Below are 72089 nucleotides of genomic sequence, written 5' to 3'. Positions count from 1 at the left end.
GATTTTATTCGCAACAAAAATCTGTTTCGTGACATATACAAAACAAACTTGGTGGCGTCTACCTTAGAGCATTAAAAAAATTAATCGCTTAAAAAAAGCAAGAAAAAGCCACGATTCTATCTTCCCCACATCTCGATCACATCTTGCAGTCGAGTGGGCATGGAATCGACTAGAATCTTTTCAAATAGCGACTGTTCTCAGCCACGACATTCCACAAGCAACCTGGACATACATAAGTGTTCTGCCCATGGGCAGGTCTTTCAATGCAAACCCAACATTCTGCAATCTTTGCTATTTCTGTCTTCCTCTTAGTCTCCGCACATAATCCACATATCTTAATGTCGTCTACTATTTGATATCTTCTTCTGCCCCGAACCCTTCTCCCGTTCATCATTCCTTCCAGTGCATCCCTCAGTAGGCCGTTTCTTCTCAACCAGTCACCCAACCAATTCCTTTTTTCTCTTTCTAATCAGTTTCACCATCATTCTTTCTTCATCCACTTTTTCCAACACAACTGCATTTCTTAATCTGTCTGTTCACTTCACACTTTCCATTTTTCTCCACATCCACATTTCAAATGCCTCTATTCGTTTCTCTTCATTTCATCGTAATGTCCAAGTTTTTCCCCATACAGTGTCACACTCCACACAAAACACTTCACTAGTCTCTTCCCTAGTTCTTTTTCCAGAGGTCCCCAGAAGTTGCTATTTTTCTGTTAAAAGCTTCCTTTGCTCATCTTTGCTATTTTTCTTGGGAAGGATAAATGCGCTAACTTCCCATTGCTTTCCTCACACCACTGTCTCTTTCGAATCTTAATAGATCACAGGGGCTCAAGCGTGGCGTGAGAGAGTTGATTTGAATAATTGGGCCCTCCGGAATTCACCGAAATTCACCGCAAGGGTTAAATATTAGTTCTATCAGGATTTTTGACCTGATCAGAACCGGAAAATCCCAATTAGCCTTTGCCCACCGCATCCTGGACGAACTTGCACAAATCGTTAGAAAATCTTGGAGGGGAATTGGGCCACTTTTTCCGCAAATGTTTCTTTACTTGTGCCCTCGTAGTTCAGTCGGAAAAACGTCGGAATTTAGATGTAAACGTCTCAGTTTCAATTCCTCGCCACTGCTTTTCATGATATTGTGTTTGAAGATAGTACTTATAATATGATAATATAAAAAGAAAAAAACTAACACCAGTGTTATGCAACTGTATTGTTCCAAACTTAATTTTAAATTCATATTATTTATGTCGCTTAAGAACGATAACAGAATATAAATGATGACTTGAATATTATTTATGTCGCTAACGACGATAACAATATAAATGACTTAAATATTATTTATACAGGAACACTAAAAAACGATAACAATATAAATGGTAAATATCGGTTTGTTTAATTAATGTAAGATATTATATAAAATATAATTAATTATTTAAATAAAATAACCTATTTTACAGAGAAAAATGGTTATTTATATTAAAATAATTATTTATGTAAAATATGAGTATTTATATCACTAAAGAACGATAACAGAATGTAAATTATAATTTGAATATTATTTATATCGCTAAAGAACGTTAACAGAATATAAATAATAACTTGAGTATCGTTTATATCACTAAACAACGATAACAGATTACAAATGATGACTTCAATATTGTTTATATTACTAAAGAACGATAGCAGAATATAAAAAATTATAACTTGAATATTATTTATATCGCTAAAAGAACGATAACAAAATATAAATAACTTGAATATTATGTATATCCATAAAGAACGATAACAGAATGTAAATAATTATTAACTTGAATGTTATTTGTAACGCTAAAGAACGATAACAGAATACAAAATATAATTTGAATATTATTTATATCACTAAAGAACAATAAAAAAAATAAGATGAAAACTTTAACAAGGCCCGAACTCACACTCTTTGAATCATTAAGCGAGCACTCTACTGCTGGTCTATGAGACGCAGACATGGAATAATTATATAGTTCCGGAACTGCTTCTACAAGGACATGCATCGTGTAACATCGCCGTGACCCGAAGTGGACTTAGAAAATTTTCGCTGTTCACGAGTGCGGCCACTTTCTTTTTGACAACTGTACAGGGACATCATTTTATTTTTACAAACATTTTTAATATTAACCTGGCTATACCTTTGGATCCACGCCATTTGCTACCCCCTTCCACAACTGGAGTTCGATGATACTGGCGTAATATACAAACAAATCACTTTAATAAGTATAGGAGAGATGGAGAGTAGTTCATCCATTTACGTAAACTAGGAAATATAGCGCTATATAGAGTTTGATCATTTTCATTAGGTTTTTGTTTAATGAAAATACAGTATAGTATTAACAGCGAGTGTTTTTACTCACGAACTGAGCTGTCCATATGGAGGTATTCATTATGTAGTGTATATTATACTGTCTAGAGTACATTAGCGTACAATATAGAGAACGAAGTTAAATTGAAAAATAAATAGGCTAAATATGGATATTTAAACACATTTTTGAAAATGGTGGTCGTTCATTTCGATACAGGCTTCAGTTCTAATGTGGATATTGTACCTAAACCGAATTACCAGTTTCGTCCTTCGTAACTAGTAACTCATGTTGAAATAACTCTGTACCTACTCTATAAAGAGTACCTTACGTACTGTAAATTCAATCTTCACTTCTGCCCGATCCGAAAAGATAAAATTATTCAGACATACTATCTACTGTCCATCCAACTGGTTATGTCGTAGAGTCGTAAAAAGGGAGGAAATCACGTGACAGTTAGTTATATAACGAGGCCCTTTTATTTAAGTTATTTTAAGCAGTTGTATAATATTACGTAGACGTCCAATTCCTAACAGACATTAATGTTCTCACAAAAGAGCTAAGACAGCCCAGCCACTAGCTGGCGAATAAAAGCTGGTGAGGAAACCGGAATACGACGTAGGCAGAAAATGGCAAACTACAGTGTTTCCATGGAAACGATCCGTCTTGTCGTGTCTGTCGGCAATTGTTGATGACGTCGAACGAGAATACCGAAACGCGCGGGTACGTTGAAATACCGATACAATAAAAGATGTGAACGTTTTCACGTCTTCTATCTTTAAGATATTATTATTATTATTATTATTATTATTATTATTATTATTATTATTATTATTATTCACTTCGTTCATACTTAAAAAATTGGTTGCTATATTATAGCTAGACGAGAACTAAATGCTGACACACAAACATGTAGAAATTATAATATTTTATTAGAATGCAATCTGCCTACTTATACATAGGTAGTATTCAGGGTGGGTTACTACTCTTTTGACTTCATACAGTGATAAATATTATAGAATTTCTCTGTTGTTTAAGTCTGCTGTTCCGTAAGACTTATACTGTATATGTGTATGTATATATATATATATATATATATATATATATACATATATTTTTTTTTCGCCGGAATTTTGTCAAGCAGGAGTTCTTTTAAATGTCAGTAAATCTACTGACATGAGCATGCCGCACTTAAATGCAATCGACCTGGGCCGGAATCGAACACGCAACCTCGAACACAGAAGACTAGCGGTAGACCGACTGCTCTACCCAGGCTGAGAGAAATGAAAAATGTTCATTAAAACAATTATGGGTTTAATATTATGTGGCGCATACGAGATACATTATTAGCAGGGAAAGGATTTATATGTAAATACATATTTACTTATAAAGCTAATATAATTTATATTTTGCATTATCTTTATGTTTCACAATGTGTAGGGTTGAAAAATCCTACTTTTATTTTCCATATTTTTCCATATTTTAGAGTTTAGTACATATTTTCGTTAATTTCCATATATTTTCCATATTTCATATAAAACAGTCCATATTATATTAGGTTTAACAATAAAACAAAACAAAATTCCATTAACTTTTAAAAATACATTTCAACAACAGAGATTTAAACACATGTTCAGTAATCCCTTTAACATCAGAGTTATTTGAAAATTAGCAGTCCTATCAACAATGGGAAAGTAAGTTACAAAACTGTATTAATTTAATTTAAAATTTTTAACAGACTTCAGTTGTGCAGCTCAACAGTTAAATGCCAGTCAGAGTACACATAGGTTCAGTTTTGTAAATCATACTATAAAGACGGTAAATATGCCAAAAGTACGTCATTCAGTCAATTTAAAATCAAAACTAACAAGTTACATTTCAGAATTTAAAGAAGATGGTTTATCAACTGACAATAAAATATTATTTTGTAATTTGTGTCAGTGTGCAGTATCATCTACACAAAAGTTCCTGGTGCAACAACATATTACAACTAGTAAACATCAGGCCAACAAACAACTAAATTCCAAGCAGAGACAATTGTTTTTAACACAACCAACAACATCGAATGTAAGATCTGAGTTTAACATCGACCTGTGCCGTTCTCTCATCTCTGCTGATATTCCTCTCTACAAACTAAAGAATAAGGTCTTCAGGGAATTCCTTGAAAAATATACTCAACATACAATCCCGGATGAGTCAACACTTAGGAAGACGTATGCTCCATCCATCTACGATGAGACAATACAGAAGATAAGAGATGAAATTAAAGATAGTTCAATTTGGGTTTCCATTGATGAGACTCCCGACAAAGAAGGTAGACTTGTTGGTAATGTAGTTATCGGTTTGTTAAGTGAACAATATTCTGAACGAATTCTTTTACATTGTGATGTTCTAGAAAAGTGCAATAACAAAACTATAGTTAAACTGTTCAACGAAGCTATGGGTATCCTGTGGCCAAAGGGTATTATGTACGATAATGTGTTATTCTTTATTAGCGATGCTGCCCCTTATATGGTCAAAGCTGGACAAGCATTATCTGTTGTATATCCTAAATTGACTCATTTTACTTGTGTGGCGCATGCATTTCATCGTGTGGCAGAAGTGGTCAGAGACAATTTCCCTAAAGTAGATTTGTTGATTTCATCAGTGAAAAAAGTATTTCTCAAAGCTCCCAGTAGAGTTAACGTGTTGAAAGAAATGTACCCTGAAATTCCATTGCCACCAAAGCCAATTTTAACTAGATGGGGTACATGGCTAGAAGCAGTTGAATATTATGCCGAACATATAGACTCTATTAACAATGTTCTCCTTGCATTGGACTCTGAAGATGCAGTCTCAATTGATACTGCGAAAACAGTTACCTGTGACATAAGTGTGAAGAATGACTTAGCTCACATTCAGCATACATTTTCATGCATCATAAAAACGCTCAAAAGTCTCCAAAATAGGCACCTTTCACTATCTGAAAGTTTTGAAATTATAAATAGTACTGTGGAACAACTGAATCGTGGTAGAGGTAAAGTTGCAGATGCAGTAAGAGCTAAGGTGGACACTGTACTTTCAAAAAACCCTGGATATGAAGAACTACAAAAGGTTGTTGCTGTGATGAGTGGTGAATCAACAGTGAAGATTAACTTGGACTTATCCCCAGCAGACATTGTGAAATTGAATTATGTACCAGTTACTTCTTGTGACGTCGAACGCTCTTTTAGTCAGTATAAATCTATCCTCAGAGACAATAGAAGAAGATTCACTTTTCAGCACTTGAAAGAAATGTTTGTAACCTATTGTTATGGTAACAGACAATAAAAATTGTATTTTGTTGAAACTACATTGGAAGATAAGGTACGTCCATTATATTTTTTGTTTAGTTTGATTAAAATGTACCAATATTTAACGTACATAGTCATTTTTTTATAATTTTAAGTCCATATTTAATTCCATATTTTGGTAAAAATCCATATTTAATTCCATATTTTGGTAAAAATAACTACATATATATTTACATATTTCATATATTTTTAGTCCATATAAATCCGTTCCCTGATTATTAGATTCAGAAAGTATTTGTTCACCTGATGATAGTAAGAAATAATATATATCGGGAAAAGTGGCAGAAGTCAAAATGTTAATTTTACAAAAGAAGAAAAAAAACTGTCTTCACACTGGTTTATGTCGATTTGATTTTTTTCTGTATGAAATACTTATGTCTCTTATCCCAAGCAAGCAGATGTTCCGTAAGTTGTCAATACATTAATGAAAAATGTTTGTGGAAAATGACTTATGCCACTTTCCCCAAGCACTGCAGAATTCTTATATTAAGGTGTTCGTAAAAATTCCTGCCCGACTTAATTTTTGCAGGGAAAACTTCCCTGAAATCTCTTTATCCCAGGAACCAAGTTTTACCCGCTGGGCGTGCGTGGATTAAAGCTGTTCTCTTTTATTCTGGGAATTTTAGTGCGATTAACAAAGCTGTTTACGACTAAACCCAAGTGTTACTTTCTTGATTCAACGTACACAGAATATTTCGAAAAGTAAGCACTGCAGAGAAACTTCAGTTTAATACAAGCACAATTATAAAATCCGCTCCAAGAAATACAGAAACTAGAAAAGTGTGGATTGTCGCTTAATGATTCTACATCAATCTTTGAGAAAGTGAAGTGTGAACTTAAGTGTGCTGCTCTAAATATAAATATTGAGTGAAAAACTGTGGAGAGTTTTACCAGAGAATCCTTATTTTAAAATTGTATGTACTCTCTGTGAATGTTTTTAATTTTTATCGTCTTTAACAGAGATCTATAGACAAGCTACGACAAAAGATGAAGCTACTAAAAATAGGCTATAATTGAGCTTCTTGCAGTAAATTTAAACTCCAAGTGTTCTACGCACACAATATCCTTAATAAAACGAATATAAATTTGTATGTAAAATAATATTCCTTACCTTTCGTTGTCAGGTCCTCCGTCTTTCCTCCACTGAACCCCTTCTACGTGCTTTCCATGAACCATGTGGGGCACTGAAATGAAGTACGAAAATATTAGTGGTCGCATAAAACTTACAAAACTGGAACATCAACGGCAGAAGTAGAAATATCATTCAATGTGAATAATGATTGGCTACTAATGATGAGAAATGTCAAGACTCGTGAGTGATTTTCGAACTACAATCATAAAGAGACACGTCAGCTTATCATATCAGTGGCAGAAGTGTTCGATGCACGCACGTCTGTAATAATTTTAAGTTTTAACTGTGAATTTAAGTGAAACTTACTGGCGTCAATGTAAATGTTGTACAAAGAATAATTTTCTAATATTATTTAAATATTTGAACAATTCCGCCTTCGGAATCTAGCTAATCATAAATAGACAATACAGCCATGTTAAAGACCACATAAGCTGAATATGAAAGCTTATATGCTTAACACTTCTAGGTTTTAAATCAGTACTTTCAATTTTTCTATTTATGAATCCGTTTCCTAACATTCGATATTTGAAGACATGAAGTAAATATAGGTTTGAAGTGGCATTTTCGTGAAAATTGCAGTTTTACTGGAATAACAACTTACCGTATTATCTAACCCTTTAACAAAAATAAAAATCTAAATCCAGATTCGTTGCTTTATCGTTTTATTTGGCGTTCGTATACAGCGGGACGTGTATTTTCCAATAGCTTCAACGTATGTTAAGACTCAAGTTCCTCCAAATTGTGATAGTAACTCTTAAATCCTTACTTGCTTCAAGTCATCAATTTCATATTGAAATTATATGTTAATAAACTATAGAAATATATTGAATATAAATGAAATTTAGAACCAGTAATGTGGTACATTTACAGTTACATAAGATTTGATAATGGAAACAAAATACAGAGATTCGACCATAATAGGCTAATTCATACCTAGGAGTTGGCCGAGGTTCACTCAGCCTCCTATAAAATTGAGTACCGGGTCTTTCCCGGGGGTGAAAGTCGGTCAGAGCGTGGTGCCGACCACACCACCTCATTCTAGTGCCGAGGTCATGGAAAGCATGGGGCTCTACCTCCATGCCCCCCAAGTAGGCTACCTTCATGGCGTGTGACGAAGATACATTTACCTTTTTACTTTTCCTAGAAGTTGATGTCCCTAGGCTGGATATTCAGTTAGACGGGCACTTTCTTTACAAGAAACAATTGAGGGAAGGGGACATACCACAAATCCTGATATGTATTGTTGTTGTTTAGTCAACTGTTCGAAGACAGGTCTAAATCCACAAGTGACACCAAGAAGACACACCTATGAGGCAACTAGGCCAGGAGATAATGGGGTAGGGTGGCCAGTTCCTTCCCTCCTCCATTGCATACAGCGCCGACTAGGTACATATTACACTAGTCAGTCTGCAGATGCATACAAACAATTGTTCTTTCTCTGACACATATCATCAAATGATTTTAATTTAGTAGGTTATTTTACGAGGCTTTATCAACATCTTAGGTTATTTAGCGTCTAAGTTGAATGAGATGAAGGTGATAATGCCGGTGAAATGAGTCCGGAGTCCAGCACCGGAAGTTACTCAGAATTTTCTCATATTGGGTTGAGGAAAAATCCCGGAAAAAACCTTAACCAGGTAACTTGCCACGACCGAGAATCGAACCCGAGCCACCTGGTTTCGCTACCAGACGCTAACCGTTACTTCACAGGAGTTGACCGTCAAGTAAGATGTACTGCCTAATAATATATGAACATATCAGCCAGAACCTCAATCAGAGGATGCTATCCAACAGCATAATTCACACCTCTAACATTTGGGATTTATGAGTACATAACAGCAGAGCTCTACAATTTACTGTGCCTTACTATCAGTCCCTCAATTGATGTAATATTGTAAAGCTGTATAAACTGCACTTAACTGTGACATACGCATTCATTTAGTTATACTCGTAAATGAAGATCATTAAGAAGGTGACACGGAAATCACGATTCAAAATGATGTAAACATGATGTGCCTCGATTCTTAGCTAAATTGTAAAAGATTCTATTTTACATATTCGGGAAATTTGTTTCATACTAGCGCCACTAGGGGATAAAAAGTGCAAAAATGCTGTTTTCACAATACAAGTCCTTTGCGTTTTTCAACTAGCAAAGACAAACTCTATAACAGGCGTCGTCAACCGACCGCACAGTCGTGCTAGCAGGAGCTGCACAGAGCACAAGTCTACACGTGAATCAGTCGCTGTGCAGGATCAGGGAAGGGATGATAGTTGAATCCGGGTCAGTGGCGGTCTACCAGTACAGTCATTCAAGAGTTGTCCACATCCCTTATACTCTTATAGCCTATTGGTTATGCACAATTCCATGTGTTTCTATTTGAAACATACGTAATAAAATTTATCCTAGAACTTAAAGAATTTAAAACATGCCATCATTAATTGTTTCTGGCAAATTAGTAAACAAACCGTGCACATTAAATATGTTGAAATAAGCCAAATAATACACTGAGTTTAACGACCCATTTTGTTCAAAAAGCTAGACACAGTTTCTTCAGTTTTATGTTTAACATAAATTATTCCTTCTTTCAACAACCGTAAATTAAATTATTACATGAAAATAAAGGCCACAAATATAAAGTAATAAAAATTAATAAACTATATTCAATATTTATTCTCCATCAAACTACAATCTATATAAGGGATTTGTTTTAATGTACAGTATATCTAACAAACATTTTTTCTTTCTAGAAAAATAGTAAATGTCAAACGAGCTTATTAATCTTACTTTAAGATAACGAAATGCAAAAATTAGTTACTTTTGTACCGATAGAGTTAGGGAAAAAATGTTTAATATTTAGTTTATTATTATTATTATTATTATTATTATTATTATTATTATTATTATTATTATTAATACAATACATTAGTTATTAGTAATTTTTGGATGAAAGTGATTCGTTCTTCTCCCTTATATTGTTCATAATCATTTGAGTGATAGGACGAATAATAATGTTGTGAGTTGAAATTCCTTCTGTTATTCAGAATTTTACCACAAACCAAACACGTGGGCACTACCGACTTTTCAACAAATAGAAATGAATCTTTCCATAATAACAAATTCAATGGCGCGGATGAACTATCGGACATCGCTTCTTCTGATGTTTCGGATCCGCCACTGTGTACTACAGAGAACGAACTGTGTCCGTGCGCCTGCACAGACATCGCTACACAGCAGGCGAGACGCTGCACGTAACTAGCGCCACGGTCAGTTGAGGACGCCTGCTCAATAACAACAATGCAAAGGTTCGTCCGTACTTTCTCCGCTTTCCAACAATACAGCTCTAGACCTCATTTCTAAAATGAAGTCCGCATTTCTCTCATTGGACATCTGCTATATCGTTGGAATGGAAATGCTATCTACTGTCACTGTCTGGCCTACAGCGCACGGTTGACCTCTCAGGTCACCAGACCTGACTCCATCTTTGGGCATGAAGGATGGCGTCTGTGATTGTACACTATAAAACAAACATTAAAGTAAGGCAAAGGAATATCGCTGTGATTGTATCTATAAAGAGTAAATATTACGGAGAGTGCGACAAGAATTTGACGATCGGACTGATAACTACGTGATGTGCCAAGTGGCACAGAGTACTTACATCCAGTGTCTGTAAGGAGCCAGTTAATACATTGAAGGTTTAGCCAACAGATGCACACCATATTATTGCATTGTTCTTTATAGTAAGTGTACACAACAAATTTCCATCAGTTTGAATCACTCTGTACTTTCACATTTCAAGAGTTTGGAAGCAGGTCTGATTCATTTGAAAATCGCATCACTATTTATAGTTTTTCTTGACCTATTGGTCAAAATCATATAATTTACTAGGCCTACGCAGCAAAATGACGGAAAAATTAGTAGGCCTATATCAGGGCCGGGCATGAGAGCGGCTCAGTCTAGCCGGCCAGAGCTGCTCTCGCTCCGCAAGGCACTTCAATTCCAAGCCAGCGCAGAACGCTCACGCAGTGGCGGACTCGCATTACAGCTACCTTCCCTGCATTAATATAACAAGAGCCACGGTTGTTCTAATCATTCTGTCAGTACATAATAGTTTATAAGGATATTACATCAATCCATTGTACAGTACAGAATTTATAATACTCTTATTAATTTAGTGAAATAAACTTCCCTCTATGCACACACACAAATCATTAGGCTTATTTACATAACCCATTCGCACATACCGCAATCTCCTCACCACGATTCTACGAGACAGGCGCATGGCTTCTACTTCCCCTACTTGCTGTGGGCAGAGTTCATCTGCCAGTATAATTAAACATCGCTTGATGAATTCACCTTCGTTGAATGTTTTCAATTCCTTAGCAATTTCGTGGCAAATTTTGTAGCTAATTCTCACAGCCGATTCACTAAATGCATTATTGTCATCCTGTTAATGCATAATATATAATATAATATAATATAATATAATATAATATAATATGATACAGCTTCTTGTCTATGCGGATGACGTGAATGTTAGGAGAAAATCCACAAACGATTAGGGAAAACGCGGAAATTCTACTTGAAGCAAGTAAAGAGATAGGGTTGGAAGTAAATCCCGAAAAGACTAAGTATATGATTATGTCTCGTGATCAGAATATTGTCCGAAATGGAACTATAAAAGTTGGAGATTTATCCTTCGAAGAGGTGGAAAAATTCAAATATCTTGGAGCAACAGTAACAAAATATAATTGACACTCGGGAGGAAATTAAACGCAGAATAAATATGGGAAATGCCTCTTATTATTCGGTTGAGAAGCTTTTGTCATCTAGTCTGCTGTCAAAAAATCTGAAAGTTAGAATTTATAAAACAGTTATATTACCGGTTGTTCTTTATGGCTGTGAAACTAGGACTCTCACTTTGAGAGGGGAACAGAGATTGAGGGTTTTTGAGGATAAGGTTCTTAGGAAAATATTTGGGGCTAAGAGGGATGAAGTTACAGGAGAATGGAGGAAGTTACACAACGCAGAGCTGCACGCATTTTATCCTTCACCTGACATAATTAGGAACATTAAATCCAGACGTTTGAGATGGGCAGGGCATGTAGCACGTATGGGCGAATCGAAAAATGCATATAGAATGCTAGTTGGGAGGCCAGAGGGGAAAAGACCTTTGCGGAGGCCGAGACGTAGATGGGAAGATAATATTAAAATGGATTTGAGGGAGGTGGGATACGACGGTAGAGACTGGATTCATCTTGCTCAGGATAGGGACCAATGGCGGGCTTATGTGAGGGCGGCAATGAACCTCCGGGTTCCGTAAAAGCCAGTAAATAAGTAAGTAATATAATATGATATACTCGTATGATATGATATGATATGATATGATATGATATGATACATGATATGATATGATACATGATATGATATGATACATGATATGATACGATATGATATATGACCATGAATTAATACAACTTAAAAAACATGTTTCTCAGGTACATTATATTAGAGTATCTATTCGATATTTATATTGCATTATAAGTTATTATAGTACATTTAGTAATATATAATTTTAAATTATACAAGTATTATGATTAGTATAGTGTATTACAGTTCATGATATATAGTATGATATATGTTATATCATGAACTGTAATGTACTATACTATAATATATCATAATACTTGTATAATTTAAATTGATATATTACTAAATATATAATAACTTATAATGCAATGTAAATATCAAATAGATACTCTAATATAATGTACCTGAGAAACATTTTCTTTAAATTGTATTAATTACCATCATATTTGTCATATTCTGTAGCATGATGTTAAGAATAATGTCGTTGGATATTGAACTTCTTAACCAGTTGGAGTTGTTTTATGCCAAATTAAACACTTTGCTAATCCACTGCTCTCTACCAAAAAGAACTCCTCCTCCCATGATACATTAAAAGCATTGGGAGTAGCGGGCCGCTTTAGTGTATGAGCGGAAGCTCCGTCTTCAAAGTTCGTCTCATACTGCAGAGTCACCACTGCACCGACACTGAATGCTTACGTCACAGCGCTCGCAAGATGCACTCTTTAAAGCTCACAGCGCTCATTTCTCAGAATCACGTAATGTGCCCAGCCCTGGCCTATATTCTGGATTGCACACAAAATTTGATTTTTATTAACTCATCAGTAAAGCATTATGTTTTGACGTTTTCTAAACTGTACGGATTAACTAGCAATTAACATTCCAGTTGGCATTCAGAAGTCATACGCATCTAAAGAAACATATTAGTGAGTTACAATTTTTGAACAAACACTAAAGAGCAAATTCCTTTTCACTTGGACATTGTTTCCTTCTATGTAAGCTACACGTAACAAAAGAGGTTTGTAACTGGTAGCAGACACTTCTTTAAGAAGCGAGTGTTAATTCTTTAATTGGTTATTTTACGACGCTTTAACATTTGCTGTGATTATCTAGAGCAGGCCTGCACAAGGTTTGCGCTCTCCGAGCCGGCTCACGGCTCAAGAGCGGAATGCAGATATTAGCTGCGCTCTGTATAAGGGAGGACTGGAAGGAGTGATCTCGTACAAAATATACACAAAGGAAGTACTATTACGAGTGTTTATGAAGTGAATTCCTGTTCAGTGTTTGCAAAATTATCTTGGACTAATATTAATTAATAACGAAATATTTATTTTACAGAAATAATAGAAATTTTATAGCTACTTATATGTAAAAATATAATTTCGTTATATTTTTATTTATCAGAACGGGGTTTTATGCTGTTAGCAGCTGAAAGGAACAGTAGCCTACTGATCGTAATGAAACATCAGTTACAGATGTTCGATGTCAGCCTTTATTAAAGTTGATTATAGAAAACAGTTGCTCACAAATACAAATCTTGAGCCAAACATAGCAAATCATTTTCACAGCCAGCCTGTGTAGTCGTGGATATTATTGCTAATATTTAGTCTTGTAAAACTCAACCAGGCTAGTAGTATTATTCAAACGATCTTTAGCCCTTAGGTCACATTGAAGATCAATAAGTTCGGGCTGTAAATCGTTAAATGTTAAATGTTATGTTCCGTCTTTTAGATTCCTCCATACTGTACTGTAGCAGTAGCTAAGCAACGTGAAACAGTTACTGAGAATAGGCCCACACACTGCACTCCACTAGATAGCTGAGTGGTCGTTTCCCTCTCCTCTAATGTAAGTCTGATGTATCTTCCTCTCCGTTTCGGCGAGTGGTAAACACAGCTCTCCCGCTCCGACGGAGCGCGCGCGCTCGTTGAGCGCTGTTTGTGCAGATATGATCTAGAGTCTGAATGAGATGGCGATGATACCAGCAAAGCGAGTCCACGGTACAGCACCTAAAGTTACCCAGCATTTGCTCTTAATCAGTTGAGTAAAATGCTTAAAAAACCTCAACCAAGTAAATTGTCCCAACGAGGAGTCATTTGGTTGGACGAACTGCAATAAAAAGAGGCAATAAATTCACTACTACATACAGAAATACTACACACAATAATTAATTCTTCTCGGAACATCGTCTTTGTTCGGGGTAAGCCAGAGAGTTTCTAATTATAATTATCAGTCAAAATCGGAAACTCATACTACTCGAAGACATCACCCCAGCCTAGTTTTACTTCAATTTTAAATTGTTTAATTTAACGACGTTTGCAACTACCGAGGTTATATCAACATCGCCGGTGTGCCGGAATTTTGTCTTTTACATGCCAGTAAATTTGCTGACATGAACCTGTCGCATTTGAGCACTCTTAAATGCCATCGATCTGGGCCGGGATCGAACTCGCAAGCTTGTGCACAAAAGACCAGCAATATACCGACTGCGCTACCCAAACGACTCCTATTTTGTAACTATTACTCTCTTAAAGATATATATATATATATATATATATATATATATATATATATATATATATATATATATATATATAGGATTCTACAGCTACTGCCGTCTTCCTGTGCCAATCCTCCAAAGCCTTCTGTCTTGTGCGTCTTCAATCTTCAACCCTCTCTTGTGCATTACCTCCATTACTTCGTTGTCCCAAGTTCTTTTTGGTCTACCTCTTCCTCTTGTTCATGGAGGTTTCCACTGGTACATTTGTTTAGGCCATCTATCTTCGCCAATTTTCATTAGATGACCAAACTCTTATTTTCTATTCTATTTAACACAGTCTCTTCAGCATCCATTTTATGCCTAATTTCTTAATTTTTAATGTGGTCCAAGCGGGAGACTCTAGCACTTTGTCTCAAATAATCCATTTCTACGGCCAAAATTCTTTTTCTATAATATGCATTCGTTACACATATTTCACTTCCGTAGTTTAATACAGACTCAACTAACATTTTGCTAATATATTTTTTGGTATCCTTCCAAAGATGTTTATGCCACCATACAGAATTTAAACATGTTATAATTTTTTACTTTGTTCAATTTAGTTTTTTAATTCCTCTTCGCCAATACCTTCTGCTTTAGGTACCTAGGTATTTTGCATGGTTAACTTGTTTAATTTCAATTTTATCATCTATAACAATATTATCACTACTTTTAGTATTACTGGCCAAATATTCTGTCTTCTTATAATTTATAGAGGGACCCCAGGATTCATAAAATTTGTTTAATCTTTTAACCATAAATTCCAAAACAAAAAGATCTTGGGCAATCACTACTTGATCGTCTGCAAACTGTAAATTAAATAGGAATTTACCTTCTATTTTTATTCCCATTCCTTGCCAGCTTTGTTTCCATTGTTTCAATACCTGTTCGATGTTTAGGCCTATATTGAACAGTATTGGTGATAAGCTGCAGCCTTGTCTCAACCCTTTGGAGGTTTCTATTTGTTGTGAAAAGATTTTTCCAATTATAATATAGAATGACAAACGAATTTATAGGAAATGGAAAGTATTGGTGGGATGAAAGAAGTAAATGAGTGTACCCAGAGAAAACCCTGTGCAATATCTCTTTAGTCCACCACAAATTCCATTAGACCTGAACAGGAATCGAACCCGGGTCGCTTCCAAATCTCATAGATTACCTGCAGCATCTAGCATTAATCTTTAACAGTAAAATAATAATAATAATAATAATAATAATAATAATAATAATAATAATACTTACTTACTGGCTTTTAAGGAACACTAAGGTTCATCGCCGCCCTCACATAAGCCCACCAGTGGTCCCCATCCTGAGCATGATTAATCCATTCTCTATCATCATATCCCACCTCCCTCAAATCCATTTTAATATTATCTTCCCATCTACGTCTCGGCCTCCCTAAAGGTCTTTTTCCCTCCGGCCTCCGAACTAACACTTTATATGCATTTTTGGATTCGCCCATACGTGCTACATGCCCTGCCCATCTCAAACGTCTGGATTTAATGTTCCTAATTATGTCACGTGAAGAATACAATGCGTGAAATTCTGTGTTGTGTAACTTTCTCCATTTTCCTGTAACTTCATTCCTCCTAGTCCCAAATATTTTCCTAAGCACCTTATTCTCAAACACCCTTAACCTATGTTCCTCTCTCAAAGTGACAGTCCAAGTTTCACAACCGTTCTATAAATTCTAACTTTCAGATTTTTTGACAGCAGACTGGATGATAAAAGCTTCTCAACCGAATAATAACAGACATTTCCCATATTTATTCTATGTTTAATTTCCTCCCGAGTATCATTTATATTTGTTACTGTTGCTCCAAGATATTTGAACTTCTCCACATCTTCAAAAGATAATTTCCAATTTTTATATTTCCATTTCGTACTATATAATCTTCACGAGACATAATCATATACTTTGTCTTTTCGGAATTTACTTCCAAAAAATTCCCGTGTTTTCCCTAATCGATTATGGATTTTCTCCTAACATATTCACGACATCCGCATAGACAAGCAGCTGATGTAACCCGTTCAATTCCAAACTCTCTCTGTTGTCCTGGACTTTCCTAATAGTATATTCTAGAGCAAAGTTAAAAAGTAAAGGTGATAGTGCATCTCCTTGCTTTAGCCCACAGTGAATTGGAAACGCATCTGACAGAAACTGACCTATACGAACTTTGCTGTACGTTTCACTGAGACACATTTTAATCAATCGAACTAAATGCCTGGGAATACCAAATTCAGTAAGAATATCATATAAAACTTCTCTCTTAACCGAGTCATATGCCTTTTTGAAATCTATGAATAACTGATGCACTGTACCCTTATACTCTCATTTTTTCTCCATTATCTGTCGATTATTATTATTATGAAGATAGAATACAATATACATGACAACAGTAACAACATATTTAATGACTTTCAATACCATTTTTTAAATTTGTCATCCCTCAGATTTTAGACCATCCTGTGCTTATCTGTTCTTTAATACACTGTATTAATATTCTGAGCAATAAACAAAATCAGAATTATTATTATTATTATTATTATTATTATTATTATTATTATCATCATCATCATCATTAAAAAGCTTGCATTACATTTTGGCATTTCTCTGTTTTTAGCTTTCAGAATTCACATGAATGTTTCAACATCGCATTGTACTGTCCCACACAGCCGTTCTCGAGTTACGAAGCACAGGCATTTCAACCAATCAGAGAGCTGTGTAGTCTACAAGCGGCTTGAAAACATTACGCTACTCAGCCTATAAAAAACTACAGTGTCTGTCTGCTTCCTCAGTCTTCTTACTCTCCCTTGCATTTATGTCAGCAAGGAAAAGAAATGTAGGCCTACTGAAAATATTGAAGTATTGCAGTAGGCCTAGGAGTCTAAATATTACAAGACAAGGAGGATAGTAACTTCATTATTAAATTGTGACCATTAAATTTAATGCCAGACAGCGGCGTAGCTCAGGCAGTAGCGCGTTTGTCTAGTCATCCGAGTTTGCGTTCTGACTTGGGTTCGATTCCAGCATTGGGCTGATTACCTCGTTCGGGTTTTTCCAAGGTTATTCCCAATCGTAAGGCGAATGTCAGGTAATACATGGTGAATCCTCGACCTCATCTCACCAGATACCATCTCGCTATCACCAATTCCATCGACGCCAAATAACCCAGTAATTGATATACAATAGTTAAAGAACCAAATAAAAAATTAATAGTGTACATTCGAAAAACAGTGTAACAAAAACTCACAATGAATTTTAATTTTAAATGAAACTCAAAATGTAAGCTTCACCAATGGTGTGTTTCTAAACAAAAAAGTTCCCTGGCTCTGCAATTTCGAATTTCCGTAGTACCACCACCACCACCACCACCACCACCACCACCACCACTACCACCAACACCACCGCCACCACAATCATTTCCCCAGGAATACTTGTGGAATGTCAGAAGGTAATGCACGGGTTCAAATTTAGATAAAGTTGTAGTTTACCCTACTTTGAAATTGTTTAACTTAAATATGAATAAAACATGACTTTTTAATATAATTGCAAAATCTTACGGTAATAGAAAATCCGAAAAGTGCCCTGGCGCTGCCAGACCTTGAAAAGTAGTACCTTGGCGCCGTCAGAGCCCCCCAAAACTGAAATAGTACATCTCAGATCTCTACTATCGATATTGACGCTATTTTTAGTTAATTTTCTTACGTATTGGTTTTATCATGACTATCAATTCAAGTATGTTATAATTTAATTTGGTTAGTTTTTATTTTTGTACTATTTAAACATTTTGTTGAACAGACGTTATCAATAGTAAATAAAATGAAACTTGAATATATGTAAGCGCCATCGTGGCATATGAAAAATATCATTTAATCATTAAATATGAAAATAATAACCAATGAAAGGCGCTGTGTGGCGATCCTTCCTCCCAAATTATTTCGTTTCTTAAATAGGAAAAATTCGTACAGCATGCACATTGCTACGCGATAACAAATTTCGGACACATTAGGCCGCCTATCTAACTCTGCCAACCTATGAAGAGTAGATATCCCACACTGGAATAGGCAAGCGAATTACACAGAACTAGTGTGTTTTTCATAATAATAATAATAATAATAATAATAATAATAATAATAATAATAATAATAATAATAATAATAATAATAATAATAACAATAATAATAAATCATATTAACAATAATAAATAATAAATAAGTAAGAAATATAAATGACACTCAAGAGGAAATTAAAAACACAGAATAAATATGGGAAATCCCTGTTATTATTCGGCTGAGAAGCTTTTGTCATCTAATCTGCTTTCAAAAAATCTTAGAATTTATAAAAGTTATATTACTCGTTCTCCTGTATGGTTGTGAAACTTGGACTCTCACTTTGAGAGAGAAATAGAGATTAAGGATATTTGAGAATAAGGTTCTTAGGAAAATATTTAGGGCTAAGAGGGATGAAGTTACAGGAGAATGGAGAAAGTTATACAACGTAGAGCTGCACCCATTTTATTCGTCAACTGACGTAATTAGGAACATTAAATCCAGACGTTTGAGATGGGCAGGGCATGTAGCACGTATGGGCGAATCCAGAAATGCATACAGAGTGTTAGTGGGAAGCCGGAGGGAAAAAGACCTTTGGGGAGACCGAGACGTAGATGAGAGGAAAATATTAAAATGAATTTGAGGGAGGTGGGATATGATGATAAAGATTAAATTAATCTTGCACAATATAGGGATTGATAGCGGACTTATGCGAGGGCGGCAATGAATCTCCGGGTTCCTTGAAAGCCATTTGTAAGTAAGTAATAATAATGTCGAAGATAGAAACACTGACACATTCATTCCTAAGAAAATTTAGTTGTAACTTATTATTATACATCTGATAACAGTGGGTAAAAACGTTCTGTAAGAGTGGCTGTCGTACCTTGCCTGTTTCACAGAGATGCTATTCTACAATAACAGTGTAATGGCCAGACAAAGATGTCTACCTATCTGTATCAAAGATTTTAAGGATCAACCACAGTCTACTTTATACAGTCACGAAGCTTGAGTTTTGAGGGTGCTAGAAACAATAGACTGTCACGGAACTATTTTGCATTGCCTGTAATGAGGCGATATTAGCGATCCTAGTGGTGAGCAACTACCGAATGTTCGCATATTTACTACGTATTGAGCTTCGCGACTGTATATACTAGACTGTGGATCAACTGTTTTCAGTAACAATAAGCAGTGGCTGTAGGGCTACGTAATTTATTCTAATAAATATAAAACATTATTCCATATTTACTTTGTCTCATAAATTTTAGAAAATATTTCATTAAAATAAACAAAAATATTATTTGAAAACATATATTAAGTCACTTAAAACTCACTTGAGACCAGTAGGTACATATTTTTTTAACTAATGTGTCCACAATATTTGACGTGTATTATAAAAGGAGAGAGACGGCTGTGTCTGTAACTGTATGCCTTTAAATAATACACTTCATGTCTCAATCCTAATTTGGATTGTATACGTAACAAAAACGCCTATTTTTTTTTAATTTCCTGGCGGGAGACATAACGTATCGGCTAATGCCAATTTTCAGATAGATTATTGCCAATAAAAATTAAGGAGAAATCAGCACAGGTACTTCTGGTGATTTTTGAAGTGAAAGACGAGGAATTTGTAAGGGTTTTTTTTTTTTTTGTGGAAATATAGTTGGATATATATGCATTTCATAGCGATACTTATTAGGAGAAAAAAGAATTGTTCGAGAGTGTAGTAAATTACGTTTCAAATGAGAAGTGCGTCATAATGAAGGTGAGTATGTGTATTTAATATTTATTTATTTAACCTGCTAGAGGTACGGCAATCAGGCTCATAATGAAACAGCAATATAAAATCACATACCTCATCATTATGAAGACTGATTTTATTGCAACATAGCAGTGTTTCGTTAAGAATACCTAAAAGCCTGGGTATATAGATAGTTTTTTGCTTCTCTTTTAAAATTTTGATTTTCGGAGTTACGAGTCATGCAACATGTAAGTCATAGCAAAAGTCTAAACCAATGGTCGCTGAAATGTGTAAAGGGTAAGCGGAGTCGTCCCGTGTGCACCGTCGTGCAGCAGGAAGAGGTAGAGAGCATACCCGCTAACAGCTACGAGTGCACCATGGTGCAGTGTGTTCTCCGCGGGTAAGAGACGCTAGCCCCAGGGTGCTCTGTGCTGACGACCGCTGGTCTAAACTAACCTGGCCTGTCACATATTCGTAAATTCAAAGCATATGAAAAGCTAACCTAACCTAACCTGTCTCAAATTCCCGCACCTCTCCGCCAGCCACCACTTTCACAGCAAATTTAGACCCTCATTTTCGGTGTGAAATTGGAGTCGGAAGATTTTTCTCTCTTTTTTTTATAATATGTATGACTCGACTAGAAACCAAGAATGTAAATTACCTTGTACCTTAACGTGGTAACGCAATAATACAGAAATATCTAAACTAACCAAACCTAATGTAATCTATTCAAAGCTAGTAATCTAACAAAACATAACTTTAAAAAATCCAGTGTACACTAGCGTGGAACTTTCGTAATGTCACGCTTAGTTATGTTGGCAAGCCTGAAGAAGCAGCTGTAAAACAATAGAGTTGTATTAGCGGAGTACGAATGGAACTACCTGTGCGCTATTTTGGCCAAAATTAATTGACCCTGAAATCTTACTTGTCCTCAAATTAGTATCAATGGCATTAAAATGGCAATGTAAATAACTGTAAACAAAAAAATTACATTGTTAACCCTCCTATAGTTTATATACCTCTGATTGAGTTCTATCGTATATGTACAGTAGGCCTACAGCCTATCTATTATCAGGCAGTACATTTCACTTGATATGTGTCAGAGGAAGAACAATATATAAATCCTTGCCCTTTAAAAGAATTCCTGCGTACGCTATTATCTTTTCTATATACAGTATTTTTACATAAAGAATCTCGTATAAACTCTATGCCAGGTCTTTCCCTGAGGACAACATAGTACGGTACTAAAAAGAATACGAAAATGACATCCAGTTCATTTAAAGTTTGCTGGGAGTCAAATTCGACGTCGCTAGGTTTCGTACACACTATTTCATTAGAAACCATGTTATTTTTCTTCGTAGGTCTACCGGTAGGCCTATTTAATATTTTTGTGATTTCATTTACTCCAAGGCTGATAACTTGGTAACTTCCATTGACATTATATAGAAAACATTAACAGTTTGGAGTTCCGCAAATAATTTTGAAGATTACAATAAACTGATATTGTATAACGTAACATTTATAGCAAAAGAGACAAAGAAAAAACTCTGTTAGAAGAATTCGCGTCACGCTTTTAAAGCATTGTGTAGTGCCTCCTGTTTAATATACACAGAGTTCACTGGGCGGAACTGATCAACTGACAATCTCGTAATAATTTGTATCATACGGAATCTGACTATAATAATAATAATAATAATAATAATAATAATAATAATAATAATAATAATAATAATAATAATATAGTATGAGTGAATGCTAATATGATACATAGTGTGTAACCAATATAGCCTTTGCCTATGATATAAACCGTAATCAAGAATTCCTGCTAATAAATTTGCAGTTACCAAGGAGAGATGCACGGACAATCTCTGATCAGCTAATAATGTCTCGTAATTTATAGAAGTGTTAGGGCTACATAAATCAGAATGTTACAGTGTAGTAAACAGTACAGAAAAATAGTGGGGTGTGTGGTTTACCCGAACTAAGAGTTTCAGATAATTTTTTCACTTCGTTATTTAACGACGCTGTATCAACAACGAGATTATTTAGCGTCGATGGGATTGGTGATAGCGAAATAATATTTGGAGAGATGAGGCCGAGGGTTCGCCATAGGTTATACAACATTTGCCTTAGGGTTGGGGAAAACCTCGGAAAAAACGCAATCAGGTAATCAGACCAAGCGGGAATCGAACCCGCGCCCGAGCGCAACTCCGGATCGGCAGGCAATCGCCTTAAGCGACCGAGCAACGCCGATGGCTTTCAGATATTAGCCTAGTATCAGTAGGCCTAATAATGACGCGGAATCAGGCCTACTTCAGTTTATCCTGATGACGTAAATATAGCGAAAGTTGATAGTGATGCTACAAGGTAGATAATAAAATTAATCCCTTCACGATCACATCGCCAAATAAAATTAAGCAATTCAAAATAAGGAGACTGATTTTAAAATTTCACGCAGGTAATATTTATTTTCCCAAATATAATTAAGTAATTACGAAAGCCAGCTATAACGGCCGGGGGATCGTCGTATTAACTACACGATAACTCTATTCTGGTTGGATGATCGTCCACCTCTGCTTCGGCATGTGGACGTGAGGCCAGCAGCCGGCTGGTCGGTCGTGGTTCTCAATGGGCTGTGGTGCCTCGGATCATTATTATAACGAAGTAAACGTTTGTTCTGTGAAACTGCCGTTAACTGAGGGAGTAAAGGCTTACTGCCTTGCGACATTTTATAAATGCACGAACACTATAAATCGCGTTAGAAATACTCACACAGCTAAATTAAATTTAAAACTAAACTCAACGGTGATTCGATTCTTCCGAACAAAACAGCTGGCTACCACGTGCTAACGTGAAAAAGTAGCGACATGCAAGCATGGGCTCTGGGTGGCTGGTTTCAGCGGTTGCCAGGGTGACACCTTGAAGCCGTTTAACTGTCAATACTTTCTAGTTCTGTATAGAATAGACTGTATGTACGAAAACCTGGTTTCTATTCTGAAAAACTTCAGGTTTACAGCGTCGAAAAACATGACTGTACCGTCAAAGGTTTTATAAACGCCGGACACTGAGGCTCGAAAGCAACCCTACTTTTCTACGGACATATGGTGGCCTTAATAAAGCTTTATTAACGGTAACTATCTCGTAACAAACACTTGAGCACTAAATCTAAGTAAATATTTTTCATAAGGAGTATAAGTTCAGATGTTGATACAGCGTCGTAAAATAACCCAATAAAATAAAAGATAAACAGTCCAATAGCTAAATGACAGCTGTGAGTAGTGTGGGATGAAGATTAATGCAAATACGACGAAGACCATGGTAGTAGGAAGAAAAATAAAGAAGTTAAACTTGCAAATTCTAAATGAGACAGTCAGTAGAGCAAATGGACAGCTTCAAATACTTGGGGTGTACTAGGACTTTAATCTGTGTTGGAAAGAGTGGGTGAAGAAAGAATGATGCTGAAACTGATCAGAAAGAGGAAAAGGAATTGGTTGGTCACTGGCTGAGAAGAAACTGCCTACTGAAGGATGCACTGGAAGAAATGGTGAACAGCAGAAGAGTTCGAGGCAGAAGGAGATATCAAATAATATACGACATTAAGATATATGGATCATATGAGGACAGAAAGAGGAAGACAGAAAATAGGAAAGATTGGAGAAAGCTGGGTTTGCAGTAAAAGACCTGCCCTTGGGCAGAACACTAAATGAATGAAACAATTCGATATGAAATAAACCTTGCATTTCGAGAAATGACGCTTAGTACGGTTGAACGAAATACAGCGGTATCAAAAACATTTTCCTTACATTTTTATTGTAGGCCTACCTTGTTTGTTGGAATAGTCATGAAGCTCAATACGTAGTAAATATGCATCCATAGATAGTTGCTAACCACTAGGGTCGCTAATATCGCCTCATTACCAGAGTCCGTGGATATACCAGAGTAGCGCAATCACCGAGTCGGCCGCCATTGTTATTCCTTTTTAACACGCGTGGGATAGGAATATTTAAATTAAAACTCAGATATTTTTAATTTGAAGGGCAAAAACTTCTAAAGGATCTTCTTACATTTTAGAACATTATTGTCAGTCAACGTACTAATGTATAAAAACTTCATTTAATAATTATTACAGCATAAATATACATTTAAGTGTTCAATATACTCCTTCATAAACGTCACAGTTATAGGTATTATAGCAACATGAACTTAATAAATTACAAGTAACAAATGAAAACAACAATGTTGCAAATAAAATAACAATAAATCTAAACATTTCCAACTGCATTCCTCGTGCAAACTCTCCGACTTCCGCATATAAGGGGACACTATACTGAAATTTCTCGAAGTTCATTAGTTTTAAGAGTTCACAACAGTGAAATCAATAACTACCATACTTACGAAATTCACCAAATTTTGATCACTGGTATATCTGCTTAATAGTGACAAGTGTACAAAATTGCATCTGACTATGCTACGTGGTTTGCATTTTATTAATTATTTTATTAAAATATTGAACTGCTTTATATAAAAAAGTCGCTTGCATTACAATTGACATTATTCTTAAGTGATTTTCACTTATATGGCTCCTTACATACATGGAATCAAAGCTTACTATAAGGTTTTGCAGTAAAATTAATAAGTGAATTATTAGAATTTTTTATCTAAAAAAATATAAAAAAAATAATAATCATAAAAATTCCTAGTAATTTACCCATTCGCTGTACAGAAAATTCCAATAGTAATGTTTGTTCCAATGTATATAAAGAATCTTATAAGTGAATATCAATGAAAAATAATGTAAATTGTGACGCAAGGGACTTTTTGCATTAAGCAATACACTATATAATTAAGTTATTAATAAAATGCAAACCACTTATCATAGAGAGAGACGAAATTTTGTACATGTGTTATTATCAACCAGATATACTAGTGATAAACATTTTGTGAGTTTAGCTTTAAAAATATGGAAGTTAGTAATTTCAGTATAATGTCCCCAAGGATACACTGATGTGAGATTTTGTCATTTTTGGTAAAAAAAAATCGTTTCTTTGTTTTTATCTTTAAAAATTCATTTATGACCTAAAGATGCCCTCTGCCAATTTTCATGACCATACGACCAGTCTATCAGCTGTTTAGGGTCACATTTTTAAAAGGCTGCGGGCTCTGACTGTTAATTTAAATTCTTCGTTCACGACCTCCACTCTGAATTCTGCGACCATTTTGGAAATTACGCTATATTTCATACATTATTTATTATATTAGATTTCCGATTGAGCCAGTGTAGCTTATCGAAATATTTCTTCATAGAATCCAACAGGTGTTAGACCTACTTCAAAGACTGGTTTCCTTTAAAAGATATTCAGTTACAAAGGAGAGCACAAGTCTTATGCATGATTTTTTAGAGGTTTTTGAATATGTTCTTAACAAAACTTACTATCAGTATTATACCTAACACTCATTTTTTGTTGTTTAGTCAACTGTCCGAAGACAGGTTTGAACCTCATAAGTACTACCAACAAGGCATCACTCATGAGACAACTAGGCCAGGAGGTAATGGGGTAGGGTGGCAAGTTTCTTTCCCCCTCCAATGCATACTTCGCCGATTAGCTACATATTCCACTAAATCAGACTTCAGATGCTTACAAACAATTTTCCTTCCTCTGACACATCTCATATTATATATATATATATATATATATATATATATATATATATATATATATATCAGCCATAAGAGATATTTTTTAATATTAATTTTTTACGCTCGAGTTGAATTTTTTCTGTTTTTACACTTTTAGTGCATTGAATATTTTTAATTATTTGTTTAGTAAAATAGAGAGGAAAATTGTATAGTAAGTTTCGTTTCTGAAGGTCTGACACGTATGTAGACAAAAATTCTGGCCAAAATAGTAGCAATTTTTGAAAACTTAAATTTACACAATTTAAAATTACAAATTAAAAGTACAAAATTTCATATATCTACCTAGAATAGTTTAGAAAATTGAAATTTCACATCAGTCTAACCTTAATAGGGTTTCTAGTTTCTACGGTCTCTGTATTTTCCAATCGAGCCAAACAATACAATCTTGTCTCAAGAATGAATTCAGAACTTCACAAATATATTATGTCATTCTTGCAAATAGCAAATAGGATTAAATTCATAAATGCTTGATTTGAAAAGGAGAAGACGGTAAAAATTTCACAATGATCCTAATTGTACGTGATTTTCATTTGTTTTATGTAGAAATATCATTGCTGAAACAACTAAAATTCTAGATTAGATTTATAAAAATATTTTGGGGCCCAAATTTTGAAAATATGAATATCAATATACAGTCATTCATTAATCTTACAATGTATGCTCGCTTAGGTAGCGGATCGTTCCTTTTTATATTTATAGTCACTTCTTTCCTTTTTCCTTATTTCTTTCACCTTGTCACAGAGAAAACAAATGTGCGCTTTTTTTCAGTTCTCTGTGAACAGTTCTGAACACAGCAGCACTACATTTTTTCGCATTTAAATTACATTCTTTCCCTATACAACTGTATACTGCATAGTGCGCGCTGGAATAACAATGGCGGATTTGTCGGCATTTGCCGGCTCAAACGATTGCGGTACTCTGGATATCCACGGACTCTGCTCATTACAGACAATGCGAAATAGTACCGGCACAGTCTATTCTTCCTAGCACCCTAACAACTCAAGTTTCGAGACTGTATACACTAGACTATGACTATACCATGCAGGCTTTGCTTAAACATGTTTTAGTTACCATGGTAATATTTTACAGTGCATATAGGTACAATTAGGACATATTATGTAGTTACAAATGAAAGGAAAATATTTTTGACGTCACTTTACTTCATTAAGACTTTTTTTATTTTAGTTGGTTATTTAACGACGCTGTATCAACTACTAAGTTATTTAGCGTCGTTGAGATTCGTGATAGCGAGATGATAATTTGGCGAGAAGAGGCCGAAGATTCGCCATAGATTACCTTGCATTCACATTACGGTTGGAGAAAACCTCGGAAAAAACCAAACCAGGTAATCAGCCCAAGCGGGGATCGAACCCGCGCCCGAACGCAACTTCAGACCGGCAGGCAAGCGCCTTAACCGACTGAGCTACATCGGTGGCTCACTATGATGTTAAGGTGAAACGAGCGCATCTCGAATAACAATTGCATTATATTTTACAAATAGAATGTTAACTACATAATATATACACGAGTAGTAGGCCAAAACCACAAAAATTATAATAAACTCGTTTGAATTAATGTGTATCTTTTAAAAATATATCAAGATGAAAACTGGTACAAAATACAGGCCTAATTTTATTATGGCTCCCCTATTTTCGTGATCAAAGGATATTCCATCATAAGCTATCTGAGGAAGCCACATTGGAACAATAAACTGACCAATTAACTGGTATTTCATAATACTATTATCATTTCTTACACAAACGCAAAACTGGCTAACGAAATTTTTTAAACGCTACATTGTGCAGCAAACTAATGCAATACATGATACTGAACTAACTTTACCATTCTACCGTATCACAGTTTTCGTGAGATTTTAAGAAACACTCATCTTCAGAAAATATCAAATATAGAGTACAATAAAATGTGTAACTAACCTTTCAACTCACGAAGACATTCTCAGGCCGTACATTTATTCATATCCTCCATTATCCAACACAAAAATTAAACCACACGCACAACATTTCACTGTCACAATCACGAACTGCACATCCACGATTCTCCCTCGTTCGGTATGACATCATTCAGAAGTACCAATAACGTCATGCTTCTAATAAAATAATAAAATGGCACTGCGCTGCACTAAGAAAATTCATATGAAGCAAATTAGTATAATTAGCACAGTTAATTCCATTTATGTATGTTCCTATTCCTTTAAACATCCAAGAAAACTTGATAATTTACTAATTGTCTGAGTTGTTTTCAAATATATTAAGTTGGCCATATCGTTGTACTACTTCTACTGCATTCCATCATCCAATCAGGTGCAACTTTATACTCATTCTGCGTTCTGCTTTTTTGTAAGTAAAAACATACGCAATAGCCTACAGTTAATATTTTAGGAATTGAAACGTAAGCAAATCATTAATAGATTAACCCAGTAAATACAAACTTTAAATTAAAATGTAATAGCTGGGTATTCATTTGTTACGTTAGTTTTATAAGTTTAAAAAGAAAATTGTTTCGTAGATACAATGCGGAAGCAATTATTGAAACATATGTGGCTACCACAGCCACGATTGTTACGAGCGTCAAATCATAGCATGGGAGAGAGGAGAATCAGCTGTAGCGTGCAGCATTTAACCTGTTCGCAGCTTCTAAATATCAAATTATAGACCAATCATATAATAAATAGTATCTTTATTAGCTATTTAATTTACCTTTCAAGGCTATAACTATGAACGTTTCATTCTATTTATTCGTTCAAATCGATGCTTAAATAATACAAATCTTTCTTATCGCATATTATCACTAAGTGTCTGCCGTTGTGACTATATGTATAGCGCATATGCTTCCCAACACAGGACTGGGTGTTTATCCGTTGTCTTGTGATTGTTCTGCGATACCTCTGCGGTGGTGGCCCTGCGTCACGCCGATACCGTTTTCAGGAAGGTCCGAATTTGTGAACCTACCCGCAGTGGTGTGTAACTCGGATATAAGGGAGGTTTAGGGCCTGTACTACGATCGCCTGTTAAAGCTCCAGATTCGTATACTCCAGTTTAGCAATCTGGAAGTTAAATATTTTGTTCTGTACTACCAGCGGATTTTAACTGCAGGATTGTTATCCGGAAGATATAGTAACATTTTTATTACGTTGGCAATGAAGTTACTGAAAATGTAGTGAAATTTATTGCGTTGGTATACCTTTCCCCGCGTATTTCATGTTTATGTTCCGTGTTTATATGGTACTATTTATTTTGAGGTTTTATTGTAAGCATTATTGTTATTATTTATTATAATGCTGAAGCTCCAGCCAAGAAAATAACAGAGTGAAGAACAGAAACTTACACATACTGTATGAAGAAACTTTACATGGAAGCAAAAGGTAAGATTTTAAATGTTATGTTTCTTTTCGAATAGTAATAATTCCTACAATATGATAATATTTTGGTTTTAATTAGTAGGCCTAAAGAGGACGGGTGCGGGTTCCAGCAAAAGTGCGTTTGGGACTCCATAATCATTGTTTTATTCATGTGTAACTGCACAAGAAGTGTAGGTGGCAATTATTTTTGTATTGTAATTAATATTAAGTGTGCTTTCAGTTTGTTGTATAGCCTACATTATTAGTGAATAGGGCCTATTTCGGTAATTTGTTTAGAAATAATGTACTCACGGCTTCAAATCATGGGTCGAAGGCATAGTAACTCGTTTAAAAAGAAACGTTCACTGTTACTGATAATAATGAATGCTGTTTTTGGCCTGGGATTTCTAACCAACATTAGTACAGCAAGGTACACTGTTCCTAGCAAATTACCAATATTTCAGTATGTTAGGCCTACGTATTTTACTGTTAGTAAATGGGCGGATATTTTGTATTAGGCCTATAATACCATTCGATCACAGATAGGGCCTAACATTATTTTTTAAAAGAACAGCATGAGGTGGAGAGACGTTTCCACTAAAATGCAATATCTGTTGCTGCTACCAGTTCGACTATAATCACTCACTGTAATGCACATTCAACACCTCGTAAAATAACACAGAAACAGAAGATATTCAGTTTTTTCCAAAGTTTCTATGTACAGTATAGTCATGTTTGATATTGTACTGACAATCGTCCATTAAAAGCTCTTGCTTATTTAAGTATAGAAACTTAGATAAGGGAAAAAGAGAATTACAGTATATCTTCTAATGTTGTAGGTTGCATATGGAATTAACCTAGTTTTACTTCCTTTTTAGTAATATAGAATGAAGCATGGGAAGAATATAGTAACATCAGCACAAATACAAGGACCTGAAAACAGCTGAGAAGCAAATTTGAATTCTTGGAAAAGAACACAAAGAAAATTGCTGCTGCAGAGAGACAATGCAGGCTACAAACAATTGGAGCCCCTCCAACTGAAGCAAAACCAAATCCAAACTTAGCCAAGGTAAGTGATTTAATTCTCCTATCAATTGAGTGATTTCTCAGTTATTTTTATTAATATTCAATGCATAAGTTCACTTATATGTTAATTTATACAATTATTACATAATAAGCAGAGGAAATTGTATAACACAAGTTTGAATTCTTTTTATTTATTTATTCATTCATTCACTCATTTATTTATTTACTTACTTTTGTTACAGCCGAAGTAGTAACTAAACCAAGTTCCACTGATACCAGTGCAGCTAATAACACGAATGAGGTTAGTGTGTAAGGAATTAAGAGTCAGAAGAAGAGATGATGAGCTTTAGAGATAAAAGAAAATATTAGATTCTTGAAAGTTGTTATACAAATTTAATTTAATGTCGGTATTACTTTATAATACTATTATTTCTATTATTACCATTCAGGTTCACAGTGCAATTCTCTAGTTTTTGAAGTGAAACTGGACATCCCAACAATATCTCCAGGTAATTTGATTTATACTACAAAACATTCTTTCACATTCTACGTATGATCCTTTTCCAATCTGAAATAGCTGTAACATGTAAACACATTTTCAGCCAACATGTTGAAAATAAAACTAACACACATACTATATGAAATCTGCAGCAAGCAGTAGATAAATTAGATGCAAAAGTTAAAAAAAAAAATGTTAAAATATAAATTGTACATAATGATGAAATGGTCACAAGAAATGGATGTCATAAAAACTAAACATCATTGTATTATAATATTATGTGGGATTTGAGTGGGAATTTGAAATTTATAAATGTAGGCCTAAAAATAGAAAGTACACTAAACTGAAGAATTTATTTTGAGATTTCTCTGTAATGGGTTTGTAATTAGATTAGGCCACATTATGTTAAGTTGTATTTCAATTTTACCGTGAGGATTCTCATTTTGAAACTTGTGAATTATTTTTTGTGTACAGAAAAACTGAAAAATATCTTTTCATAAGGTAAAACAGAAACTGACTACACTCTATTTACAATAGAACTATTTGCTTGGTTTTCTCTCTCTCTCTTTTTTATTGCAGCTTCACTTTCTTATTGTTAAAAATGAGTTTGGATTAATAGCACGTTAGAAAATACAATACTGTTACAGCTGCTGACTTTGAAGTGTCCACACATTTATGATAAAACATCATCTTTCTCCAGAATTAAATATCTTATGAATTAATTCCACTCTTAAAATATTACAGAGTCAGCTGGTGCAGCAGGTGAAGGTCTTCCACTGTACGGGTATTTTCACAGTGTAATGAAAGTAAGTTTTAAGTGAAATTACTGGTTTATTCAGTGTAGGTAGTGTAGGCTAAACTCAGAAAGATCTGAATATAAGCATATATCCCTCTCTTAAATATTTCAGCTGATAATGGGATAATAGCTGATCGAGTTACACCCCAAGGATGCTTAAAAAAAAAAGAAAGAAAGAAAAAGCAAGCCCCTGAGGAATGCATTAGCCACATTGAAAAATCTTTCTCCATCTGTGAACTGTAAGTTTAATGTTGACTTACTTTTACTTGAGATGTTAGAAATTCATGAACTTCAGTACTATTACAGTGATTTCTTTAAAAAATACATTAGTTGAAAGTTGGAATCTAACATTATAACATAGAATGATTTGAAATAAAAGTAAGTCATATCCTCATGTTTGCAAAGAGATGGGGTTTGGAATATCAAAAGTAAGATTTGGAGTTTTTACATTACTTTTTCCTCCTCTTTAATGAATGGTCTATCTACAAAGACATCTTCAATTAGTGGCAGAAAGTAAATGCTACAATAATGACCCATTCTTTATGTTTTAACAAAAAATATGTTTAATTTTGTTGACCAGATTTGTTTGACCTGGATGACTGGGAGATTACTTCTTCTCATCCTTCTAATGGAGTGATAATCTCTTGCAGCTGTTCTTGATCTCTGTGGTCTCTGGCCTCTGCTTTATCTGCTAGTCTTCAGGATTAGGTTCGAGTCAGGTGATAATTATTAACTAATCTAAGGTTTCTGGTTGGGTTCGGGTCTGGTTCAGATCAGGCCGAGACGGGCCGGGCCTAAGAATTATGGCCCGTGCAGATCTCTAACAAATGGGGATTATAGCTGAAGTTGGCTCTGCCACAGTTTTCCAAGTTTTGTGTATTTGCATATGTATTTGTGTTGTGTTTAATTACAGTTACTATGTACTCTTATGTATTAGCCTGTATATTATTAATTTGTAAATATGACATGTACCATAGCATATATAATGAGACAGTGGATGTAATACATGATTATGCTTATTGTGTCTCCTGAAAAATGTCGTGTTTTGTTCACACAAAATAAATAAATAAATTTTAAATTTAATTGCAGCTATAGTGCATCTCTCTTGCTTTAAGTACACATTCACAGAGTACCTGAATACAATTGAAGCGTCAGCTGGAACAACGTTGTAAGTTACAAAATTTTCATTCGGTGTGTTTCCGTGTAATAATGTTGTATGTCATGTTACCTTGCTATACTCCTTGGCTTGCAACTGTCCATCAATGCAGTACGTGAAATTTGTCCACTCAAAAGTTTGCTACCCTCATAAGAACAAAGTTGTACGCATATACACATTTTTGCAGCTCCTGTAAATTTTACCAAATATAATTTATAACGTTGTTCCAGCCGACGCTTCAATTAATGTGCCTCTTGAAAAATGTTGTTTTACCATATTTTGCTTATGTAAAATAAATTTGAATTGCAGATACAGTGCATTTTTATTGTTTTAAATAGCCTACAGTGTACCTGGTCATAATTTTTAAAATGTATTTATCAAACCTTTGTGTTTGAATCATCTTAGCCTGTTAAGACATCACTGTGAGGGATCCAAGCAATAAAATATATATAAAAAGTAACGATATGAATATGTTTGCATACATGAATCACTAGGCCTAGCGTGAATGAAACAGCTCCCTTGCAAAACATAAATGCCAATTCCAAAACTTTCAGGAAATGAAGAAAAACTGTCACGTCTAAAATTTAATAAACTGTTACAGTTTGTTAAATAATAATACTGTATATAGCAAGCATATCTTAAGTCTGATTAATGAAATATGTTAGGCCTACTCCTACTGGTGAGCGATATATGCAAGGAAGGAGAAGGGAACTTGGCACCCTACCACATTATCTCCTGACAGTTGTCTCATGAGCAGACATCGGATTCTAGGGCAAATGCCTATTTTGTTTCTTTAGGAGAAAAGTAAAAATAATTATTAATATTTGTGTTTCATGGAAATTGAAAGGTATTCAAAGAGTTTTATAGTGCCCTAAAATGTCCTAAAACGGTTATTAGAGCCTAATTTGTTAATATTCGCCTAAAAATGCCTAACTCACTGTAAAGTTTCGCATTTTACTCTTACTTTTTATAATTTATACATGCATTCACTGCGAAATTTAAGGCATTTAAAAAGTGGAAAGTTTGCTTCACACCGGCCATGAAACCATTGATAAAGGAAACAAAATGTTTTGAATCTCACGACACTCGCAATAGATTTCACCGAATTTAACATGTTTGGAGGCATAAATGCCGACAAAGAACCAACCTTAGTTTTGAAGCAGGCAACAATCACAACATGTGCTGCTACCGATTCAGAGATATTCTATATTATAAAAATGACTGTTTTCGGTCTGAAACCGATTAGCTGTACTGCCCTTCAGAGTGTCATAAAATCACAATTTTTGGAGAAAGAGTGTTTTTGAAATACTTATGAAAAGTCGTAAAACTGCGAATTAATAGGGTAAACCATTACAAAATATTTAAAAGAAAGCCCTCCTAGTGTTAACACTACCAGGAAATGCAACAATAAGTGGAACTTTGTATTTTTGTCCAATTGAATCTCAATAACAGCGGTTCATTTGAATGCTCGTTAACAGTTGCTCTTTCCCTCACCTTATTTGTGTTGAGAAGTTTTGAGCGGTAGGACGTTTTCCTGTGAAGTTTAACGTGATAATGCCGAAAAATATAAGTGCAAAATCTACATTGATCCGGCAATGGCTAACAGAATATTCAGAATTCACTTATGATGGAAAAATAATATTCTGCAAGATTTGTAGTAAACAGGTATGCAACAATAGTTGAAATATATAAATTCTATTAATTTTAATGAGTAGGCCTATAATATTTATACATTGACCGAGCTATCCTGAGGTATAATTCTTTTTAAGACCACTACACTTTAACCTTTTGAATTCTCCAGTCAAACGTATGTACTCATAATATTCAGTTCTTCCTTACAACTTTGATAGCAATTGCCGGGATGATATTCTTATATTCTAATTGCTTAGCTGGCAGCTTTTCACGCTACTAATTTAGCTTCTTCTGCATGAAAGCGTGTGTGAAAGCAGTGAAAGATTGTCTGAATGACTCACGAGTGAAAAACGATATTGCCTACATAACATCAAACTTTTCTTTCATACCTGCAAGCATTGAACAATTAGAAAGTGAAAAACAATCTCTTTGTAGCCAAATAGCAATAGTAAAGGAAGCTCAAGTGAACATACATTCTGCTTTGGGCGAAACTGGGAAAAAAGTTAAAAATAAGAATGTAGGATTTTCATTGTTGGAAAAGGTATCAAGAGTGATATCGGGGGAAAGTGTAAATGTTCCAGTAAGTATTGATGTTTCTATTGTACCTAATTTAAAATTTGCGCCTCTCACATCAGTTTCGGTTGAAATAAGTTTTTCTGCTTTCAAAATGATTCTCAGTGACAAAAGGCAAAGGTTAACTGTGGAGAATTTACTGTGCAGATAATTATAATAAAGTCTGAGCATGGAACTGAGTTTCAATAACTTAAAATGAGTAATCTTGATATCAATAATCATTATTTCATTAGTTTCAATATATTAAATTTGTGCAGCTCTGTTTATAAATATAATATAGTATTCTTTTTTAATGTTTAAACATACTTTTTTGTGCGTATTTTAGTGTATAACTAAAAATTTCAGTGAAAGAAATAAGTATGATACCTTGATGTGCCTAAAATGCCTATTTTCATTAAAATAGAGCCTAATTTTACAAATTTTGAGCTTATTTTAGGCGCCTAAAACTGCAATTTTTAGTGCCTAAAAATCCGATGTCTACTCATGAGTGATGCCTTATTGGTATTCCAATCTATCTTCGGAGAGTTGACTAAACAACTAGCAGACACAAAATGAAACAGTTCTAGGAAAACTTTAATCAAGACCTATAATATATACATAAAACCTGTATTAAAATACTATTCAGAAGTATTCGTAACAGCATCAAAAAGAGACAGAATCCCTTGGGGGGGGGGAATAAGCCTTGCACTTAATTACTGGAGCAAATAAAACTACTCCCAATGAAGCATTAAAAGTCATCACTTCAATTAAACCAAGCAGCAAATGCAGCACTAGCTCGATTGACAACAGTTCCTGCTGTAACTTCGTGGACCCCACAAAAATCTCCTACTGTTGTCAATGTTCTCCCAGTGGCATAGAATCTCAATACCAGTAGTAGTTGGTCCATTGGAGGTAAGGCATTATTTCTGGAAAAATGTATAAACAATGAGATTTGGTTACAACTTTACCGGTAAATCTTTACAATAGCGTTACCAAAAGAAGGCAAGGACTCCCTACAGGATAGCCTGGAAGAGAGAGGTTTGGATGTAGTTTTGACATTTTTTTTTAGAAAATTGTAAATATATGCAAATCATACTAACCTGTCACTAACTCGATCTTACGAAAACTTGTCTTTTCCCTTTAATTAGTAAGAAAACACAGTAATGAAATGAATGTGTTGCCCTTCCCTGCCGCCTACCCTTCTATCTCGATAGAACGATCCCGCCTACCCGTACCTCTCCACCGCACTCCACTTTCACAGCAACTTTCCACCTTTATTTGGGAAATTGGTGTCGGCACTCAATTTTTCTTTCGTTTATGGTACATATGACTTGACTAGAACCGAAATATGTGAATACATTTGTATCTTAATGTGGTAACGCAATTGTGAAGAAATGGTAGTTTACCATATAAAGGATTTTGATATATTATATACTGTTATTATTTTTTATATAAAAGTATTTTGAAACTGTTATTATTGTAGGTTGCCCTATATTATTATATCAATCACCTTCATACCTTGTAAGTGCAACAGAACACCTGTATGAAGCAACATTCTAACCTCACTTCTACTGTATTACAGGTTACTGTACTTCAAAGTAATTATTATAGTGCTATTATATACAAAATATTGATTTAATACCTACCGAAATAGTGTAGCTTATTATTAACTGTGTACTTACGAGCTGTGTCTTGTTTCAGTTGATAATTGATTTCATGTAGTAGGTTTCGTTATTCGAAACTGTCTAAAAAATTTCTCGTCATCCCATTCTTCAAAATTATTTGGACGGGGCCTAATTCGTTTTGCTGTTCTGATATAACGAAGCATCTGCTCCAGAACTTATCATCAGAATCAGTATCAAAATTAAATTGATCCTTCAAATCACCAGCTGTACAACGTGCAGCCATCTTGATTTCAACACCGAGTTCCAACCTCCGGATAACGCCAATCTGCTACTCTGCCTCCCGGATTGCTAATCTGGAAGTTTAGCCTCCAGATTGCACATAACCAAAAGTCGTAGTACGCAATTACAACCCAACTTCCGGATAAATATGCCATCTGCCGGATAAGTTTAAACTAGAACTTTATCCGAGAGTCGTAGTACAGGCCCTTAGCAGAATAAAAAATAATTTTATCTAAGTGAAGGTATTCCGCGAATTGCGATAGGCAACTTCTTTACACCAAATCACGACAGCAGGCACTGCAGGTAGACTGAAAGGTGAAAAACCGTCTGTCTGCCAGTCTTGTTTCAGTGCAAAATGCAATTATGGAATAATATTATTACGTGAAGCAAAATTATCGTAGATGAAATATTATGATATATCAGTATTGTTTACGTACAGTGTATGAAGTAACTAATATTAAGTAAGTAACTATAAAATAAAATGACCTGGGCGGGCTCTAAGCCATTTGCACCAATTATCTGAATTGGGCTCCACGCCTATGGAGCCCTCGTACCTAAGCACAATGATTTTTATTTTCAGGACCAATCTATGAAAAATTAAATTATGGTATATTTAACAACGCTCACAAGTGCAGAGGTTATATCAGCGTTGCCGATATGCCGGAATTTTGTCCCGCAGGAGTTTTTACATGCCAGTAATTCTACTGAAATGAGCCTGTCGCACTTAAACACACTTAAATGCCATCGCCCAATCTATGGATACTATAGGAAAATGCGTAGCAGATCTGGAAATGGCAATGACAGATGTGAGGATAGAACAGAAACAAGAATAAGTGAAGTCGCCCTCGGTAGCATAGTTGATATAGCGCTGGCCTTCTATGCTCGAGGTTGCGGGTTCTATCCCGACCGAGGTCGATGGCATTTAAATGTTTAAATGCGACAGGCTCACGTCAGTAGATTTACTGGCATGTAAAAGAACTCCTGCGGTTCAAAATCCAGCACACCAGCGACGCTGATATAACCTCTGCAGTTGCGAGCGTCGTTAAATAAACCATAATTTATTTAAAAGAATAAGTGAATATCATAAAGTTGTTAATTTAAATTATTACAGCTTGTGGAATGAGGTACTGAAGACAATTCTTCCAGCAGAAATTAAAGTCCATATGAAAATACTTGAGTATCTCGCTTGCAATAGGTTTGGTACTACATTTCAAATTTTCTTTTTTCATTGTCCTTAGGATCCTCCTGACAATCCTAGTGACTCTTGAGTGAGAAGAAAAGTTTTTCCATGTTTATATGGATCAAAATTTATTTCATATCAAAGAAAAGAACCACAATCCAACAGAGATATCATTTTGATATATCGTATTATTGAGCAAAATTATAAATAAAGAAAATTACAAACAAACAATATTAAATAATAATAATAATAATAATAATAATAATAATAATAATAATACTTATTTACTGGCTTTTAAGCAACCCGGAGGTTCATTGCCGCCCTCACATAAGCCCGCCACTGGTCCCTATCCTGAGCAAGATTAATCCAGTCTCTACCATCATATCCCACCTCCCTCAAATCCATTTTAATATTATCCTCCCATCTACGTCTCGGCCTCCCCGAAGGTCTTTTTCGCTCCGACCTCCCAACTAACACTCTATATGCACTTCTGTATTCACCCATACGTGCTACATGCCCTGCCCATCTCAAACGTCTGGATTTAATGTTCCTAATTATGTCAGGTGAAGAATACAATGCATCCAGTTCTGTGTTGTGTAACTTTTTCCATTCTATATATTATTTTAATGTACCGAAGTACATATGATATTTCCATGCAGACATTCTGCGTCATCATACGATGAAAGAGTAATGGAACGGAGAAAAATTCTCTCCGGCGCCGGGATTTGAACCCGAGTTTTCAGCTCTACGTGCTGATGCTTTATCCACTAAGCCACACCGGATACCACCCCGGCGTCGGACAGAATCGTCTCAGATTAAGTTCCAACTCTTGGGTTCCCTCTAGTGGCCGCCCTCTACACTACGTCATAGATGTCTATGAACGTAGGACTGAAGTCCACACATGTGCTGAGGTGCACTCGTTATGAGTGACTAGTTGGCCGGAATCCGACGGAATAAGCGCCGTCTTAAATCACGAAGTGATTTACGCATGTCATATATATATTATTTTAATGTACCGAAGTACATATGATATTTCCATGCAGATATTCTGCGTCATCATACGATGAAAGAGTAATGGAACGGAGAAAAATTCCCCTCTTTCCATACTTAGCGCTTGCTGCCCGCGCAAGACGTCAAGGTCAGAAAAATGCGCTTGCTTTGACATCACTGGCCTATGCATTTCCATATAACAACGAGATAGGCTTGATCGTCGAGTAATTGAGGACTGAATATGGTAAACGATGAAAGTGTCACAATGTCAATTTCTGTTTCTTTGCATCAAACGATAGTAAGCTTACCTATGTGCCGTGCTTTGTAACCTGATAAACGTGGAATGTGCCAGATCCATCCGGTTTAGTCATAATTTTTGTCGTAAGATTTCCCTAATGATGAAAAGGCCTATCTCAGTCGAGTGACACTGGGGAACGCTGGAAGTGCCTCTGCTAGGCGTGATGCCGTTTGTAGTTGAAAGGGCGGCCGGCTTCTTCTTATTTTATTGTGTGATTGATGTTTAAGAAATCCAGCTTTTCTTACATCCTTATCCAAATTGTCGTGTTTGGTTTTGAGGGATATCTGTTATTTTTTTAATGTAGCCTAATAGCCTACAGAATTTTTAAGTCTAATAAAGGTAAAGGTATCCCCGTAACATGCCATGAAGGCACTTGGGGGGCATGGAGGTAGAGCCCCATGCTTTCCATGACCTCGGCACTAGAATGAGGTGGTGTGGTCGGTACCACGCTCTGACCGCCTTTTACCCCCGGGAAAGACCCGGTACTCAATTTTATAGGAGGCTGAGTGAACCTCGGGGCCGTTCTGAAAGTTTAGCAACGAGAAAAAATCCTGTCACCACCTGGGATCGAACCCCGGACCTTTCAGTCCGTAGCCAGCTGCTCTAGTCTAATACAAAATACAAATTTGTAGGCCTAATAAGGTAAAATAAAGGTTTCGAAAAGTAAAATAACAAAATTTTGTAGAATAAATCTTAGTATGTAGGCCCTAATTCATTTATCCCTAATGCTCATTATTTTTTCATAACAATTAGCCTATTCATTAGCCTAATTCTACCAATATACAGTAGGCCTATAAGTTATAGGCTATTATTTCAGTGCAATAAAATATGTTTCTTAATAAAATATGTAGAAATGGTGAACGGTGAAAGTGCCTTAATAAAATATGTGGAAATGGTGAACGATGAAAGTGCCAGAATTATGGAAAAATACTGTTTGGCAAGATTCCCACACCTTTTGTTTGAGACACTTTAATCGTTTACCGTATTGAGTCCCCAATTATTGTGTACAGCCTATGTAATTAGATCTAATATCAAGCATAAATGATTGTGATTTGAACTTACACTTCTACCTGCTAGAAGAGACACGAAAATTTCTATTCCGCTGAATGTGCCGACGTCAGTATTCTGTACGGACATGACTTTCTCAGTAGCGTTTAACTTATTTAAGTTATTTATTTATTTAGGCCTATTTATATATTAAGCGGAGCCGTCCCATGTACCCCGTCGTGCAGCAGGAAGAAGTAGAGAGCACACCCGCTAGCGCCTACGAACGCACCATTGTGCAGTGTGTTCTCCGCGGGTAACAGACGCTAGTCACAGGGTGCTCTGTGCTGATGACCGCTGCTCTAGAGCGAAGTTAAAAGTAAAGGTGATAGTGCATCTCCTTGCTTTAGTCCACAGTGCATTGGAAACACATCTGATAGAAATTGACCTATAAAGGCTCTGCTGTACGTTTCACTGAGACATTTTAATTAATCGAACTAGTTTCATGGGAATACCAAATTCAATAAGAATATTATATAAAACTTCTCTCTTAATCGATTCATATGCCATTTTCAAATTATAAATAGGCCTAACTGATGTACTGTAATTTTATAGGTTAACTTACTCCCATTTTTTTCTACAATATCTGTCGAATACAAATATTTGGTCAATAGTTGATCTATTACGCCTAAAACCACACTGATGATCCCCGAGAAATTTCATCTACATATGGAATTAACCTCCACAAAAGAATATTCGACAAAATTGTGTATGACGACAACAAAAGAGATATTGCCCCCCTTCTTAAAGGTAGGTACCTACAATTATGGACCCCTTCCATTGTTCTGGTACAATTTCCTTTTCCCAAATAGCAAGTAAAGTATCACTATTGATGTTAATAAATTTTGAAGGAAACCGAAGTAAAATAACAGTAACTACCAGGGATGAACCAGCCGATATGTGTCTTTTACTTCAATACAATTCCCGTAACCTATGCAAATAAATACATTACGTTATTGTGATATACCTCTTTATAATCATATTTGTTAATTTGACTAAATCTGCATTAACGAACAAAGTACTTCTGTGTACGATGACAGTGAGAACTTTATTTATGAAAGTAGAAATATAATGCAACTTAACAAGTTATCGTGTTGCGATGAAGACTAAATGCCTGGCAGTTATCGCTATCCCTGTAGTTTAGAAGTTGCACCACAGACAGCGAAATAAGACGAATCCTAGTTGTGCAAGCTGCAAGGTCAACTTTTCCCATAAAAACTAAAAGGCAGGAAGGGAGTTTCGTATGTCAGGAATTATATTGGCATTCTCCTCACATCTGTATCGTGTTCGGTGTGGTGCGCGGAGTGTTTAATTATTCTTAGAATAAATGTGCTTGTAAAGATTTGAATTCTGTGAATTTTGTAAGTAAAATTATCCAGTAGCAATCTGTGATGCGGGTGTCGCCATAAAGGATATTGATTTATTATGTGCTAGATAACACAGACTGTTCTATGTGTATTAATATTTGAAAATGGAAGGAACGAAGATTCCGGATCTTAAAAGGTAATAATGCAATGCCTTGATCATTATGCTTATAGATAAAAATTATATTGAGTGTTAAAATACAGCATAAAAATGTTGTGTCATTAGGACATAGGCCTAGTGATGTGTAGTATTGTTCATGAATATCATAAATAATTACGTTGCAATTTTAGTATTGCGTTTATAGATAGATACTGCGTCCGAATTTTAGAACCAAGCATTCTACTTCTTCCACATGTAATACATTGCTAGTGGTTTCAGAAAAGCGACGAGTATATTTTTAATAATATAATTCTTTGTATCATTTATTAACTTTTGTTTAAATTTTTATCTCTGTATTTATACGAAAATAAGATGAGTATTCCAATGTATTGCAATGTTCCATTATTAACGATAGATGTGTAGAAATTTAATGTGTCTTATTATGTGATATATTCTACAAATGTTTTCATAGTTTGTTAGCAATTCGTAACAGTCTTACGTTGTAGGTTGCACTATTCTCTTCACTGTTTACGTGGAAATATGAGATAATATTGGGTAGCGCGGTGTGATGAAATCTAAACATAATAATGTTCGCGTTCATACGGTAAACACAGAGTGTGTCACTATTTTAACTGATGATTATTCATGTTATGGTAATTGTGAATTACAGGAGCGCCACTTCTTACCTTTTTCAAAATCGCTGAAATAAACTATAAAATTAAAGTATTAAAAAAAATCGTGTTAGAAGATTGAATTTGTGTATTTTTGGTCCAGGGAGCATCCGCTTTTTTGTGCAAAGATAATTCGTTTGGCGTGTTTCTCAATTGAAATTATGAAATGGCGTTCCTATGATTCACATTTAATAAGTTTACAATAATAGACGTTTTGCAACGTTGTTGGATGGGGAGGAGGGAGTTTAGAAGTACATAGTACAGCTCTAGCGGGTGGAAGGTGGTTTAGAAGTACCCAGTACAGCTCAAGCGGGGTGAAGGGGATCCAACAGATGCTTTGTTCTAATGCAGGAGCGACCGTGACAATACTGTTGTTTACATAAAACGAGCAGCAAATACAAACTTTCAATGTCATTAATAGAACATTATGGTAAATTTACATTTTATGTAACAATATTGCTCCTTTTTTTATTGTACGTCTAAAAATAAACTAATGATTTTCTGGACAAAATCACACAAACATTTTTTCTAATGCAACATTTTAATCTCTCCCGCTTCCGTAAATCAGTATCATTTTTAAACAAATTCCTGGTTGTGTGACTTTGGAAATGGGGTAAGCAACTCCTAGTTTTGAAAAATCGTTGAGAATCTGCTACAAAAGTTCTCCGATTAGGTAACCTTCTTTGAGGAAAACGTTGACGGTATATCTTCTTGCCTTACTTGAATTACGACGACTTTCTCCATAAATTAATAACATATGATATTCCTAAACTGTGAATGACATTGTAAATTGTTTATGGAATATCCTGTACCGAACTGTCATCCGCTCGGCAGTAGACCTATGCACAGGGAGCTTGAACTCAGCTGACTCGTACTTACGTCTGTGCAGAGTACTGCCTGCTGAACTCGTTGCTACGTCTCTCACGCCAGAATATTAACAAATTTAAGCATGCATTTTTATTTAATTTCACGAAAACGTAATGGAACAAACAAATATTTATTTAAACTAATATTAACTCTTTGCTAGATATACCTACTGATGTAGCCTATTTGTCTTCGTAATTTTACTAAAGATATAAGCAGTATAACGCAAATAAAATAAAAAAGAAATATTTTTTCTGGGACAAATATCAAGTTTTGACCCTATGTTGTATGGACATTTTTGATCCTGTAAACCAGCGGTCCTCAGCGCAGAACACCCTGGGGCTAGCGTCTCTAACCCGCGGAAAACACAGTGCACCATGGTGCACTCGTAGCTGCTAGCGGGTATGCTCTCTACCGCTTCCTGCTGCACAACGGTGCTCACGGGACGGCACCGCTTACCCTTTGCACATTCAGCGAGTGCTGACGACCACTGCTGTAAACTGTCCACAACGACTGTGAAAAGGACAGAACTTATACCCCTTATACTCTGTATTGATATTGCGTCCGAGGTTTAGAACCAAGCATTCTAATTCTTCTCTTCATTGTTTACGTGGAAATAGCCTATGAGATAATTTTGGGTAGCGCGATATTATGAAACAACCATATTAATGTTCGCGTGCAGTGTATATATACATGACACATTACACACAGGCTCGATTGACATAGACTAACAAAATCGCAAAGCAAGGAGTAGAACTCTTCTAAAAAACCTGGCTAAACGTGAAGACTTCATATGACGAATGTAATGCAGATACGCGGAAAGTTTTTAAATCATAATTGTTGTTTTTGTATAACATTGCTCGACGTAGCCTACATTTTGACAGCGAAAGGTTAATATCGAATAGCAGCAAAACTTGCTTTCATGATTATCTTTTTAAAATACTTCCTCATAATATTGTCGTGAGAGTTCTTATGACTAGGAGTTTATATCTCGTAGTAAATTTTAAGCTTTACTATTAAACAGAACTATGATGCAGTTTATTGTAATGATGTCATTTTGCTTGAAGCGTGATACTTTCCCAGTAATTTTGTACGAAGTCCGAAGAATAAAATACTGGTCGTACCTTTAGATCATAGTAGGCTTAAGTGCACAATACCGGAGCGGGCGTCTGGTAATTGCGTAGAAGATGCCAGCTGTTCACATGTGCCACTTTTGAACTACTCTCAAATCTCGTAGGCATTATTGTTTTTTTTTATTGCTGGGTTATTTTACGACGCTGTATCAACATCTCAGGTTATTTAGCGTCTGAATGAAATGAAGGTGATAATACCGGTGAAATGAGTCCGGGGTTCAGCACAGAAAGTTACCCAGCATTTGCTCGTATTGGGTTGAGGGAAAACCTCGGGAAAATCTCAACCAGGTAACTTGCCCCGACCGGGATTCGAACCCGGGCCAGCTGGTTTCGCGGCCAGACGCGCTGACCGTTACTCCACAGGTGTGGAAGGCATTATTGTTAACTCTGACAATTTTATCTATGTTTGTTATGCATTATGTTGGTTTTTGACGTCTGTATAGAAGGGTTATGGCGAAGGTATCTTGGGGGCAGCGGAGGCTTGTCCCAGTTGTATCGTAAATGCAATGTGAATATCGTCTTTGCAGATAGAGGAAGCATTGACACACAAATATATAGGCCTATAGATAATATATAATTTTAGTGCCAGATAATATGTAGTTTTAGTCCTAGATAATATGTCATTTTAGTGCTCACCTTGTATCTAATTCACGTCTTCAGTCGTACTTTTGAATTGTCGATGTGATATTTTGTAGTAATAAAACACTATTAACATTAACCTATACGGATATTGTTCGTAAAATTGAAGTAGGTACACTGGACTGACGGTTCACTGCTCTCTGTTTACTGTTGATTTCACTCAAAGCTGGTTAACTGCGTCGTGTTGAGGGAACGTCTGCTTAAACCCTCTTTTCAATGCTCGGAATTAACATCGTTGTTGATGCCATCTAGTGTGGAGTTTCTATTACTGAAGGTGTATTTATGTAGGAGATTTAGAGCAGGGTTGGGCAGAATTATGCACTCTGTGCTTGCACCACAGTCTACTATATACAGTCACGAAGCTTGAGTTTTGAGGGTGCTAGAAACAATAGACTGTGACGGTACTATTTTGCATTGCCTGTAATGAGGCGATATTAGCGATCCTAGTGGTGAGCAACTATCTAATGTTTGCATATTTACAACGTATTGAGCTTCGCGACTGTATATACTAGACTGTGCTTGCACGGTGTAGGCCCTACTACGAGAGAAGTGTGCTTACAGAGTGCAGGAAAACCGGTTTATTCAAGTTGCGTACGTACTATATATGTTTCAAAAGAAAATGTTATTTTATCAAACTGAATAAGAACACAAAGTAATGAAACACTTCCTTAAACACAAAACAAAACATGTCTGTTGCACATTAATTTATATTACTCAATTTCTCAAGATTTGGAGAAACTGTATTAGAACAAGCTATGCGAAGAACTGCCGTTAAAAGCCCATCATTTCCTGTTTGAGATTTGTTTATTTTCGTAATAGAAAATAACTGTTCACATCTATAAGTGGAACCAAATAAACACAAAACATTCTCACACAACTTATTCAGATACTATCAGTCCGCAAGCAATGATACGTATTTATTTATTTAAAATAACAATACAGTATGTAAAGAAATTCACTCATAAAAAGTAAGTTTTTTTTTTTATTTTGCATAATGTGATTATGTTTAGTTTTTAGGTCTTCATGTTACCTATTATTTGCAATGTATTAGGTACTGGTAGACTACTTTTTATAATTGATAGCATTGCCTTTATTAATTGAAAAATGACTTATAAATTCAATGTAATTTGGCTACCTTTGCGCATTATATTTTGCGTGGTTACTTATGTCTTGTGGTCTAAAAGTACCGGTAAAATAATTTTCGATTCTCTAAAACTTAACAACAGGTCTATACTGATTATCACATATTTATTTCACTTAAGACTTTGATTATAATAAGAACTTGTGTAATCAAGGTGCATGTATTTACGTCTTGTGATCTAAGAGTAATGTATGTTAATATAATTTTTGATTCTCTGAAACCTAACAATATGCTGATTAACGTAAAATTATACATTCTATAATGTGTATTGTGTAGGCCTATTTATGGATGTATGAGCATGTTTTCTATCAATTGCTGCGTACGTATTCTCTTTCCTTTAATGCTCTGATCCATATCAATGAAACGTTGAACATATTTATTTTGTCCTAATTTTACATTAAACGTCGAAAATGGCCATAATTTATCAATTTTAGATCATCACGGCGTTAAATTGTGTGATTTACGTACTGCTATTATGCGTCTGCTCTCCATCATCATGGCGGCAAGCGCAGCGTTCAATTTGCCCCGGTTTCCTCGTTCCGCGCACCCGAGACTGTAGGGACTTGACTTAAACTAATCTGTTGTCAAGCAGGGGCGGCTTTAGAGGTAGTGCCGTTGTGCCATGGCGCTACCAGAATACAGAAGGAAAAGGAGTATTCATATTTTCCGCTCAAAATCTGAGAGAAACAAGTTACGCTTACACAAACTCTTCCGTCAATATGATCTTTCCAGCGAAACACTTTGTAACCAGTGTTTGGAGGATGGATCTGTGCCAGGCACTACATCCCATAAGAAATATAATGGGATGCGCGCGCAATCTTCATGTTCGCTCGTCCTTTTCAGCATCTAAAAGCAGGATCTGAAATGTGCCAGGCACAAATTGCCGCTGGCTTTGCAATGCTTGTAAAACTGTATACATCCCCATTTACTACGCCGATCCCTTACTACCTCGCGCTCTGTCTGCCCTTCGCTTTGTCGGAACAAGTTTCGTAGAGCGAAGACTGCAACAATAAGATAATAAAATCTCTCCTGGTTTCTTGAAAACTTGGCTTGAGAAAGTTTTCACTTTATTATTTCTACCAACAGTACCAAGTGTAGTGTGAACGTGTTAAGTCGTGAGGTTGTCATCGTAATAGTGGTCGTGTTATCGTGTTGTGTACTGTTAAAAAATGAATTCGGTTGGCGCTTTATTGAAATCTCAGTTTTCAACATTAACATATGAAAACAAACTTCGTGTTAAAGAATTAGGCAGACCAACACCGCACTTAAATATTCATCAAAAGCAGCAAAGTGCTAAAGTTAACAGATCTCGCAAATTCAACCCAGATATTTATTTAAAAAACAACTGGTTGTGTGGATGTGATGTGAAAAATGCGTTCTTCTTTTTCTCGTGTGTTCTGTTCGGAGGTGAACTTAGCTGGTCAAAAGTGGGTGTGACAGATTTAGTACACTTATGGGGTAAAATAAAAACACATCATAAGTCAAAGGTTAATATAAATAACGTCTTCAGTTTGTCTATGCTGGGTAAAGCGAACACTGAAAATCAGTTAAATTCACACTACAGACTCGCGATTGCAAAACACAATGAGCAAGTTGATAAAAACAGATATGTGTTAAATTTAATAATAAATTGTATACGATTTTGTGGGCACTAGATTTAGCACTATGAGGGCACGATGAATCTGAGGAGTTTTGTTTGCAAAATAGACAACTTCAACAAAAAAAAATGATGGATTTATTTTCAAGTCAGAAGAATAGGCGAATGGGTTTTATCTATCGCGCATATTAACCTGGTCAACAAAAGTGCTCAAGTGCTCCAGTTGTATATATTTGGTGAGTGATTATTATTATTATTATTATTATTATTATTATTATTATTATTAGAGACGAGAATTTTATGCACTATAAAATCCCAAACTATGCATGCATTCATGCACTATCAAACTATGAAATATTCATGATCAAGCGAAAAATACATTAAAATATGCACTTTTATTTTTGTTTCAAAATGTCTTATTTCACTTCACTTTTTTTGCACAGTTAAAAACCTAATAACATTTTTAAATTGGTTTCTGTGAGGTTCCTGCACTTGTCTCTATATTGCAAGAAGTTACGGGTTTAAACTTGAATGAACATATTTGTGACAGTGTCAAGTCAAATTCTTCATTCCAGTTTTCGTCACAAATAACCTTCTCCACTGAACAAAAGAATCCGCAGTCCGGGTTAGCATTTATGACCCTGTCCAATTTGTTTCTCGCCGCTACATCCACTTTCCCATGGGCATAACTGACGGATCTATGAAATTCTTTGAAGATTATTTCTTTTGTTGCATTCTTGCTATATGTGAAACAGATGCGACATGCTGGTCGACTTAAAATTTTTTAGTACATTTCATCTGAAATTATAATAGACCTTACGGTTACCTAGATACGATTTAAAAACGGACATCGTAATTTAATAATTATTTTGAACAAGTTTTGTAATTTTTTTTACAAAGAACAATTGTCGTATAAAATATTCGGAAACAGAACAGCATTGCTTAACTCTTTACTCCAACAGTCGCAAAATACGACATCCTCATCTGATCTAATAAAATCTTTTCCTTTACAGTAATCCACTGTGCAAAGAGTACACTTTTGGAATCTTTAAATTGGAAACATATTAGAACCACATTAACACGCACAAACAGAATAAACAAGCACATTAACAACTTACGATATTCACACACTGCAAACACAGTTTAACGGTGATTCCAATTTTAGAAGAATCTAAATTGCTGCTAGTACTAGAAAAGGAAGAGAATTTACAACCTCCCTGAAAGAGGATGCTTTTGACCTAAATTATTCGTCGGCAATTTCCTTGAACCCTCTATATTTCCTCTCTACTTACTATTCTCAAAATATCCAACGTAATACATTTATGACACGCAGTGTATAGAGGGTCGTCGGTAGAGTGTTGTAAAAGTGGACTTCCGTCCAGGGAAAGGTCCTTATTGAGAAAATCTTAACATTTTATTTAATTTTTCTGTTATTTAGTTTTTCTTTTTTCTTTTTTCTTCAATCCTGATTTCTGAAGCTAAAATATGGGACATAAAATCGAGAAACTAAGGTGTCCACACAAAACCATTAAAACATGCGTTTAAACTGAATTTAATGTATATTATATGCATTATTAAGCTAAAAATTACCTAAATATGCATTATGCATGTTTTTATCCCTAAAAAGTCGAAAACATGCAAATATGCACGAGAACAGTACACATATTTGGAACCGGCAAGTAATGAAATGGATAAGTACTAAGTCTGAGCTATGTCCTATGTTCCTATAAAAACATGCATTTGCATGGAATTCTCGTCTCTATTATTATTATTATTATTATTATTATTATTATTATTATTATTATTATTATTATTATTACTTATGGTAGGAAAAAGAGTTACCTTCCCTCTTAGGGTTTCCTGGATATACCACTGATTTTGGCACTATGCATTAAATATGTATGAGCCGCCACTGATCATGACTATCGATTCAAGTAGCCTATGTTATAATTACACTTTTTTTAATTTTTATTTTTGTACCATTTGAACATTTTATTGAAATCTCAGAAATGACCCATATTTCTGTTAAGACTCATCAATTGTAATTTTAAAAAACAGACGTTATCGATAATAAATTAATAAGATGAAACTTGAATATGTGTAAGCGCCATTATGGCACATGAAAAATATCATTTAATCTGTTTCAGTGAATCCCAAATAAATATGTTGTCGACTGTGCTACGACCTTCCATAAAACCCGTCTGAAATTTTGCCATGCCGAGACACCCACCCCTTCATTCTTTCATACAAGATTTTACAATAGATTTTACGATTCCAGAAGTCTGTGGATACTCCCGTTGCCTTGTCGCACGGTTGAGTACTTCAGGACTCCTCGAACTACCGCGATCATTTAATCACTACCTATGAAAAAAATAACCAATAAAAGGCGCTGTGTGGTGATCCTTCATCCCAAATTATTTCGTTTCTCTAATAGGAAAAATTCGTACAGCATACATATTGCTATGCGATAACAAAGTTCGGACATATTAGGCCGCCTTTCTAACTCTGTCAACCTATGAAGAGTATATCCCGCTACTGGAATAGGCCCGCGAATTACACAGAACTAGTGTGTTTTGCATAATAATAATAATAATAATAATAATAATAATAATAATAATAATAATAATAATAATAAAGTACTTACTTACTGGCTTTTAAGGAACCCGGAGGTTCATTGCCGCCCTCACATAAACCCGCCATACGTCCCTATACTGAGCAAGATCAATCCAGTCTCTATCAGCATATCCCAGCTCCCTCAAATCCATTTTAATATTATCTTCCCACCTACGTCTCGGCCTCCCCAAAGGTCTTTTTCCTTCCGGCCTCCCAACTAACACTCTACATGCATTTCTGGATTCACCCATATGTGCTACATGCCCTGCCCATATCAAACGTCTGGATTTAATGTTCCTAATTATGTCAGGTGAAGAATACAATGAGGTGATGTCTCTGGTTGAGGTTCTGGCTGATATGTAGGCTACCTCTATTATCAGGCAGTACATCTCACTTGACGATGTGTGTCAGAGGAAGAACAATAATAAAATTGTTTCTATGCATCTGAAGTCTGACTAGTGTAACATGTAGCTACTGTTCTCCAACCAGGAGATTAACCGTGAAATGAATGTGCTTATTATTGCGTCATCTATTGGAGGGAAGTAGATAGATAATATTACAATTAAAAAACATGCGCTCTCCTGCATATGTTATTTCCTGTGTGGCGGGATTAAAAGACCAGGGGCCCTATTCATAGACATCGCGCTAGCCCATGCTACGAGCGTTCTAAACTAGCCCCGGTTATAGCCAGGTTACTTTTACAGGATTCAGAGACGCCGATTAATCAGTGGCTACATTAGTCGGCGTATTAGCTTTGGAAACTGTTACACGATGCTGAAAATGCTACTGCGCATGTGCAGACTAGCAATTGTCATGCTCAGACGCAAGCGATTCCGAATCGTTTCTGTTTATTTGTGAGGTTATTGGCGATATTAAACTACAATAAACTATTTGTTTTTTCTTCTGTGGTAAAAAAAAGCAAGAAATATACATGGCAGCGTGCGGGAATTCGACTACACAAGAAGAAATGTCGAAAATGTAAGTAGAAATGTTATAATATTATACGTAATATTTTTAGGTTAGGCCCAGACGTAACTATTATGAAATATTGGACTTCAAAGAGTGAATTATTCTAATTCAGTATATATTTATTTACTTTTAGTTGAAGAAATAACTAAAAACAACTGGTGGAGGATGTCCTGCTCCCGAAATTGATGACGTAGGCCTACTAAACGATATGGAATGTTAACATATGAGGTATGTGTTTTTGGTTCTTAGGACATGTTTTTATAAGTAAGATAGGCCTATTACTTCATGGTAAATGTTTAATGTGGCTCTGGTATGATTATGTCACCTAAGGCTACTCTGAATAGGTACTTGGTAGCCTAATTAATATAACGTAAATAATATATCTTGTAGGAATATAGCTGATAATGCTAGTAAAATGTAATTCACAACAATCGTGAAAATGCAAGCTACGCCTATACTCAACTACCATAAATGCAGTTTGGATAATATGGCTTTGTAAATACCCATAGGGGATTGGGCCACAAACATCTGATGTCAACCCACACAATTATCAATCATACCTTAACGTAGGCCTAATATCTTGTGTACAAGAATTATCAAAACTGAGACCTTATTTTAAAGGGCAGTAGGAACGCCTAGAGATTTCTGAGATATCCTTTTCTCTACTTCGTCAAAAGAAATAGCATTATTTGAGGTTAGAATTACCTACATAAGCATAAGAAATTTGTAGAATCCATATTGATGGTCAGCTATAAAATTTCATTATCTTGTGTGTTTATAGAACGCTAGTAAGTGATTTATAAAATATATATCAAACTCATATTTATTACAGCACTGAAAAGACAAAACCTCATACGCCTATGTAATCTGTAATTGTGGTGATGTAAACATAGATTACCTCTTATTGTGTTACAATAGAAAGCCCTAAGAATAATGACAGGAGTGCAAGAAATATTTTCCACCTTAGGCTTTCTTTGAGTAGCCTACATGATGTTTCATGTCAGAAATCGGTTATTTACAAGAAGTCGTCGCTGAACGATTCACATTATTTCCAGGTTAGTTGAATCAACTCATCTAGTGAACGATATAAATCTTTAAAATACTAGGTGTCTCTCTCCCTTGTTACTTGTGGGCCATCCCAAACCCCGACCTCCACCCCTAAGAGCGCCGGTCCTTATATACCCGTCAGTCAAGGCCTTCTGACAAATAAAAGCAATTGACAATAGATATCTCAGTCATGACAACCTCATAAAATATCTTCTCAATTGAATAATCGATCTTGCTACGTACAACATAATTATATTATATTATTATATTATTACCCATTTCAGCGAGTACTGACGACCACTGCAAAATACGATAATTTGGTCCAGGGAGTATTCTCTTTTGGCACAAGGATGATTTATGTAACATGTTTCTAAATTATTAGTCTTTTAAATACCGGTACATTCTTTAATAAATCACTGAAAAACAAATGTGAATATAGGAAGTGGAGTGAGTACGAAATTATTATTTCTTGGCGCATCATTTTTACGTAAATAACGAAAAATAAAAAGGGATTATTAGAAAGTAAGTACACTGCGTTTGTCAAATGCGCATCACCATGCTTTCGAAAAGGCACTTTTAAGTGCCCGACACCCCGCTTTTTTTTCATCATGTGCTACAAATCAGATCATCATCGGGGCTTGCAGCCCCGATACCCCGCTTTTTTCATCATGTGCTACATGTCGGATCATCATCGGGGCTTGCAGCCCCGATACCCCGCTAATTCCATCATGTGCTACACGTCAGATCATCATCGGGGCTTGCAGCCCCGATATCCCGCTTTTTTCATCATGTGCTACATGTCGGATCATCATCGGGGCTTGCAGCCCCGATACCCCGCTTTCTACGTCATGTGTTACACGTCGGATCATCATCGGGGCTTGCAACCCCGATATCCCGCTTTCTACGTCATGTGTTACACGTCGGATCATCATCGGGGCTTGCAGCCCCGATACCCCGCTTTTTACATCATGTGCTACACATCGGATCATCATCGGGGCTTGGAGCCCCGATACCCTGCTTTTTACATCATGTGCTACACGTCGGATCATCATCGAGGCTTGTAGCCCCGATACCCCGCTTTTTACATCATGTGCTACACGTAGGATCATCATCAGGGCTTGCAGCCCCAATACCCCGCTTGCTACGTGCAAAACAATTATATTATATTATTACCCATTTCAGCGAGTACTGACGACCACTGCAAAATACGATAATTTGGTCCAGGGAGCATTCTCTTATGGCACAAGGATGATTTATGTAACATGTTTCTAAATGCTACGTACAACATTATTTTATTATATTATTATTACCCATTTCAGCGAGTACTGACGACCACTGCAAAATACGATAATTTGGTCCAGGGAGCATTCTCTTTTGGCACAAGGATGATTTATGTGACATGTTTCTAAATTATTAGTCTTTTAAATACCGGTACATTCTTTAATAAATTACTGAAAAACAAATGTAAATACATAGGATGTGGAGTGAGTACGAAATTATTATTATTTTTTATTTTTTGGCGCATCATTTTTACGTAAATAACGACAAATAAAAACTAACATGCCACATAACATTATTTTAAGAAATACAAGAAACAAGCATGAACGATATTCACCATTCTTAATGATCTTGGGATAGAAAAAAAACCGTATGGAATAGAAATTACATACAAATGTGCGTGTAATAAACAATAAGCAAACCATCTTCGATTAATAATTCCAAAACAACGTGAATATAGCGTGCATTGTGTAGGAAAATAATTTCTTATAAGTTGCTCCCAATGTGCATCATTGTTAACTTATGAAAACAAATGAAAATTAAAATGGCATATAAACACTATTTGAAGAAAGATAGGAGATATTAAGTAATATTCATCGTTCTTAATGACCTTCGGATGGAAAATAACAATGAAATATGTATAAAATAGAAATTACATACAGGTGAGCATATAAAAAACAGTAAGTAGAATTATTTATTTGATTAATAAGCTTAAATTACTCCAGGTTTAGTGTGTTGTGTAACAATAGACAATGGAATCGTTCGCAGAAGTGAACTATAAATGATGTGAATCGTTCAGTGCATCCATCTTGTTGTGTAACAATACCCTAGAAGTGAACTATAAACGATGTGAATCGTTCAGCGACGACTTCTTACAAATAACCCAGAAATCAAAACATCCATAATATAATATTATGATATATTAAACACACTGTGTATATAATACAAGACAAATTAGATTTCCATTTAACCTCTATTATTCTCAGCTGTTGTAAAACGTTCACTGTTTATGTATTATCTTAAAGCTTTGATGGGTCAAGAGGAAAAATTTAGAAAAGAATTAACAAAATTGCTTTATATTCATTTTTGCAAAATGATGCATAGTTTAATTATGTTTTAAATACTTACTATGTATTAATGAACATATTTTGGCTATTTGCTTAATTTACTTGTTCCACATCTCATAGCTGTAATGCTGATGTAAGATCTATATAATACAATAAGTATTATGTTTACGTTTTCATTTAATATTAATAACTTACATGCTTATTTCAGGATGTCATTATTGCACCATCATCATCATCAATCCCACGTATGTCTGCAATAAATCCTGTCTCCACAATCCCAGGTGAATGGGCGTTAACAGTCTCTACAGTAATCAAAAACAGGTAAGTTTAAGATCTCATTCATACCTAAGAATATTGCTAGGCCTATTTATGATTACAATATTATCAATCAATCAATCTTCTTAATGTATCCAGCAGAGCTGTGTCTTCTGCAACTGGTACTGATGATTTTAATTTACTTTTTTGTGGTTTATAATAATCATACAGTGTACTGTATATTATTTCAAGGCAGTCCATTGGGTCAGAATGGGAGTTTACAACTGTGTACATGATGAAAAATTATGGCTATTTTTCTTTAATGAAGGACAGTTTAGTTAGTATTAAGACATAAATATTAAATGCAACAATAATATTACAATGTATCACTAATATGAAACGGTTAAACAAGGGAACATTAATTTGAATACTAGAAATTGAGTGATACATTGTATGACAGTTATTCCAACCCAACCTACAAATTAATGTATAAGTGCTTCATAACAATTAAAATTTATGATCTGGAATATGAAGTGGGATGCATTTGAATCATAGTACATTTTGCAGAAAATTAAATTTTCTTGCATGTTTGGATCAAATGGATAATTTCAAACAATTGATAAATTTTCAAACTTAGACAAGTAAAAAAATTCACAGTTTTGATAAGAAGTAGTGTCTTTTGTGTACAGTAGTATGCAAATGATTAACATTTTTTTCGTCTTTCCATAGGACTCTGCTGCAAGATCATCGAGAATGACAGAGTATGAAGAAGTGTTCCTCCTAAGCATGAAGCCCAAAAATTAAACGTGATGAGAAGTTCTATGAATTGCAGAAAACAAAATTGTTATTAGAAATAAAATATTATTAAAGGCAAAGTTAAAAATTATCTGGGACAAATCAAAGAACTAGAGATGTAACTTAGTAGTAGTGGTAATGGTGGTGGTGATGGTAATAGTAGCACTAGTAGTGAAATTTTCTTGAGTTCTTGTCTACTTCATTTCCTTGCAGCTTCCCAGCAGTTTATAGGAACTTGAAATTCTTCTGTCCCAATCATTTTCTGGAGTTTGGTGTAGAGTAGTAAGTATTCCTTGTTCATTATTATATTTGTGTTGTTGCATGCTACACAGTGTTATGAGTGTAACAAGTTTATTTGATGGAGATATGCTGCTGGACAGTTGTGGCCAGTTTCTAAGCTGAATGGGGCAACTGCATCAGATTGAGGACTATTAGTATTACTGTATATTGGGCTCTAGTAGTGTTTTCAACTTTTTATTTTCACATTGTTGTTTAGTGAATTCTATACATATGTGTGTGTTCCTTTTTCTTATTTTAATGTCGGTTAAGAGTTTTGCTGATTTATAAGACAGATTACTGGTACTTATTTATTTTTTTGTTTTTGCTGGATTCATCATTCATCGAACCTGTAGTTCCTGAGTTGGAACATATTCCCTGATGGAGGTTTAAGTACCTACCTCAAGCAATTTAGTTACACTTATGTCTATAACTATGCAATTAAGGTGTTATTAGTAGAGAAATTTAATTCAGAGTCTTTAATTTAGGCTTGGAAGTCTCTAATGAATTGATCCATGAATTGAAAAAAGCAAAATTATTATTAGAAATGGAAATGTTAAGAAAATACAATTAGAAAGAAAAGAATAGGGGGAGGGCCTAATGAAAAGCTGGAAATGTTGTTTTCTAATGCCAGGCATTTGACAATAAAGTCATTTGACCTCTTGCACTCCAATATTTTTCAAATGTATTGTCATGGTCAGCTAATGAGGCACAGATTTGAGGTGTTCCGAATCCATTTCTTGGTTTGAGTTGCACAATGGACAAAAACTGGAAATGTAGTACTTTAGTGTAATGTTCTCTCTTTTATTACATTGCTGAAACTCATGTTTACAATATCATGCTCTTTCAACTACATTCCTTAATAAATAATATTTTATTTTGTGTTAGAAAAAAATACTTATATTCACCACTTCTTTAAATGAATTTATTTTTTATCAGACAGTCTATCAAAGGTAGAGATGCGATTTTGCATCATATTGTAGGTATGACATGCATACATACACAACAAATTTCATCACAAAATGTTGGATAGTTTTTTAGTTATGAGAGAAATGCTTCATCACTGCACAGTGAACTGTCAACATTTTGAATTTAGAAAAAAATATATATATAAAATATTTTTTCATATATTAGAAGGACAGTGTTTTACACGTACTAATTTTCATAATTGTACAAGATACAGTAATGGTGGAAAAAATGTTGAATATTTGCAAAATTTTACTGCTGTAAGCTGTACCTAACCCCTTCAGGTAAATTGAATACATGGAGCCTGTATGTTAGAGTAAATATCTGGTCGCGGGATTCTTTCCAATGCAGGGCTAAATCTGCAATGCTTCACTCATTTCTTGTAATCATTTTACTGGTGACTTGTCTGTATTTTTGCATGAAACTCATTCAGAAGTTACTAATTTGCATCACTTACAACCTGAAATGAATATGGAACTTAGGAATGAGGAGAAAAATAAAGGTCTATATTTATTTTCTTAATACTCTCACTCTATGCTAAGAGATTTTTTTTTTTTTTTTGTAATGGCGTTTGCTTATTCTTGTATTATGTTGATATGCTTTGTTTGGCTTTTCTCCCTTTGTCCTTAGAATGTACAATAGTTCGTAACTTAGAAATAAGTGAATATGCAAAATATGAATAAAATTATTGTATGAAGCGAAGTTTAAACCTACATACGAGTTTTAATTTAATTTACAGAACCCCTGAGTTTCCATTATACTACCCCTTTCTTTGATATTATAAACTTATTAATTTGTCCTACAGAATAATATCTGTAATAGTGACAATTAATAAGTCTATAATATTCTCATAGCTGCAGTTCATATTTCTGTACAGCTTACTGTGCACTAAACTGCGGATTCCCGGCCAAACAAGTCACTCAGCTGAGTGCACTCCTAGTATAATGGCAGTTGACACTGGACATATACGTCAACATATATGCCTAACTTGGAGTCAGGCCACAAAGGGAAACATTGAAGGAGGAGGTTTCCATCTGGTGCTGAGGATTGAATTCAGCATAGCTCAGTAGTCAGAGCGCTTGGTATTTAGAATCAAGGACCCGGGTTCGATCCCCGGTGCCGGAGCGAATTTTTCTTCTCAAATATTAACCTTTCTTTGATATTTATTTGTGAAAGTTCTCCAAGACTTAAGAATGTGCTATCTATGGTGCCAGTACCTAAAATCAAATATTTTTATATTGAACTTATTCTACGTCATGGAAAGGTATATTATCATAAAATCCTATTAAAAATTAATTGCATTCTGCCATCTGTTTCAGTGACGTGTGAGCATAAGCACTGGATGCACTATTTATACTTGGAGTAATTTATGTGAGAGTTTTTTTTTATTAGACAGTAACTCTGTAATTAAATCAGTCATTTCTAAAAGGACTTTACCCAATCTTTTTGCTAAAATCAATTTAGAAAGCTATCATATTCTCACTTGAATACGCCTTTCTGATAATGGGGATTATTCCATGTATTTTATTCAGATCTATGCAGGCTTCGCAATATTCACAGCACTTCTCAGAGGGCCCTAATCCTGCAGTAAGGCGATTTTTATGGAGATGAGATTTTGAAATAAAGCCCTTTCAGAAATTACTGATTCAAATATAAGTTTATTAGCAACATTCCACGTTACACATACTTCAACTTTTTGTTTTACTTCGAATTGACGAAGATGTTAATATATGGACTATAATGATTTTCAGTGACTTCTATAAATAAGGAAGCATAGAAAGTAATTTGTCACACGGTACAGTATGTATATTAACCTTCTGTATACCAACCTCTAAATGTAGGCCTACACCAATCTGGTTACATGTATACTCCAGAATATGCTTGCAAATGAGTACAGGTTTACAAAATGCCCTATGAAAAATTGGTACTATTTCTCTTTTATCGAGGAAACGTTTATATTATAAATAAATTATCATTAACAGTTCTCTTTTTTCTTTCTAAATAATTTCTTTACAATTTATGCACACCTTTACTGTGTAGTGTCTGAATGGTCATTGCACTCACATGGCATTCTGTACTACACTTCCCATCCCTATTTCTCGGACATATCTTGCATCTCCCAACTTGTGCAGATGGCTAAGGCTGAAGAGAACTATCTTTGTAAATTGTAATTCTCTGGAGTCCATTTTTTTAACATTTCAGAAATGAACTGCACAAACTAAGCTGGGGATACTCGCTCAGTGATACAAACAGGTACTGGACTGCTGCAATAATAATAATAATAATTAGAATATTAAAAATTGAGGTGTATATTGCAGGTATAGCAACCCAAGAAACGAATGTATAAGTGATTCATAAGAAATAAAATTGACATGAAATACAAAGTGCACACCAGTGATTTGTGCAGTTAGTTCACATAATTTAGAGTATCTTATATTTTCTTAGATGTTAGAATGAAATAATTTCCAACAAAATGATAATCTTTCAAACTTAAACAATAAAAAAAAAAACATATAATATAAGAAAGTAATAGTGTGATTGGTGTACACAGTTACATTACGTGGTATACAAAAGTTTAACATTCTCCCTTACTTTTCATTGGATTCTGTCCATGATCATTTAGAATAATAACACAGTATTTCATTTTTTTTATTTAATTTATTGTGTTCCATAGAAGCTTTAAGATGTGGAACAAGTCAAGAGTTACACAAATTCTTGGCAAGATGAGGTGAGGCCAGGATTCGCCACATATTACCTAACATTTGCCTTAATGTTGGGGAAAACCTCTGAAAAATCCATCCAGGTAATCAGTCCAAGCAGGAATCTAATCCAAGCCCGAGAGCAGCTGCAAATAAGTATAAAAACAATTAAAATGGTATAAAAAGATAGCAAGCAGATCAATTAAATTTTCATGCATAGGTAATTGAATTAAGACAATAGCTAGCAAGCAGATTAATTCAATTTAAAGGCATAAACAATTAGTTGAACTACACAATAATTTAGGTATATAGCAAGCAGATTAATTCAATTTACAAGTTTAGACATTTTATCAAACAAATATAGAATTCATCAGTTAAGCTTATACAAAAGTACACAATACATTGCAAGTAGAGTAATTCACTTTACAAGCATTAACAAATATTTGTGTACACCATAACCACTATCCCCCAACAAAATGAAGCGTCCAAATTCATTCTGTTCAAATTGCTTCTTAATTCTAATCTCATTGAAAATGCAAGAGTCATGGGCACTTCCTCTTCAACGTGCCACTATATCCAGAATTTGGAAACTTGCATCACTTATAACCTTAAATGAATAAGGTAATATATGTGTTAACTAGCAATTTCATAAAGGACATTTCTATAAAAAATTAAAACTGTTAAAAAAACTGTCATGTGGGTACACAAATGAAAGCTACGAATGTGATTTGTTACTCATATAAGTGAAATGTATCCCTTTTTTTGTGCAATTTGGTAAAAAAATTCCAAGTTTTTTAACTAAGCAACAGTTTTTATTCTTTGAGTTTTTTTCATTCTGATATTTAGAGCTGCTAACAGCTGACCTTCTCGTAATTCTCCACAAAAGCTACATTGAAGGAGGAACAATAGATATTTGCTTCACTGACTTCCGTGACATATATACAGTAGGCCAAATAAACATGTGGTTTTAGTCAGCAGCCACAAATACTTTCAACATAAAAATCGTTTAATAGTTACTTGGGTACTGTTACTTACATACTGTAATGCACTGTTGTAGCTCCCACACTCCCACTTATTACCAATATAACACCATTTCTTTAATAATTCTCCCTCGACTTCTCGCATGTTATATTAGTAATTAGTTAGAAGGAGGGGGGGGGGCAACAACATTGAGGCGATTTTTTATTGTCTTCTTCAGTGTAGCTTTTCTGGAGAATTACAAATTACAAATCTTTTTCTTGTACCATTTAACTGAAATAATGTAATATAATGCATTACTATCTAAAATGTAAATAAAGTTATTAAAAGCTAAACTAGCACTGAGGTGGTTCTCTTCGTACTCTGCTTATACACCTTGCATATACGAATCTGTGATAGATTAGGTTAGATTATTTTTGGCTTTTATAATGGCTTGCATATATGACCAACTGCATCTCATATCTCACAAATTCAACGATTTTCAGTATCGAAATCATCGGAACTACCTCAGCGCTAGTTTCACCAAAATTTCAGCCTAGGTCTACATAACCTCTTACGGGTTGTAATTTCATTTACAGTACGTACCTGAACGTTTAATAGAGAATACCATCCTTTTCGGTTGATATATATTTGTGACAGTTCTCCTCCTACATTTGTTATGGGTATGTGCGTGCCATCTATGGCGCCAATAACCTAAAAATGATGAAATATCACAATAGGCCTACTGTACCAATATGGTACCGGTACAGTACAAATTTCTCTAAGAAAGCATTCACATACAATATTCAAATCATGAAATATAATTACCTGAAGAGAATCTTGCGATGTCGTCAAACTTTCTCGCAGTGTTATTCGTTTTTCTTCCCTAGGAAAACGTACGTAACGAAGCGCAAGTCCAGTGATTGCTACTGACACATTCGTTATTATACATCTTACAGAAGCCTGACTAATGTTGTGTACTTCATATTTTCTAAATATGTCCAATCTCGGTAGGTACGTCTTCCTCCTACATATCACATCACGAATTCGACGTACATAACCCACATTCACTGCATCATAACAGCCATCTTGCTAAGCTAGTCGGCCTCTAAACTACCCTAACGGCGGGGGCTAAAATTTAGCCAGCCAAACCCCTCTTAGTACACGTATTATCGCTAACACTAGTTTATGAATACGAAAAACGTTAGTTCGCTGATCATCCACCGGAAGTAGCTATTTAACCCGCTCTAAGAATGTCTATGAATAGGGCCCCAGGAGATTAACAGTGATCTAATTTTGAAAACTAGGATAGTGTAAGTATATCAGTGTTATCGTTTGTGCTGGGTGAGAGTAAGCAAATAGAAATACGCGTACCCACGTGTGTGACCTTATGACATCAACATTCGTTCACAGCATTACCCCGCTGCGTCTCATTCCCCTGAGACTTTCTCGTGGTTGGAATACTGTACCTGGCGATGTATGCAATGGAGGGGGAAAGGAACTGGCCATCCTACCCCAGTATCTCTGGTCTTGTTGCCTCCTAAGTGGTGCTTCTTGGTATCACTTGTGAGGGCCAGACCTGTCTTCGGACAGTTGACTAAACAACAACAATGCGGTGGGATATGATGAGAGAGACTGGATTAATCTTGCACAGGATAAGGACCGATGGCGGGTATAATATGTGAGAGCGACAATGTTCAGTTGAAAAGCACACGATATTAAAGTTAGAGTCGTTGATGAGAAGCATATTTTCACTTTTTACACTTAAAGTAGACATTTCCTGCAAAACACTATGAACGTCATTTAACGTTTCCGGCAATGGTGGCAAAATAGATCTTCTGGCCCGATAAATACATTTTCTAATGTTAGAATCGATGGCAATAATTCGGAAGGCGGTAGTCTGCTAGCGTTTGCGTCGAGAGAAACAGATAGGGAGGGCAAGGCAGCGTACAACATTGCCTCATCGTACTTCACGCGCACGTGCGATGCAAATAGTGCGGGAGGGAATTTAAATTATCAAAAGACAATAATGACCTTAGCCGTTGATTAGAATAATAATGTCTCGTATAGAAGTGTCAGGCGAACACAAATCAGAATTACAGTTTGGTGAACGGTACAGAGAAATAGAGGGGCGTGTGGTTTACCTGAGCTAGGCGTTTCAGGTATTAGTATCAGTAGGCGTAACAATGACGCGGAATCAGGCCTACTTCAGTTTATCCTGATAAAGTAAATATGGTGAAAGATGAGTAGGCCTATTTCTTAAGATTCCACAAGGTGGATAATAAAATTAATCGCTTCGCGATCACATTGCCAAATAAAATCACGTAATTAAAAGTAACGAGAGAGTGATTTTAAAATTTCACGCAAGTAATATATTTATTTTTCCCAAATATAATTAAGTAATTACGAAAGTAGCTATAACGGCTGGGAGATCATCGTACTAACTACACGATACCTCCATTCTGGTTGGATGATCGTCCACCTCAGCCTCGGCATGTGGACGTGAGCCCAGCAGCCGGCTGGTCGGTCATGGTTATCAATGAGATGTCATGCCTCGGATCATTATTATAATTAAGTAAAAGTTTGTTCTATGAAACTTCCGTTAACTGAAGGAGTAAGAACTCACTGCCTTGCGACATTTTATAAATGCACGACCACTATAAATCGCGTTAGAAATACTCACACAGTTAAATTAAATTTAAAACTAAGCTCAAAATAATTCACCTCCATCAACACAAAATAACTACGAAAAGAATAGCTATGGCAAAACACCAATACTTGCTGCAACACAGTAACGATGATTCGATACTTCCGAACAAAACAGCTGGCTATCACGTGCTAACGTGAAAAAGTCGCGACTTGTCAGCATGGACTTTGTTTGGGTGGCTGGTTTCAGCGGTTGCCAGGGTGACACCTTGAAGCCGTTTAACTGCCAATACTTTCTAGTTCTGTATGGAATAGACTGTATGTACGAAAAACTGGTTTATATTCATAAAAACTTCAGGTTCACAATGGACGTCGAAAACTTGACTGTACCGTCAAAGGTTTTATGAATGCCGGAATCTGAGGCTCGAAAGCAATCCTACTTTTCTACAGACATATGGTAGCCTTAATGAAACTTTCTTAAGGGTAACTATCTCGTAACAAACACTTGAGCACTAGATCTAAGTAAATATTTTTCATAAGGAGTATAAAATACTAACAAAAAGATACATTTTAAATATGTACATAATTAATGAATAAACAGTTCAGTCCACACCTGTGGAGTAACGGTCAGCGCGTCGGTTCGAATCCCGGTCGGGGCAAGTTACCTGATTGAGGTTTTTTCCGGGGTTTTCCCTCAACCCAAAACGAGCAATGCTTGGTAACTTTCGGTGCTGGACCCCGGACTCATTTCACCGGCATTATCACCTTCATTTCGTTCAGACCTTGATGTTGATACAGCGTCGTAAAATAACCCAATAAAATAAAAAATAAACAGTTCAATAGCTAAATGACAGCTGTGAGTAGTGTGGGATGAAGATAAATGCAAATAAGACGAAGACCATGGTCGTAGGAAGAGAAATAAAAAAGTTAAACTTGCAAATTCCGAATGAGACAGTCAGTAGAGCAAATGGACAGCTTCAAATACTTGGAGTGTAACTAGGACTTCAAGCTGTGTTGGAAAGAGTGGGTGAAGAAAGAATGATGCTAAAACTGATCAGAAAGAGGAAAAGGAATTAGTTGGGTCACTGGCCGAGAAGAAACTGCCTACTGAAGGATGCACTGGAAGGAATGGTGAACAGCAGAAGAGTTCAGTGGATAAGAAGATATCAGATACTAGACGACATTAAGATATATGGATCAAATGTAACAAAGAGGAAGGCAGAAAATAGGAAGGATTGGAAAAAGCTGGGTTTGCAGTGAAGGACTGCCCTTGGGCAGAACACTAAATGAATGAAACAATTCAATATGAAATATACCTTGCATTTCAAGAAATGACGCTTAGTACGGTTGAACGAAATACAGTGACATCAAAAACCTATTGTTTACATTTTTATTGTACCTTGTTTTTTTACTATACCATGCAGGCTTTGCTTAATCGTGAGTTTTAGTTGTCATGGTAATATTTTACACTGCATAAGTACAATCAAGGCATAGTTAAAAATAAAGGAAACAGTTTTTAACGTCACTTTACTTCACTAGGACATGGTTAAACTCGGATGAACCAGGTTTTTTTTTTTGGTAAGAATCCACAATCAGTACTTGGTCAATTTTTATTGGTAGTTTCCTAGTACCCGGTACTCGTTACAAAGGTCGTTTTTATGTTCACACAGTGGCTCCTTTCTGAAAAGAATTTTAATAGTTTGTTACTAGATGGGATTCTAGTCAGTTTGTAATATATTTTTGGCCCAGGGAAAATATAAATATTTTTATGATTATACAAAAATAGCTGACTTAACAGCTTATGTAACGAGTACCGGATACTAGGTAACTTCCTTTTTTATTACTCTACTGCCACTTCTAACGGACTCCTAACGAATGTTCACACGTTTATCACTGGGATTGTGGCCTGGAAATCAATTTAGAACACTTTTATCTCAGCCATGACACATTTCAATTTTTATTCTACAATATAAATGCAATTATCACTACAATGACACAATAATTCTTGCAGATAACACAAACAACTTCGGAAACGTAACTAACAGTCGCAGTTTCACTTCACTTCCACTAGATGACTCTTGAGTTCCAAGCCTATAGACGTAGCAGGGATGCCAATATCGCAAACGAAATGAAACTGTGAGGAATGTTACAACAGGTGTGCTAAACGTTAGGAATGTTACAATAGGTGTGTAGCACTTTACGTTAGGTTAGGTTAGGTGTGTAAGATAATATGAATGGTTACCACAGTTGGCGATACTGCAATCATTCTCCCACTCCACCTCAAATAACGTCACAACCGACGGAATATGGCCGCCTTCTTCCTTCAAGTACGACGATTTTCTTATATAAGTAAGGAACCCATTTAGGGTGGGACCACAGCTCTCCCAGTGATCACATCGAGTTTCTACTACTCCACACTACAAAACCAAGGTATTTTCAGTGTTTGTTTTTAATTTCCTATACTGGCAGTACAGTAATAAAAATTCACCCAGTACTTTTACACAATACATAATGAAGAGGAATCCCGAATAGCTATCGCATTATATTTTACAACTGGAATGTTAACTATAAACACGAGTAGTAGGCCAAAACTACGAAAATTATAATCAACTCGTTTGAATTAATATGTATCTTTTAAAAATATAACAAGATGAAAACTGGTACAAAATATAGGCCTAATTTTATTACGGCTCCTCTATTTTCGTGATGAAAGGAGATTCTATCATAACCTATCTGAGGGAGCCAAATTGGAACAATAATCTGACCAAATAACTGGTATTTCATAATACTATTATCATCTCTTACACAAACGCAAAACTGGCTAAAGAAATTTTTAAACGCTACAATGTGTAGTATGGGTGACATTCCGAATGTAGTTCCCAGGCAACTGTATGCAATATCTAATGCAGTTCTACTTATATTTGGTTGTGGAAATAACTCAATCATACCGCGTTGCATTTTACTGTGGAGGAAGAAATATATAATACGTCTTCATTGAACTTCAAACAGCTCTATTTTTAAACAGTTCTATTATATGTAAAGTAATGCAATACGTGATACTGAAACTAACTTTACCATTCTACTATGTCATAGTTCTCGGGAGATTTTAAGAAACACTCATCTTCAGAAAATATCAAATACAGTCTACAATAAAATGTGTAACTAACCTTTCAACTCGCGAAGACATTCTCAGGCCGTACATTTATTCATATCCTCCATTATCCAACACAAAAATTAAACCACGCACACAACATTTCACCAGCCACAAACAATCACGAACTGCACATCCGCGATTCTCCCTCGAAATTAAAATAAGGGCGTTCAGTATAACGTCATTGAGTAGTACCAATAACGTCATGCTTCTAATAAAATAATAAAATGGCACTGCGCTGCACTAAGAAAATCCATTTGAAGCAAATTAGTATAATTAGCACAGTTAATTCCATTTATGTATGTTCCTATTCCTTTAAACATCCAAGAAAACTTGATAATTTACTGTCTGAGTTGTTTTCAAATATATTAAGTTGGCCATATCGTTGCACTCCCTCTACTGCATTCCATAATCCAATGAGGTGCAACTTTATACTCGCTTTGCCTTCTGCTTTTTTGCCAGTAAAAACAACGAGACTCTACGGACAGCACCGGCTCTCGGCTGGTGCATGCGCACTAAAGTTTGCTTTATTACCGGGCATTTAAATCTTGCAATTTGTTGGTGGAAGAGAGTGAAGAAAGATGTTTCAGAAGTGTAATGCTGTGGGAAGTAGGTGTTTGGTATTAGGTTTGCATATAGCGAAATAAATTTAGTGATATTCAAAGTTAAATCTATTTTGCAATGGCAAATAAAATAATTCTTGGTACTAACAGTATCTAAGTGTTTATGTTTACTGTAATCGAACTTACGTCATATATACTGTAAATGTTAAAATAGGAATCATGGTCATTAAAGGCATATTAGAATATGCTTATTTTCTAAAATAACAAAATACAGCACGTACCTTGGAATGACGCCGTAGTTTTCAAAGCTGGATTTAAAATGTTCATGTAAAGGAACTAATCATTCACAGCACGGTCGACCTGGTTGGCGAGTTGGTATAGCGCTGACCTTCTATGCCCAACGTTGCGGGTTCGATCCCGGGCCAGGTCGATGGCATTTAAGTGTGCTTAAATGCGATAGGCTCATGTCAGTAGATTTACTGGCATGTAAAAGAACTCCTGCGGGACAAAATTCCGGCACATCCGGCGACGCTGATATAACCTCTGCAGTTGCGAGCGTCGTTAAATAAAACATAACATTTCACAACACGATTTCTGAGTCTTTAGTTTTGTGGTGATATGGTACGGTGCGTGATAAAATACAATAGCCCTATTAAGCCTATACAACATGTGCCTCCATACAGAAGTTCACTTCTTTCCACACGCATATCTATATCATTTTTTAAATTGTAATTATGTTCAATGCATCGGATAATAAAAATTCACTAGTCTAGAGCCTATTACCTATAGGCCCTAATACATAATATGTACAGTAGAAGTTCACTCCTTTTCACACACGTACAAAACACTTTATTCTACGTTCACTGACGTTGTTTTAACGGCAAGTTTCAGTACTTCCTGTTCTGAAGGTGTCTTGAAAGGCTTTTTTGCGGTCTTATGTTTTTTCTTTGAAATGATACGGATTTGCTGATCAATATTTCTGTTTGAGTTGCATTTAGATGGTTGTAGCAAGGCTGATTTTACAGAATTTTGCTTAGCTGCATTAATAATCGGGGCTACACCTTTTATAGCTTTCCTGAGTATATTTATTTCTTCTATTGAATTCAATTTCACCAAAATAGAATTAAATTCTCCTGAAACTTCAGCCTTCAGTTTTTCTACATCACTTGTTGTAAATGAACTGCTTCCCACTTCATTTAATATAGCATTTTTTTCGGTAAAATTTGGATCTTCGTCAATTATCAGCACATCTGAATCTTTGACAGCATCTGATGGCCCACAAGTAGTACTCAGTGACCGACAAACTAAGTGTATATGTTTACACATGTTCCACTTAGTGCTTGCGTCAATACATGTGCAACTAAACTTATGAATGCAAGCACAGCAGTGTTCACATATAAGAGAACATTGACAATTGGGTTCAACAAGATTCACAGTGTACAACTGAGGAACTTGAGATGATGACGAGGCAACAGTCCAACTATTGTCATCATTTGCGAGTACCACGTCAGAACTCATCTCCATGGATTTATTATGGCGGGCTCGAAGATTTTTCAATTTGGAAGTTACTTTCCCTTTTTCATAAATGATTAGGCGGTCAAATAATTTTGTTTTAATCAATTGCATGATAGCATGTATTGCTTTGTCCATTCTTTTGACTGTTTTGCCTTTCAAGAAGGGATGCTTCAGGGTTTTGTGCATAGATTCCAAATGCATATTTGTGTTGATACCAGCGTTTAGCCGGTAACAGTAAGCCCAAAAATTACAACACTTTACATAATTTTGCTGAAAATAAAATGAAAAATCTTTTGTTAGTTCGTCCTCATACAGTTGTTGCATACTCGCATCTAACATACGATGAAATGCAGTTTCATCGGTCTCTTGTAAAAGGGTCCTTAACAAATCGTATGTTTGTTTCTGCTTTTCTGAATCTTTAATTTTGGAAAGATTCTTCTGCCAGGCTCTAAGTACATGCCAAGTACAATATAAACGTTTATTTGCATTGCCCATTATGTCTTGCCAAGCGTTATAAAAAGTGTCTGCTATGTCTGGCATGAACACATTGCAGCTTATGTTGCCAACTTTTCTTTTCACAGCTTCGAAAAATATCTTCAGACTTGTAGAATCCATTCGATTGGATATAAGAAAGGCACAAGGGAATCCTTGCCTTAGATTGTCAAGAACAAGCAAAGTTGTCATTTCGAAGCCGTAAGCATTCATGCCATGATTACTGTCGGTTCATATGATATCTGACCCGAATTTTTTAAGTATTTCTTCTTTTGACTCTGTCATTATTCCAAGAATAAAATCATTTTCCAGAAGCTGTGGATATTCGGGTAGAATGACTCCTTGTGGCTTATACATTAAAACGCAACTGTTATACGACTGTTTTTCTGCCTCTACCCAAGCCTCCACGCTGACTGCATCATTGGAGTGTCTAACTGCTTCATTGTTCAAAGAAAATTCTCTCTCATTGTTATACAGATCATGTTTTGTTATTAGATGTTTTCGCTTCAGTTCTACTTTGGTCACAGAAGACCGTACATTTGTTAAGATTTCGTCATATGGCACTTTCATTGCAATTTTAGTGGCAATTTCTTTGCGTTCATCGGAATGTAAAAGTAACTGGGCTAACTCATTTTTATGTCCCACATGCGTTGCACAATATTCCACAAGTACCCGCCCATCATCATGGAAAATTGTTTTCATCCTTGCAGAACAGTAGCCATCGATTTTTGATGAACCCTGTATTTTCAGCTCTCGTTTTCTGCTATCAGGCGAAACTTTGGGAGTGTAGTACCCAGACCGATGACAATAGAAAGTAGCCGACTTTGATTTACAAGCTAAGACCTTTTCTGCTCTCGTCTTGACAAACAAAGCAACGTCGCGATCTTCAACCGTTCTCTTCCAGCTGTAGAAGTCTAAATGCGTCGGAAACTCTTGTGCTTCTGCTTTCAATGTGATATCATGGGCTTCATGTACGTGATGTTTAAAACTTTCGTGGTCACAAGAATTATGATGGCAGAGAGGACATTTAAATGATTTGCTCACTAATTTTGGAGGCTCTTTTAAGTCCTAGCCGGGATGAATATTAGAAAAGTGTCGCCTTAGGTTGTAACGTTTTTGAAATGTTTTATCACACAAATGGCAGGTTAACTGAGGTGGCATTTTGGTAGTACGTTCACAAAATATAAACTCATAAAGTTAACTGCACAAACACCAAAATCAAATCACGATGTACTGCAAAATGAAACATAAAATATGTAATGTCAATAATTTACACTATATTATATAAACAAAAACTGCGTGGAACCATAACAATACGTGAAATAAAATAAATCTCAATTACGCAAAGTTTTCACCACAAACGCAAGCATAGTAAGCAAACGTAGTAAAACAAAAAACATGTACTAAAACTTTCTATTATTTAAATTACTGTACCATACCCAAAGTTTTCACCACAAACGCAAGCATACATAATAAAACAAACAAACATAAAAATACTAAAACTTTCTATTATAACAGAAACACAGCAAAACAAGCACAAAAATACCAACACATACTAACATTGTCAGAATCCGCGCGAAAACACATTTGACTCTTCCCTCCCACCCATCAACAAAGCAGAGCGCATGCGCCAAGAGGGGAGCCCAGTGCTGTCTGTAGTCTCTCGTGTAAAAACATACGCAATGGCCTACAGTCAATATTTTAAGAAGTGAAACTTAAGCAAATCATTAATAGATTAACCCAGTAAATACACAAACTTTAAATTAAAATGTAATAGCTGGGCATACATTTCTTACGTTAGTTTTATAACTTTAAAAAGAAAATTGTTTCGTAGATACATTGCGGAAGCAATTAATGAAACGTATGTGGCTACCACAGCCACGATTGTTACGAGCGTCAAATCATAGCATGGGAGAGAAGAGAATCAGCTGTAGCGTGCAGCATTTAACCTGTTCGCAGCTTCTGAATATCAAATGATAGACCAATCATATAATAAATAGTATCTTTATTAGCTATTTAATTTACCTTCCAAGGTTGTAACTATGAACGTTTCATTCTATTTATTCGTTCAAATCGATGCTTAAATAATACAAACCTTTCTTATCGCTTATTATCAATAATTGTCTGCCGTTGTGCATATATCGATAGCGCATGAGCTTCCCAACACAGGACTGGGTGTTTATCCGTTGTCTTGTGATTGTTCTGCGATATCTCTGCGGTGGTGGCCCTGCGTCACGCCGATACCGTTTTCAGGAAGGTACGAATTTGTGAACCTGCCCGCAGTGATCTATAAGTCGGATATAAGGGGAGGTTTAGCAGAATAAGAAATAAATTTGTCAAAGTGAAGGTATTCCGCGAATTGCGATAGGCGACTTCTTTACACCAAATCATGACAGCAGGCACTGCAGATAGACTAGAAGGTGAAAAACAGCCTGTCTGTCAGTCTTGTTTCAGTGCAAAATGCAATTATGCGACAATATTATTCATGGTACGTGAAGCAAAATCCTCGTAGTTGAAATATTATGATATATCAGTATTGTTCACGTACAGAGTAGAAAGTAACTGATATAAAGTAAGTAACTAGAAAATAAAATGACCTGGGCGGGCTTTAAGCCGTTTGGACAAATTTATCTGAATTGGGCTCCACGCCTATGGAGCCCTCGTACC

At 35.4% G+C, this 72089-nt stretch overlaps 4 long non-coding RNA genes across 5 annotated transcripts; 2 read left to right on the top strand and 2 right to left on the bottom strand.

Moving 5' to 3' along the window:
* Positions 1-29197: 29197 nt before the first annotated feature.
* Positions 29198-33669, top strand: LOC138696347 (uncharacterized). 2 transcript variants are annotated; one of them, XR_011331350.1, is made up of 7 exons: positions 29198-29571; positions 30426-30616; positions 30816-30874; positions 31023-31082; positions 31817-31878; positions 31981-32107; positions 32449-33668. It is a non-coding gene; the product is annotated as an uncharacterized lncRNA (long non-coding RNA). The 2 variants fall into 2 exon arrangements; XR_011331349.1 differs by having other exon boundaries at positions 31817-32107; positions 32449-33669.
* Positions 33670-35781: 2112 nt separating this feature from the next.
* On the bottom strand, positions 35782-37313 carry LOC138696346 (uncharacterized). The gene is made up of 2 exons (XR_011331348.1): positions 36891-37313; positions 35782-36134 (listed from the first exon to the last, which is right to left on the bottom strand). It is a non-coding gene; the product is annotated as an uncharacterized lncRNA (long non-coding RNA).
* Positions 37314-51364: 14051 nt separating this feature from the next.
* LOC138696345 (uncharacterized) lies at positions 51365-57531 on the top strand. The gene is made up of 4 exons (XR_011331347.1): positions 51365-51724; positions 51849-51943; positions 55316-55428; positions 56092-57531. It is a non-coding gene; the product is annotated as an uncharacterized lncRNA (long non-coding RNA).
* Positions 57532-60116: 2585 nt separating this feature from the next.
* Positions 60117-62334, bottom strand: LOC138696344 (uncharacterized). Its single transcript, XR_011331346.1, has 3 exons — positions 61884-62334; positions 61662-61769; positions 60117-60244 (listed from the first exon to the last, which is right to left on the bottom strand). It is a non-coding gene; the product is annotated as an uncharacterized lncRNA (long non-coding RNA).
* Positions 62335-72089: the final 9755 nt, after the last annotated feature.

This window comes from Periplaneta americana, chromosome 3, assembly GCF_040183065.1.
Source record: "Periplaneta americana isolate PAMFEO1 chromosome 3, P.americana_PAMFEO1_priV1, whole genome shotgun sequence".
In the NCBI taxonomy this organism is placed as follows: Eukaryota; Metazoa; Arthropoda; class Insecta; order Blattodea; family Blattidae; genus Periplaneta; species Periplaneta americana.
This window is presented reverse-complemented; position numbering and strand designations above follow the sequence as displayed.